The following is a 72,089-nucleotide window of genomic DNA, read 5'->3' on the forward strand; positions in this document are numbered from 1 at the left end:
TTGTCTCTGTGAATTGCCCTAATCTGAATATTACATGTAAATAGAATCATATAATATATGGTCTTCTCTGTCTTCTTTCCATAGCAAAACGTTTTCAAAGTTCATTCTTATTGTGGCATGTATCAGTACTTTATTTCTTTGTATTGCCAAATAATACTCCATTGTATGGGTATACCACATTCTGTTCATCCATTCATCGGTTGTTAGACACTTGAGTTGTTTCCACCTTTTTGGGCTTTTATGAATAATGCTGCTATGAATATTCATGGGCAAGTTCTTATGGGGACATATGCTTTTATTTTCCTAGGGTATATACCTAGAAGTAGGTATTGCTATTGCTGGGTCAAATAGCAACTCTTTACTTAGCTTTTCGAGGAAAACAGACTGTTTTCCAAATCGGCCACACCGTTTTGTATTCCTACCAGCAGTGAACGAGGGCTCCAATTTCTCCATATCCTTACCAATGTTGCTATTATGACTTTTTTTATGATAGTCATTTTAGTGAGCGAAGTGGTATCTCATTGTGGTTTTGCTTTGCATTTCTTTGATGACTAATGGCGACTAACATCCTTCCATGTGCTAAGTGAGTATTAGCTAATACTTATATATCTTCTTTAGAGAAATGTCTGTTCAGATCCTTTGCCCGTGAAAAATTTCTTTTTGAAAGTTTAGGTGTATATTCTTAATCTCTGGATTGCTTCAGACCTAAGCCTCCATTATATAAATTATATGAGTCCTAATCAAATGAATTTGATTTTTTCAATTTTTTTTTAATTATAGAGAGAGAGAGCACAAGCAGGGGAGAGGGGCGGAGAATCCCACGCAGGCTCCACGCTCAGCACAGAGCCCCATGTGGGGCTCCATCCCACAACCCTGAGATCGTGACCTGAGCTGAAATCAAGGGTCAAACGCTCAACCAATTCAGCCACCCTGGCACCTGCATCCAAATGAATTTGATTTATTCTAATTCTTTCTAGTTCTATGAATCTATGGTTTGAAAGAATTTTCATATCTTAAGTTGGATTTTTACAGAATGGAAGCTGAAGATAAAATGCTACAAAGGGTCCCCACTTCCTGCAGAGATGAAATCTGAGTGCAGCCTCATGGAGATGCATTTCAGGAGGGCCCTTGGAGTGACGAGTTCTGCAAAGCAGACTCTACATCGGTGCAAAAACTGACACAGAAACGGGCCAGTGGGCAAATGTGCTTCATTTTCTGTGACACTTTGAAATTATTGCCTGAAAAAACAAACCCAGTTTTTGTCTGAATTACATTATGAGATGATCCGTCTTCCACCCCAGCTGAGAATAGAGCTGAGCTGTTTCAGTAAAAAATGACGTTACATGAAACCGTGCATCTCAAGATAGGCAATTCAGCAGGGTCTCAGTGTGAACGTGTTCCTGAAGGGTACAGCCACGGGTGGAAAAAGCCAGCACTTTGCTTCCGGACCTTTCCCTTCATCTCTATAATAATTTACCATGTTGCTTCATTTAAATATGAACATTTCAAAAATATTTTTAAGGTTTTTTTTTTTTTAAGTCTGTGGGCTCAACAGTCCCCAAAATAAGTCTCACGATGGTAGGAAGGAAATAAGTATGTACCCACTTGTGAGTTGGGTTGACGTAAGATTTGAGAGTTAAGAGTAAAAAATTATGACCAGTTCTGGGGCAGCTGAAGGCACCACAGTTGATCACTTGAGCACAGTATGAGTTCATTGAATACTTAAGAACTGAGGATGGGAGTTTCTCTTTTTTTAAGACACAAGGCCATTTCTATTATCGCTCACTAACATCATCCATCCCAAATAATGTTGTGAAGGCCACGTGAACAGTTCGGAGGATCAGAATTTGTTAACTGAACAAGGGCAACATATCTAAGTGATCACTAGGAAGTTTACATTTTGAAAAGGAGAGGAAAAACAAGTCACCGAGCTTTCTGATTACCCAAGACTTTCACAGCTCATCTCTGGCTGGATCTTGAGCGGAATAAAAGGCGAACGGAGCCATAAGGCACAACATCCCCCACAGTCCTCTCCACACCTGACTCTCTAGCCTTCCTTTCTCCACCGTGATGCTTCCTACTCAACTTTCTTCCTCTTGTTGTGTCTGCTAATGAACAAACCAATAGATATTCCCCTGAATCCAGGCTTTGGTGTAGGTTCATAATGCCCAAAGGCCAGCCAGGGCACGCTAGGTCAGCCAGCACCTTCCATAAAATGAACGGACCCTGGGACGATGACCTGAGCCAAAATCGAGAGTTGGATGCTCAACCGACCGAGCCACCCAGGCGCCGCTGGAATTCATTCTTTTAACGTGTTCTTCATACACCTTATAATCACTTTATTATTCAATCACTGACTCTTAAGCTGCAAAGGTTCAGGTGTGGGACTCTTGGTAGGACCCTTGAATAAAAAGTCATGAAGATCTCTCACTGCCATCACCCCTGCCCACGAGCCAAAATATCAGAACAAACAACATGATTGGTGGAAATGAAAACAATGAAGCAAGGAGTGGAGCTGAGGAACGTTCAGGATTTACAGAGACCTTGAAAGTGCGTAGACCTCACATTTCACCAATAAAACTATGACCCATCCTAAAGGGTTTGAGCATGTATTATGAAACAATTTTAAAAATGAAAAAGTTTAGTTTTAATTAATTATCCATGAAAATTAATAATGGAATATTAGATGTAGCAAAACTAGGTCACAGAGAACCAGGACAATCTAGGCCAAACTTGGTAAGTTAATATATCATGTCAGAACTTAAAGTACAAACCAAAAATGCCAAAAAACATATTTAATAAGGAATTTCTTTTGTTTCCTAGAAATTTATCCTTGTCTATTGTAGAGATCAGTTTCTCTTTTCGGTATTAATTACTAGAATAGAAGCGAAATCCATAGGTAAGGAAACTAATCACACAGTTTCAAGGCTTAAGTTGATGACACATGTATACCCAATCTGAGTAGCCCTCAGCAGCATGAGTTTTGAGTTCTCAAAGGTCTGAGCTCCCTTTCCTTCTATGGCTTTGGGAATAGTCGAGTTAGCCTATAATATCTAAATGCCTACATGGCCTCTAAAGCTGGCACGGTGGGCAAATTGAAACAGGCCAGCTGCAATGACACTGCTTACCTGCTGCGGGTCACAATTGCAGTCAGATGTCTCCATGGTGACCTCTCTGAGCCATGAGGCCGGAACTGTGGGATTAACATCCCACGACTGGAGCAACCACAGTGCCGAGAACAGCTTTGACTACTGTAAGTAATCCCTAAACCTCAAATTTAGATGAAAAACTTTAAGAACTTAATCCATACCGAGGGACCAATTTGGGTGATTCTAGAGGGAAAGTCTTTCTGTGTGAGATCCAGGAGGAGCTTTTAGCCCTCGTAACTTCTGGAGTCCCCACAGTAGTATCTATGGGGAAGGGAAAGGAGAGAGAACTTACTAGACAGAAACCAAGAATGAAAGAATGAGAATACCACGACTGGTCATTGTTCCTTGACACTGTGTCTTAAACTAGCTGGTGACTGCTTCCATGTACTTAAGAAAGCACCCCTTGAGCAGAGGTGACCAAAAGAATGTAGACCATTGTCCTAACTGTGTATAGGCATCCTGAAACAAGAAAAAAAAAATGAGTTTTTATTTCATTTAGGTGGTTCCAGGGAGAAACTTTGCCAGGACCCACATATGGGCACAGCTGTTTTCCCTGATCAGGATCTTTGCAGCACCCAAGTAAGACTATAATTATCAGATAGATCTTGTTCTGTCTCTGGCCACTGCTAATTGCGTTATTTCCTTTAAAGCTAAAAAGTCCCCCTTTTTCCTACAATTGCGATATCCATGATCATTTCGCCTTTTGTTCACCAACTAACCAAACTCCAATCCACCAGGATTTTCTATCCTACTTTCCTATAGAAGAAGTCTTAAAAGTCTGACTTTTAAGGGCTCTTTTTTTTTTTTCTAATGTCTATTTATTTTTGAGACAGAGAAAGATGGAGCCTGAACGGGGGAGGGTCAGAGAGAGGGAGACACAGAATCCGAAGCAGGCTCCAGGCTCCAAGCTGTCAGCACACAGCCCGATGCGGGTTCGAACCCATGGACTGTGAGATCATGACCTGAGCCGAAGTCGGACGCCCAACCAACTGAGCCACCCAGGCACGCCTAAGGGCTCACTCTTAATTTCTCAAGTGTCTCAAAATAAGTTCTGTTTAAAATCTTTCGAGGTCCCACCTTAGGCCCCTACATATTATGGTGGTGTCCTCTCAGGGGCTGACCACATTTTATCTTAATTTGCAGAGATCACTAGTCAAGTAAGTGAGGGAAAACACAATTTATTTTCATTGTGGGAAAACTAAATCAACCACTGTGTAGTAAAAAGACTACTAACCTAATGGATTACATTACTTAACTGTTTCTCCTAGAACTTAATCCCCTAAATAGGTATAAAAAAGCCAAAATTAACAAAGGAAATGACTAGATGCAGGGGACTTGTCACTGGCAATGCCCTTATTACATAAGGTTTAATTTAGACCTTTCTAACCAGTTTTGCTCTATCGTTCTGTCACTTGTTTATGTGTATATATGTTAGAACATCCATAACTCTAGTAGGGGGAGACAGCATTGTGTTAACATCTGAGTAGAGCTAAACCATTGGAACAGAGTTATGAACCACCAAATTAAAAATACCTGGGCAGCCAAATAATAATTGTCCTAAGGCTCATGCAGGGTACTCTACAGGAAATATGCTCTACTCTCTTCTCTGTGTCTATTTCATATCCTTTTTAATGCATGTGGTTATCTGATTTCCAAAGCACACAGCAAACCAGATGATAAGAGGAGCTGACCAGCAGAGACGGCCATCATTTTATGTTGCCAGATACATTAAGTGGCAGATGCCTGAAAGGAAAAATGAAAAAAAAAAAAAAACTTTGAGAAAAGCAGGCAGTGACGTAAGACCTCAAATCTCAGAGACCCAGAGCAATTTCATTTCAGGAGGAGCAAACCTAAGTGGCTTCTGCAGTCATCACCCTATTTCAGCGCCGTATGATAACTGACTTAATGACCCTCAAATGCTGGGGCTGAGAAGATACCCTAGGGATCAAGTCCAACACTCCCAATTTACAGATGAGGAAGCGAAGGCTAGAGAAGACTTGAGGGCCCAGTTCAGGATCATAGCTGGCTAGTGGTGGAGCTCCCATTGGAACCAGGATCCCCTGACCCCAATGCATTTTTTCTTGGAAAAAAAAAAAACGGTTGAAGCCTCATTGCTTAAACCCAACGATTGAATGAAATAATGTACAGAAGGTTAGCACTCAGACATGGAAAGAGAGCCAAGTTTTGTCAGTGATTGTGAATAAAAAATCTGATATAAAGAATGGTTGAGCATTTTTGTAACTTTTTTTTTAATGTTTATTTATTTTTGAGAGAGACAGAGACAGAACGCAAGTGGGTTAGGGGCAGAGAGAGAGGGAGACACAGAATCCAAAGCAGGCTCCAGGCTCCAGGCTCCGAGCTGTCAGCACCAGAGCCCGACGCGGGGCTCAAACTCACGAGCTGTGAGATCATGACTTGAGCTGAAGTCGGACGCTCAACCGACTGAGCCACCCAGGTGCCCCGGTTGAGCATTTTTAATATGAATCTTTGAAATAACTTTGCTCTTTTGGAAAATTAATTTCCATGAAGCAATCCAGTCTCAGATGTTACAGTATTACGTCTCCTGAAAGGTCTCCCCTAACTACCCTTTTGAAAACAGGACCACTTTCACTTTCTGTCTCTTTCCCTTGACTTCTACCAAGCAATATTCCTGTTTTAAGCTGTGCTGTATCAAGATTTTCTATATGAAGTTATGTTTTAAAATACATGACTTACAGCTGAATCCAGGCAAACAAGCCGTTTTAAAACACAGTTCCAATATCACTCTTATTTTACATGGCAGTGAGAACTTAAAACACATTCCTGCTTTTCCCCACTCCCTTTCTACATTCTTTAAAAGGGCAGTAACTATTATCTCTCTGCATAAAGAAAGTTAACTAGATACATGCGTCTATTGAGGTGGAAGACAGCATCTGACATCTGAGTATTAGTTTGAACTAATGTCTTTAAGTAATTATTTTCATTCCACATTAGTACAGCTAGTTTCTAAGTGAGAGGCAAAGAGGTAGATTAGGTTGTAAGAGAGCTGAGTAGTTGAAGCAAATTTAGAGAAAGTAGTATTTCCTTAGCACCAAATAAATACTACTACTCCTGAGTAGAAAAAGAAAATACAAACAAAAAGTAACCCTTTCAAATAAAATGCTATGGGATTGAGTTTTTCTTTAACATCTGTGCCCACTTTTTCTTCCAACTAGCTTTACATTCACGAGTGGATGCCTAGGTGTTAACCCCTTGCCCAGCAGAGATCAACAGGGAATTTGAACTTAAGGTGACTAATAATGCTCAGTGTAGGTAGTACCATCAGTTCCCTCTTAGGATTATCTTTATATTATATGAATTATAAACCTCCTCCGCCTGGCCCCCAAGTGCTGGGATGTCTCACGGCCGAGTCCTTGACCATCTTCTCTCTTCTCCAGGTGACGTTATCCACTTCAGCAGTCTTGAATGCCATGAATGTGATGACTCAGTTGGTATTTCCAGCCCTGCTCTTTCTGAGCTCCAGGCTCCCCTGTCCAACTGCTTACTGGACATCACCACTTGGATGTCTACTAGGCATCTCAAACTGACTATGACTGAAATTCCCCTCTTGATTTCTTCTTGCCACACCTTCTCCCAAACCCATCCTCCTTTTAGTGGCATTACCATTGCTCAGACCCAAATCCTAAGCATTCTCGACGTCTCCAATTTACTCCAATTGACCAGAGGAGGATTCACCATGGAGCTCATGAAGCTTGAGCTTACAGCCCATTCACTCGCACAGAGCCCCTCCAAGAAACCTCACTTTATGTTCAATTTTTTAATTTGTCTTACAGAGGGCCCTCAGATTGTGTCAAGTTTCAGTTGTTTTTAACTTGGATCTGCCTCTGCACCCTACGTCCTGCTCCATTTCCAAAAGAAAAACATCTAAACCAGACCACTTTGGACACCGTTGATCGCCATACTCCAGGCCACATTATTCTCCTGCTTGGAGTACTATCGTGACCTCCTCATGCTTCCCCAGCTTCCTCACTCCCTCCTACTATTTCCTATATTGCAGCAAAATGACCTTTTATAACTGTTTAAATGTTCAATGATCTGTGAAAAACGGTCATACCCTTTACTTAACCCGTTTTGCTTAGAATAAGTTATACTACTGAACGATCACAATGCCCCAGGTGATGTGTCCCTCCCCCCCGCAACTTGCTTCTCAGCCCTCCCTTCAAGGCTTACCCTTCTCTGGCTGTACCCTTCTTTCCTCACTGGAATACACCAGACCAGTTTCGCCTGGGGGCTTTTGCACTTGCTGTTTCCTCTGGTGGAAATAGGAATTTCTCCCATTACTTTCTTCACCTTGGCTCAAATTTCAAGTCTCAGCTCAGATATCTCCCTCAAAAGACTGTTTCACCGAAGTAGCACCCAACTCCACGCCTTGATCCCATTATCTTCCTTTCACTGGTCACTATAGAATGTTCTAATCTATGCAGTTGATTTGTTGATTGTCTGACTTCTCCCAAAAGATAAGCTCCATGGAGGTGGGAACCCAGTCCTACTCACCTCTGAATCTCACAATCAGTGCCCACTGCAGAGAAGGTGCCCAATAAATATTTGCTAAATAAGTGAATAAGTAAATGTTAAAAACAAATGCTAATATAGTAAAGTGAGGCATAAAGTGATAAACACATAGCATGGGTGGAATTGAAGAGTATGAACTGTATTACGAGGTCCTTTTTGTTTCTACCTCATTAATTACAGCTAAAAATCTGTTGCAAGTAGATGCAAATTTGAGCTGTACATTGATGTCACAATTGATATTCCACTAATAACGTCATCATAATGCATGAGGTAAAATTTGCGTGTCATAGTATCCAAACTATGAGATAATTACTATAAATAGCAAATATATGGAGAGGAAAATATATAGACTGAATCATATCTGTATCTCCCCAGTCCTTTTCCTCCAAAATAATGGTTTAGGAATGCTCAGAAGGTTTCAAGGTTATGAATGCTATCATCTATGTACTCTGAATTGAGTTAAAAATAGTGTGAAAATAGAAAAAAATAGTAATTGAGGTCCGGATCAATTTCCTTCAGATAGCTAAGGAAAAGCATTTTTTAAAATCACACCTTTATTGAGATATAATTCACATACCATAAAGCTCACACTTTTTAAATGTACAATTCTTTAGTATATTCACAGAGTTAGTCATCCGTCACTGCTATCACATTCCAGAACATTTCATCACGCCAAAAAGGAACTCCATACCCATTAGCCGTCATTCCACCTTCCTTCCCCTCCCCTCCAGGCCCCTGACAACTACGAATCTACTTTCTGTGTCTATGGATTTGCTGCTCCTGGACATTTCACATAAATGGAACCAAAAAATACGTGACTTTTTGTGTCTGGCTTCTCTCACTTAGCATCATATTTTTAAGGTTCATCCATGTTGCAATATGTACCAGTATTGTTTCTTTTTATTGCTAAGGTGATATACCACATTTTGTCTATCTATTCATCAGTTTATGGATATTTTGGATTGTTTCCACATTTTGGCTATTATGAATAATGCTGCTATGAACATTCATGTACAAGTTTTTGTGTAGACATATGTTTCCATTTCTCTCGAGCACAAATGCTGACTCATATAGTAACTTTATGTGTTACTTCTGAAGAACTTCCAAACTGTCAAATTGACCGCACCATTTTAAATTTCCATCAGCAATGCAGGAGGGTTCCCATATGAGGGGCCCAGTTTTTCCACACCCTCATCAACACTTGCTATTGTCTTTTTTATTGTAGCCATACTAGCAGTATACCCCCCTTTTTTTTGGGGGGGGGGGTTGGGGTTTAATTTATATCTCCCTAATGACTAATGACATCGAACATCTTTCAATGTACTTATTAGTCATTTGCATTCATGTATCTTCTGTGGGGGAAGGTCTATTTGAATGTCTGTTTTGCCTATTTTTTAATTGGGTGGGTTTTTTTGTTGTTGTTGTTATTGAGTGCAATGGTTCTTTATGTAATCTGGATACAAGTCCCTTATCAGATGTATGATCTGCAAATATTTTCTTCCATTCTATGGGGTGTCTTTTCACATTCTTGATGGTTTCCTTTGAAGCACAAAAATTTTTAATTTTGATGAAGTCCAATTTAACTTCTCTTATTTTTGTCTTTTGTAATTTCAGTGCCATAACTAAGAAACCATTGTCTAATCAAAGGCCATGAAGTCTTATCTTACATTTTCTTCTAAGGATTTTACAGTTTTGCTCCTACATTTAGGTCTACGCCCTATGTTGAGGTTTGCATATGGTATGAGGTAGCAGATCAGCTTCATTCTTTTGCATGTGGATATCCAGTTGTACCACAACACTTGTTGAAAAGATTATTCTTTCACATGAATGGCCTTAGCACCTATATTTGTCAGGATTCTCCAAAGAAATAGAATCAGTAGGATCCCCAAAAAGAGATCTATTTTAAGGAATTAGCTCATGTGATTGTGGGGGCTGGCATGTCTGAAATCCTTAGGGCAGGGCAACAAGTGGAAATTTAGGCATGAGTTGATTTTGCAGTATGGAGTCTGAAATTTGCAGAGGAAGCCAGTATGTGTTTCTGTGTTGCCATCTGTCTTAAGCCAGATCCGAATTGCTTCTTCCTCTGGAAACCTGTCTTTGCTATGAAGACCTTCCATTGGTTAGATGAGACCTACCCACAGTATGGAGGGTAATCTACTTTACTTAGAGTCAACAGACTATACATGTTAATCACATCTACAAACGCCTTCACGGAAACATCTAGACTAGTGTTTGACCAAACAACTGGGCACCATAGCCAAGCCACGTTGAAAAATAAAATTAACCATCATAGCACCCTTGTCAAAAATCAACTGACCACAAATATAAGGTTTATTTCTGAATTCCCCATCCAATTTCACTGATCTTTATAAAGGTCTATCCTTAGGCCAGCATCACAGTGTAGCTTTAAAGTAAGCTTTAAAATCAAGGTGTGAATCTTTCAATTTTTGCTGGGTTTGAAATTATTTTGGCTATTGGTAGTCTCTTGCAATTCATATCCATTTTAGGACCAGCTTTTTCTGAAGAAAAAAGTGGTTAAAATGTTAATAGGTATTGCTTAAATCTGTAGATCAATCTGGGGAGTATAGCCATCTTAATTTTAAGTCTTCCAATCCATGCACGTAAAATGTCTTTCCATTTATTTAGATCTTTCTAAATTTCTTTAGCCATGTTTTATAATTTTCGGTGTAGAAGTCTTACATGTTTGTTAAATTTGTTCTATTTTATATTTTTTGATGCCATCATAAATAAGATTTTCTTAATTTCATTTTTTGATTGTTCATGGCTAGCGTATAAGTGCATGATTTTTGTGTATTGGCCTTATATCCTGTAACCTTGCGGAATGCATTTATTTTTCTAACAACATTTTTGTGGATTCATCAGGATTTTCTCTATACAAGTTCATGCCATCTGTGACTTTCCAGTACAATATTGAATAGAAATGGTGAGAATGGGCATTCTTGTCTTGTTCTTGATCTCAGGAAGAAGGCATTCAGTTTTCCCCCAGTAAGTATGATATTAGCTGTGGGTTTTTCATAAGTGGCAATCAATTTGTTCAGTTTGTTGAGTGTTTTTATCATGAAAGGGTGTTGGATTTTGTCAAAGGCTTATTCTGCATCAATTGAGATAATTATGTGGTCTTTATACTTTATTCCGTTAATCTGGTGCATCACATTGATCGATTTTCTTATGTTATACCAACTTTGCATTCCTAGGAAAAGTCCCACCTAGTCATGATATATAATCCTTTTTACATGTTGCTGAATTCAGTTTGCTAGGATTTTGTTGATAATTTTTGCATCCATATTTATATTGGTAGGCATTTTCCTTGTGATATCTTTGGTTTTGGTATCAAGTTAAAACTGGCCTCATAGAGTGAGTGTTCACTCTGCTTCTATTTTTTGGAAGAGTTTAGAAAGGACAGGTGTTAATTCTTCTTTAAATGTTTGGTAGAATTCACCAGTAAGGCCATATCTTTTCTTAGAATTTTGTGGGAAATTTTTTTATTACTAATTCAATCCCTTTCATTGCTATATATAGGCCTATCCAGATTTTCTATTTCTTTTTGGATTCAGTTCAGCAGTTGTGACTTTCTAGGATTTTCTGTTGAATCCAGGTTATCTAATTTGTCAGCATACAATTGTTCAGTTTTTCCTTTTAATTCTTTTTATTCCTGAAAGTTTGGTAGTGATGGTCTGTCTTTTATTTTTAATTTTAGTAATTTGAGTCTTCTTTTTTTCTGGGTCTAGCCAGAGATTTGTCAATTTTGTTGATCTTTTCAAAGAAACAACTTTTTCCCCCCCTCTGTTGATTTTTTAATTCTCAATTTCACTTATTTCCTTTCTTGTTTTTATTGTCTCTTCTGCTTGCTTTGGGTTTAGTTTGCTCTTCCTCTAGTTTCTAAGAAACTAGGCGAGACTATTGATTTGAGCTCTCTTCTTTTTTACCAAAGATGTTTACAACTCTAAAGTTTCCCAAGAGCACTGCTTTCACTGCATCCCATAAGTTTTGGTCTCTTGTGTTTCTGTTTTCTTTCATCTCAGAGTGTTTCCTAATTTTTCTTGTGATTTCTTCTTCAACCCATTTGTTATTTAGAAGGATGCGGGTAATTCCCACTTATTTGTGAATTTCTCAAATCTCCTTCTGTTCTTGATTTCTAATTTCATTTTGCTGAGGACAGAGAAGATATTTTATATGATTTGAGTCTTTTTAAACCTATTGAGACTTGTTCTATGGCCCAACATGTGATCTCTTCTGGAGAATGTTCCCTGTGCACTTGAGAAAAATGTGTATTCTGCTGCTGTTGGATGTAGTGTCCTATGGATGTCTGTTAGGTTTAGATGGTGTATAGTGTTCTCCACATCTTCTATTTGTTGTTTGTCTTCTGCCTAGTGGTTCTATTCATTATTAAGAGCGCAGATAGAAGTCTTCAACTATTTTGCTGAACTTTTCCCTTCAATTCTGTCAAGTTTTGCTTCATGTATTTTGGGGCTCTGTTGATGGATACATGCGTTTATGATTTTTGTGTCTACCTGATTGATTGACCCTTTTATCCTAATAAAATATCCTTCTTCGTCTTTGATAATTTTATTTTAAAATCTATTTTGTCTGATAGCAGTATAGCCATTTTGGCTCTCTTTTGGATGGCATATCTTTTTCCATCCTTTCATTTTCAACCTATTTGTGTTCTAAGGAAAAAAAATACACTTAACACTAAATTCTTCTGCTAAGTATATTTTTATTTCAGGTGTTAAAAGGCAGCAAATGATGGTTTTTAAAATCCATTCACATTTAGGGGCGCCTGGGTGGCTCAGTCGGTTAAGCGGCCGACTTCAGCTCAGGTCACGATCTCGCGGTCCGTGAGTTCGAGCCCCGCGTCGGGCTCTGGGCTGATGGCTCAGAGCCTGGAGCCTGCTTCCGATTCTGTGTCTCCCTCTCTCTCTGCCCCTCCCCCGTTCATGCTCTGTCTCTCTCTGTCTCAAAAATAAATAAAACGTTAAAAAAAATTTTTTTTAAATAAATAAATAAAATCCATTCACATTTAAATGAAAATAATCAACATTAAAAAAATAAAAGATATTCTTCCTTCCTCCAGCTCTTCATCAGTTCTTGACTTAACTTATAAGGATTTATTCTAGGGGATCAAATCTTGAGTCTTCCTTACCTTCTAAAGGTTCACAAATGTGTTCAATGTCAAACCAGCAGGGAAAGGACATTCCTAAGCAAGAAACACTGCTCAGGAAGTACTGCACCATGTCTCCAGGTCCCTGAGAATCAAGTCAGAAAACTGGAAGCAACGGAAAGCACTATAAGGTAACTGATCCTCACTTTGTGACAAGTCATTTCCTAAATATAAATGAACAAACTATGTAGCACACTTGTGTGTAACTAGTTGATTATTTTGCTCCCAAGCAAAGCAGTGTTCAATAGAAATATCACGTGAACCACAAATGCCAGTCATATTTGTAAATTTTTTAAATGTTTATTTGAGAGAGAGAGAGAGCACACATGCAAGTGGAGGAGGGGGAGAAAGAGGGAGAGACAAAATCCCAAACAGGCTCCACGCTGTCAGCACAGAGCCCAAGTAGGGCTCAAACTCATGAACCCTGAGATCGTGACCTGAGCCGAAATCAAGAGTTAGACACATAACCAACTGAGCCAGTCAGACGCCCCCCCATATATGTAATTTTAAGGTTTCTAGTAACCATATTTTAAAAAGTAAAAACAGGAAAATTAATATAATTAATAATTATCATTTATTAATAAGTATAATTAACATATTTTATTTAACCCAATATGTTGTCATTTCTACATGTGACCAATATGAAATTGTTACTCTTCATTTTCTTCCAACTCTCTGAAGTTTAGTTTGCACCTTACACTTAAAGCACACCTAATTTCAAACTAGCCACATTTCAAGTGACTGATAGCCACAATGGCTAGTGGCTACACTCGGACAGAGAACTGTAGCATTTAAAAGTGAAAATGACCTTAGAATGCTCTATGATGATCATGACCTGAGCCAAAGTCAGATGCTTAGCCGACTGAGCCACCCGAGCGCCCCGTAAATTTTTTTTTTCCTTAACATTATACGTTGCTATAACATGACTGCTTATATAATAGGAGTATAAAAATGTAATAACCTAACAAGTAGATGTGCAATCCAAACTAACAAATCTTGGAGGTTTTGATCTGCATCATTAAGTACAGTTAACTTTATTAAGCATTTACTCTGTGCCAGCACTATGCCAGGTATTTTGATGCATGGTGGAAGGTACTACTGTTATTTCCATTTCACAGAAGAGGACACTGGGGCTGAGAAAGGTTAAATAACTTGGGCAAGATCACAGCATGTAAGTTGTGAAGTCATAATTTGAAGTCTCATTCTGGCTGGCCCTTGGAGCCTCTGCTCCTAAGCCTCCAAATTCTACACATCCTTCAAATGTATCCAACCACCAGCTGACATTCAGTGAATTTCATATATAAAACTATGAGAGAGAGAAGGCAAAAGAAACTAATCGAATCCAAATTTCCCCTGCCTGTGTTCAATTCCACAGTTTGCTGACTTGTGTGTTTAGTGCCCTTTGGAAATACAAGGTTTCACTTGCCCCTGGCCTGCATGCTCTGACTGTAACAGACTGCTTCAGACAGGGGCTTAAAAATCTTGATAAAAGGCAGCTGAAGATGTGGAAACAGCTTAGCATTTTCTTTTCAGCAGACAACTTTCCTCAACAGTTCTCATCTTTTCTGCTGGCTCTTACCTAAGCAACAAAGAGCATCGATATTAGGAAGCATTAGAAATTTTATTTATCAGCCAAATGCTTGTTAACCATCCTTAATCCATCAACATACCATTTTACTCTGCATAATTGGGAGGGAGACTAATAGAAAATATACAAATACACTTTATTACACACACAAATGCGATGCATACATCTATATCACATGTAGCTTTAAGAGTAATCACCTGTCTGAGGCCTATTTCTTATTTAACCCTAGAATCCATCTAACCAATAATAGCTGATAACTATTGAGTGCTACGGTGTCTGCAGACACCATGCTATGTGCATTTACAAATATTATCCTACTTTCTACAACACCCCTATGAAGAAATATTATTCCCCTTTTACAGATGAGGAAACAAAGACAACTTGTTATGTCATACCATGTTAACTATTAATACAAACACCTGTAAATAATACCATCTGCTTATATCTGTGTAGTTATAGATAATACTTTCACTTCTATTATTTAAACTGCTCCTCAAAATAAGTTGTGTTATAGAGAGCACCTGTGCTTACCACTACCAGGACAGCGGAACTTATGTTGGAGTCCCGGGGCAACTTTTAAAAATTTACAGATTGTTCACTCGGGAGAATCTTATTTACATTCAGAACCCAATAAACCAGAAATGACAGACAAGACCAAATTCTACCCCAGCTGAAAGAAGCTTTCGCAGGGGTTTTATAAGCCTAACTTCTCCAGCCACTCCCATCAACACAACACCTATAAAATCAAGAGCAGTACCCAAGGAAGATTCTGCTGCTCTCTTGTTAAGGAGTCTGGCCTCCTGTATTATTATAAAGAGGGCATGGCCAGGCTGTGCAGTACCTTCTGACAAACATCAAGGATCCTAAATTCCCTAGATTTCAAGTCTCAGTTGAGAGAAACTTCCAGCCTTCCATTTTCCCAACCTCACCCTTTTACGCAAGGGCTTATAAATGCTCTGAGCAAATATGCCTCCAGAACTTAATGGAGGTAGGGTCAGGTCTAATAAGCTGAAGTGAAAGGCATCAGGAGCTGGCTGTTCACAGTTGACTCGCCCAAAGCAATGGCGGCTAATCGGGAGTGAGCAAGACTTCGTTCTACCCCTCCATTTCATTTCCAATTATAATTTAATGTCAGAACTTTTCTGATTAATAGTAGCATACTTTAACAGCCATTATTATTCCATTTTATAATGAGAGATTGAGGCTTAAAGACATTAAGTGCTCACTCAAGTTCACATTAGTAAGACACTAAAGACCCACATCCACTCAAGTTCAAGGTTCTTTACCTTCTACCATCTAATCTCCTTGGGAAATAAACCTATGTTCTTATGGACTGCCATGATACAGTATCTGAGCTATTTTCTCAGGGGGAGATTATGTTCATAAAACAAATAGGACTCTCTCCATGGGAAATAGGTTTCTAAGTGCAATACATTCCCTGAAGGCTGAGCATTACAAACTCTCTAAACTGGCAGGCCTGCTGTTGAAAATGCAGTCCCCACTTAGGAGGAGGTTTCCTGGACACAAGAACTGGTCTCCGTTGTCAGGATGGCTGATATCCATGCCAAGTTTACAGGAATTTCTCCCATTTGGGGATCTCTTTTTTCATTACCCATAAAAATCTCCTTCCTTCTTACTTAGAATATTAAAATAAAGCTGGGCTGACATTTCATATTGTAGCAGTTGATGTCACGACTAACACTGACTTGTTTTATTTGTAGTCTGAATAAGTTTGTGCTTTGCCTCACCAAAAAATCAAACTCTCTCGGGCACCTGGGAAGCTCAGTCGGTTGAGCATCCAACTCTTGTTTTCCGCTCTGGTCATGATCTCACGGTTGGTGGGATAGAGCTCGGCTCTGCACTCAGTGCGGAGCCTGCTTGGGATTCTCTCTCCCCCTGTCTCTTTGCCTCTTCTCGGCTAATACACACACACACACACACACACACACACACACACATTCTCTCTCTCTCTCTCTCTCTCTCTCTCTGCCCCTCTCCTCTGATAGCTCTCATACTTAATCTCTCTAAAAAATAAATAATTTTAAAAATTAAAACAAGCTCCCTATCTTGACAAATCCGTACACATACATTGTAATTTCTATTATTTAGTAATTATTAAACAAATGTATGTAATCTACAGAGTCATTGCCAATAAAACACATACCACAGCAAGTGTTATAAAGTAACTGGAGATCAGGACTTACCATAAGCAAGCCTCCAGGCAATTCATCTTATTTCACTGGTAACATAGTCATAAAATAAGCTGGATAAGTAATTCCCCAAATCTTAATAACCTTGGGTGAGCAAAAAGCCTCCCAGAATCCAGACATGACCACTGCTGACATACATACATACAAAACAAGCAAAAACAAAAACAAAAACCTGTCCCAAATTAATGTACGTGATGTTCTATCTTTAAAGAAATAATGTGTCATAAGAACAACAAATTGTCACCTCTAAGGAGCATCAATTCTTCAAAGATAGGTCTGCAGACCTCTTGTAGAGAACTCTTATCACTATCACAGCTAAAACTTTCTAAGGGAGTTTTTTTTCTCCACGAATCAGAATCCTTTAAAAGATCTTAGCTGGCAATCACAATTGCATAGCGATCCCGGGGCCTCGGCGCAGAGATTCTGGACGCAGTGGCTGGGATTCTAATATACAGCCAAGGTTTAAAATCATTCCCTTTAAAGCAAATGTTTTAAGTAGACTTCCAGAGAACACAACTTCCGAGTAGTCAACAGGAAATTAAATTCCCTTCGGGCTGCCAGAAGTGTGGTCCATCTCACCCAACCTGGAATCTCCTCCCTACCAGTGTCCTTTTGAAGCAAAGATGATGAATTATTTTCTCCACTGTCACCCTTAGCCCAAAACATTGGACACAGTAGGGGCTCAACAGAAGTGCCCTTTGATTTGAACACTGCCCTCTCCCATTTGGCAGCTCCAGTAGCGAAGAAAGATTGGGTGTATTGTCTATGCAATTGAAATCAGGTCTCTGGGTCCCGCAGTACCGGCAGGAATCATTTAAGCATTTAGATGAGCCCTACAAACCAGGATTCCGTTAGGGAGGGGTGATCTGTCTTAGCTTCTCCCAATCATTGAAAGAACGGGACCCCAAAACAAGGAATTCAAGGGAAAAGTCTGGGATCCCGGGTGGGGAGGGGATGGAGGCCTGTGTGCTACGTGTACAACTCAGGACGACCCTGGGCTGGGGAGGGCAGAGGAGGGCAGGGGAGGGAGGCCTGGCGGGAGAGCCCAGGGCTGAGTAACACCTCTCCCGGACAAGCCGAAGGTGTGAGTCACTGATGAGCGCGACTGGAGCAAGGGGTGGCCTGAGTCACAGCCCTGGGGGAGGTCGGAGGGTCTGACAGAGAAGTCTGTAAACCCGGGGGTGGAACTGAATGGGAAGTGGGTTTCGAAGGAGCTCCTCCCTGGGGGGTGGGGGTTTACGGTCCTAGAGACTGCGGGGGCTGGAGTTGGGGGGCGCTCCGCGGGCCGCAGGGAGAGGGTGGCGGGCGGCAGCAGAGGAAGCCGGCCAGCCCGCGGCGCCGAAATCTCCCGCGCTCTGGAGCTGGCCCCACCTCCCCAGCCGAACCTCACGCCCCTCCGCGCGGCGCGGCACGGCCCTCCAGCCAGCCCCTCCCTCCCGCCACCCTCCCGACGTCACCCCAGGCCCCAGCTGGCCGGCAGAGTCCCCGCCCCACATCGCCCGCGACCAGCCGGGCCGCCCGCCGCGAGTCGCCAGTGACGGCACTGCAGGGTGCGTGGCCAATCGGCGCGGCCCCGGAGGAGGCGGCCTCCGCCCCGCCTCCCGCGCCCAGAGCCAATGAGACGCCGGAGCTGGGGGCCGCGACTGGGTGAGGGGTCACGAGTCCCCGCCCCATCCTCCCCTTTCCCCTTTGCCCCCCCCTTTCCCGCCCCCCCCCCCCCCCCCCCCCCCCCCCCCCCCAGCCCCGCGCCGCGGCTGGTGCAGGTCCCCGCGCTGGGCCCGCCCCCACCCCTCCCGCCGGCCCGCCAGCGCGCCTCACGGCTCCTGTCTCCCCTCCCTCCTTCTCTCTCACACGCCTAGCGCAATGGCGGCGGCCGCGGCGGAGCAGCAACAGTTCTACCTGCTCCTGGGAAACCTGCTCAGCCCCGACAATGTGGTCCGGAAACAGGCAGAGGTAACCGAGCTCGTCGCCCCTGACTCCGTGCCCCGGCCGGCGCGCCGGCCTGCCCCCGACGCCGCCCCTCCGGGCCTCGGTCGCTCAGCCGCGGCCGCGCAGGCCGGGGCCGGGCGGCGGCCGCGTAGCCCACGTGTGAGGCAGCCCGCGGCTCCCGGCCGTGCCCCCGGGCCCTCCCGGCCCTTGTCGCCGCGGCGCCCGGAGCCAGTTACCTCCCCGCCACCCCTCGCACACACGTGCGGCCACTCCTGACACGCTGCCCCCGCCCAGATGGGGAAGCCGGGCGGCGGGGAGGGATGTGGGGTGTGGGGCGGGCCGCGGGGCTCCCCTCGCCCCTTTCCCGCTTTCTCCCGTGGGAGCCTCCCCCGCCCTTCCAGCCTCGGTCTCCAGCCGTCCTCGCCCTCCTGGGTCCCCAAACCCTGCCCGCTACCTGACCCTTCACCCCGGCCTCTCTCCTGTCCCCTCTTTCTTCGCTACCGTCTTTCCCACCCTCCCCCATCCCCTCCTTTCGAAATGTGTGTCTTGCTCTCTTGCCTTTCCACTCACTCCATTTAGTCCTTTCTCTTGTCTAGTTTCCTGACAATCCATCGGAAGCTGGATTTCCCTCCTCTCCCCGCCCCCGGCCCTCGCCACAATTCTGTAAAGTTGCCTTTAGGGTTTCTTTCTAAGCCGCTTGCACCTTACTTTATTCTTCCTTTAGACAAATTTTCTTTGATCTGTAGAGATTTGTGGTCTCATTACTGCGATGTCCTGGGACTTCCGTTGTTTAAGTGGGCCAGTGCCACCATATGTTTAAGTCTTTAATTTCATGAAATCCAACCTGAATCAATCAGTCAATCAATCTCTCTCTCTCTCTCTCTCTCTCTCTTTTTTTTTTTTTTTTTTTTTTTTTTTTAATCTCCTCTGACTGCTGGCCTCCAAAATGTGGAGCTGTGGATATTTTCAAGAGACAGTATTTCAGATGTATCTGCAAGTTCTTTTACCAAGTAGCAGTGAGAAACACTTGGTTTAGAAGACTGATGTTAAGGCTGTCAGTGTTGAGACCACAATACATACGTGAGACAGTGTAAGGGAAGGGCAGAAACTTTCCAGTTTCTTTTAAGTGCATTATAAGAACCTGTCTTCAAACTTGGTTATATGTGGAGTTCTCTGCCACCACGTGATCGAAGATTTTTATAAGATTCAGCAAAAGATGTTCAACCAGATGTTTTTAGGGAGCAAAATTCATTTCACGTGTAGCTAACAAAATTGGGGGACGAGTCCTCTTCTGTACTCATGGGTTTTATAGATAAACTTTAGAATCACAATGTTGTTAGTACTTACTTTGAGTAGATTAGGATATGCTGGTTATACTTAGTGGTTTTACAATATTTGAAGTAAATACACTGGAAGTTCAGTTCTGTATGAGAACGCGCTTTAAACAACTATTTAATGATTTTTGCTTCATGTATTATACATGTGATATGTGTTCAGGGTAAAATTTTAAACAGTGCAAATAGTTTTTTATCCCTTTCCCCAAAGGTAACCACTTTTAAGTGTCTTGTGAGTTATCCCTGAAAATACCTTCACAAGTGTAAATGTATACATTCATTTTTACATGAATGGACCTTAATACACATACACATATAATTCATATGCTGTGAACCTGGATTTTTCACTCCATATATTTCACGTTGCCACATACAAGATTTTGTTAAAGCAGCTATGTAGTAGTCCATAATATGGATGTATTATTTATTCAACCAACCCACCTATGAAAGGACATTAAGGTTTCTAGTGTCCTTTTAAAAATAAGAGTACATCCTAAAAATAAGTACATGCATACTTTTCAGACTTTGCCAGGTTTACTTGAAATACTTAAAAGTAGTATTTGTCCTTGGAAGTAAAGTGCATTTATTAGTTGCATCAATTTGCACTCCTGTATTAGTGGGATGTGATGATGCCTATGAAAACATTTTAATGCATTCTGCTAACTCTGGGGGTAATTTTTCACCAAAATAAGTTCCTAATCCCAAACCATAATAGAAATTGCCATGTGTTACAAAGCAGAACAGCATTGTAATTAGTAAGCTAGTTTAATTCTCCCTCTTCCCTCCAGTTGCTTAAGTCTCTATTGTCAAGCCTAGTGGGGAATCTCTCTTCTATTGAACTAAATACCAGTGTCTGGTTCAGCTTGAATTCCGATTGGTGCCTGTTGTAAATCTTTTATCACTTGCATCACTTTGGGGATAATTAGCAGCATTCAGCACATTTTCTCATAAAGAACAATTGGAAAGTATAGTTGACCCTTGAACAACACAGAGGTTAGGGACACCAGCTCCCACCCCCCTAACACTCCCAAAACTTAACTACTGATAGCCTCCTGTTGACTGGAAGCCTTACCAATAACATAAACAGCCAGTTTACACATATTTTGTATGTGTGTTATATACAGTATTTTTACAACAAAGAAAGAGGAAAAAAACGTTATTAAGGAAATCATAAGGTGAAAAGATACATTCCAGTACTGTACTGTATTTATCCCCCTCAGAAAGAAATCCACATATAAGTAGACCTGCACAGTTCAAACCCATGTTCAAGGTTCAGCTGTACTGTCAGTCTTTTTATTCCTAGTGAAAACATTCAGGTAGTACATTTTTACTTTCTTTGTATATCCCAGGAATATATTAATGTGTGAAGTAAGTCTTATAAAACAGAATATTCTTAATTTGACACCAAAAAAGGTAAATGTTAGAGGGGAAGTTTCCTGATGTCACATAACACAAAGTTTGACTGTAAATAGAGCTTAAGAAAGCAAAATATTAGTTGGAAAAGTAAATAGCTGTGCATAATGATACTTTAATGCCCCTTTTTTTGCCTTATGAAATGAGCTGTTTATAAGTAATGAAGCCAAATTAAATTGAGTATTACAGTCTGATATGGCAAATATAGAAATTTTTTTAACTAAAAATTGGCAAAAGCTCAGTAAGTATTTTTGTAATTTACTCAGTCAAAATAAAAATACTTAGTTGACACAAATACTGAACTGTTGACCAAGGTAACTTGCATTCAAACATGAAATGAAGTACAGTAAAGAACTCATTGTAATATATTGTTGAAATCATTGAAAGTCTTGAAAGTTTTAAAAGTTTTTAAAATTTCCATTATATAAACTATCTGGTAGGCTTTATGTTATATTTCTTTTAAATCTTCAAGAATTTTTCTCTTCAACTTTACAAAAAATGTTTCTGATGCTTGAAGAAATGATTTAAATGCTTCTAAGTCTAAAAATACAATGATTAACATGAATAAGCAATTTGAATAAATAGTTGACAGGTAGTACAAAGTTGAATGTCCATGGCATTCATGACTGGACATTTTTATGTGACACAAGCTTAAGTATTTTATTAAACATATGCTTGGATTTTATATTCTTAGTTTTTCCATTGACTTTGTTCTTCATTGATTGTAGTATAGAACTACATCAATGAGATTTGAATTGGAGGAGGGTAATGTATTGAAAAATATACCTGATTTTTGAGGAACCAGGTTGTTTATTTACTAGGTAAAAATTGTACCAGGTAAAACTTGCCCCCTCTTTTCATATGCAAGGTTGGCTCACCATAAATATTTACGGAATGAGTGAAATGAGTATTTATTAGCGTTTCTCCTTTGTATGGACAGAAAAGGGGGAGGTGAAATACTTTGCATTGTGTGAATGTGCATGGTGAAATCAAATGGAGTTGAAATTCTGTTTGCCAGGAAACTGGCAACATGCATTGAACCTGCCTGGCCTAGGGCTAGGAATATTCTTCGAAAGATTGTTTATATATTCTTTATATAGATATTCTTTACATTTGCTGCACTCTGATGTGCTAAGTGCTGGAATACAAGGAGATACCAGCCCTGTCTTGGTGGCACTCAGTCTGTTTAGGGTTTTAAGGTTGTGCTCTTTTTGCCAAACTATTATCCTTGACCAATGTTATGGTGTAAATGTAATACTATATCTGGATTGCTACAGTGGAACATAACAAATGGGAGAACCCTCTCTCAGGAGTCAGATGTCACTCATACCAAACTCTCTCTCCATTGACTTCTAATTCTAATTCCTTATGGAATAGAGTTCAGTATTGGACTTAATATTTCTAAGCCTCTACTAGAATTAGCACAATATAACTGTCACACTAATAGTCCCAGCTGGGCATGGTTTTCCGAGAGTGATATCCTAATAAAGAATTTTTTTCTGAAACTTGATTTAGACCACTGGAAATTTAACTGTTTAACATTTATGGCAGATACAGTGCATCAGGAGCTAGGCTAGATACAAAAATAAAAAGGCATTTTTATTATACACTGAGAGACTGTGTTTAAATGGAAAGGCTACACCGGTCGTTCAGTTGCATTCATAAAGATTAAGTGAGAAACCTCAAGGTACATTTCCATTTTTGCAATCATCTTATGAATATCTCTACATAAATTATCTCATTTCTGTATACATAAATTCAGACCATCTTCTCTCCTCAGCTGTGAATGCTTGTCACAGTTTTCGGCATTGTTGTATTCCTCTGTGCTTACGCGCTTGAGAGGAACTTGAGGTTATCAGAGGATTTTGAATTCTCCTCTTCCCCCCAGATGTGTTCTTTCATTGAGATATGTTTGAGAAGTTTGAAAACTGTGCAGCACTGCATAAACAGAACTGACTGGTTGGTGGAGTCAGACCCCAGGAGCAAAACCCAGAAAGAACATTCGGTGCTGGGGAGATTTTGAATACGGTTGGCCTCAGGAAACCAGAGTTCTCTCCAGCATTTATTGTATTTGACCTTGGGCAGGTCATTTAACTTCTGAGCCTTTATTTCAGTATCTGTCAATATCTCAGGGATGCCACAGAGCGCTTAATAGAAATTACGAGGTAGATGTGCATTTGGGGAGACCCTGTTTTCCCACCCTTTTCCTTGTCACTTCTGTCCAGAGGAACTAGGTAGGTTATAGGGGTAGTGGCTATTAGAGAGTAGACAAGTGAAGAGTTGTCTTTGGGAGAACAATTCTATACTTCAAATAATGATTTTTTTTGCACAGTAAAAGACTACTATTACAGAATTCTTTATTTTATTTTATTTTTTTAATGTTTGTTTTTGAGAGAGAGAGAGACAGAGCGTGTTTTAATGTTTATTTTTGAGAGAGGGAGACACAGAATCCAAAGCAGGCTCCAGGCTCTGAGCTGTCAGCACACAGCCTGATGTGGGGCTCGAACTCACGGACCGCGAGATTATGACCTGAGCCAAAGTCGGACGCTTAACCGACAGAGCCACCCAGACGCCCCTGTTATAGAATTCTTAGAATACATGCACATGAATCTATACTTCTCTTTAGCTTTTGTAGACAATATATACTTAGATCTTATATTTTGATCTACTCTGACAATCTGTCTTTTAATTGGTGTCAACTTTTTATTGTTAACCAATTTGCTCATTTTACGTTATTCATGGAAAAGGGAAGCAGTGCCCCAAGTCACAAAACTAGATTTCTAGAATATTAAAACAGTATTGAAGAAATTATGTTAAAATCTCCTGGCCAAATTTCTCCTGGCCATATTCATTTATTTGTGTATATAATATGGCTTTAGTATACTCCCTCTCTCGAGAGAAGAATTTGAATACTTTCTTCCCTTTCTTGGATTTACTTCATCTGAGGTATGTTTCTGGTAGTTTGTAAGTAGTGGTAACATAAACCAATTCTACTTCATGTGATCTAGAAAATGTTACAAGATAAGTAGTTTTCCATGTTGTAAAGGGATACTGGGTAAGCACTTGCTTTACAGCATGGTGGCTCAGGTCACATTTAAGAATTTTTTGGCCCTCATAGGCCTTGAGTTTTGTTATTCACAGAAGCAAAAGTTGGGAAAATATGCACTTACATTAGAAAAATCTAAGAGCTAAATGTAGAAAGGAGCTTGAAAGTCACTCCCTGGACATCCTCTCTTTCCCTACCAGGAGAAAATTTTAACACCAGACCTAGATTACATGACTTCGTATGCACAGACCTTTCCCAGTCTTATTTCATTTTTTTTCACTGGTGTGCTCGTGAAGTTTTTGAACATCTTCTAACCTTTAATGTTTTTCTTTTCCCTGAAGGAAACCTACGAGAATATCCCAGGCCAGTCAAAGATCACATTCCTCTTACAAGCCATCAGAAATACAACAGCTGCTGAGGAGGTACTATTTTAATATTTGAGGATATGACATTCTTACAAAACAAAATACAAAGTTGGGTATTAGATGGTGGTCCATGTGGGTAATGAGAACTGGTGATTACTGCATACATGGTACCAGAACTTTGAACTTACATTTGCGAAAAGCTACTTTGCAGTTACATTTTTTTTAAGTACTCTATTAAATAATTTCTCTTTTCCATGTCAGATGATGTGTTCAGGATATTTGAGTTAATAGTTTTTAAATAATCACATAAAAATTTATTAAATTTAAGTGATTTCTGTGGTTATAAAAAATATTTCTTCCTTGAAACCATCCTGAAGGAGGAAATTTAATTCATTCGTTGTTTTACTATGTTGCCAGATGTTTCTGAAAAAATATGTTTTGTCTGTCTTTAAAATTCTTATGCTTATTATAATCATCCCTAGGTGGTGAATAAGATGTGTTAAAGATGTTTAGGAACAAAGAGACACTTTGTTGAATCCTTTATAAACTGGTTTTTAGCAAATGACCTGATGACTGTACCAAATTCAAATGTGTTTTTCTTACTGGTTTTATATGCATTAACAGCTGATTTTTTTTTCTTGCCCAAAGTAATATCCTTACATATATTGAACGTTAAGTGAATATTTTATTTATTTCACAAAAGGTGTCAAAATATCCAAGTCTAGAAAACTAATCCCACCTATGAAACATGGAATTTAGAATGTGTAAAGTGAGGGGTGTTCTAGCTGGCTTGTTGATAGAGCATGCGACTCCTGATCTCAGGATCATGAGTTTGAACCCCACATTGGGAATAGAGGTTACTTTCAAAAAATAAAAAAGTGACAGAATTTGTAAAGTGAGACTTTTGCTAATATTAAAACATGATGGAAACAAAGCCACACTAAATTTCTACATACTATTACACGTGACTTCTTGTAGTCAGTCGGTTTAAATTGGCAATTTAGTGTTCTGTGGTATTACTTAAAAACAGTATGAAAGTATCCCAGTTTGTTTTTTTTTAATTTTTCTTTTCAATGTTTATTTATTTTTGAAGGAAAGAGACAGAGTGTGAGTGGGGGAGGGGCAGAGAGAGGGAGACACAGAATCCGAAATGGGCTCCAGGCTCTGAACTGTCAGCGCAGAGCCTGACATGGGGCTCGAACTCACAAACTGTGAGATTGTGACCTGAGCTGAAGTCGGTCGCTTAATCAACTGGGGCGCCTGGGTGGCTCAGTTGGTTGAGCGTCCGACTTGGGCTTGGGTCATGATCTCACGGTTGGTGAGTTTGAGCCCTGCGTCAGGCTCTGTGCTGACAGCTCAGAGCCTGGAGCCTGTTTTGGATTCTGTGTCTCCCTCTCTCTCTCTGACCCTCCCCCATTCATGCTGTGTCTCTCTCTGTCTCAAAAGTAAATAAACGTTAATAAATAAATAAATAAATAATTAATTAAAATAGATGACAAAAGGTGCTTCACCTTTGTAATATATCCTTTAATTCCAAATGAATGTTAAAATATGAAGTAACAAATCTCTAGAAACAATTGGCTATTTTAATTCTTGAAAATTGAATCAAGTTAATTATGAAACACATTTTAAAGCCAAGAATAAACAATACTAAAACTGTCAAATTTTACTTTCAAAAACCTACATTGAACCTGTTTTAAATCTTGAATTAGATGATGATTATGAACTAGCCTCAGTGTCTTCATTATGGCTTCATCGTTTTCAGTGTGTGAGAACTGCACAAATTTTAGGCACTTTTACAGGGATTTTAACCATTTTGAACCCTTTCTAGAGCATTGAAATTTCTTTAAAAGTTTGCTGTTTGCCAAAATTGAAACAAGATTCAGGGCCACCTGGGTGGCTCAGTCCTTTAAGCATCCAACTTGGGCTCAGGTCATAATCTCACAGTTTGTGGGTTCAAGAGCCTGCTTCGGATTCTGTGTCTCCCTCTCTGTCTCTGCCCCTCCCTTGCTCACTCTCTGTCTCTGTCTCTCTCTCTCTCTCAAAAATAAACAAGCATTAAAAAAATTTTTTTTAAGTAAAAAAAGATTCAGTGAAAAATAACTTCAGGAAAAAATTGGTACATTTTATTTGTATAGCTTAACTTTTTTTGTTGGTCATAGTCCCAAAGTAATTATAGTGATAATGAGTAGCCCATGAAAAATTGGGTTTAATAGTTTTAATGGCTTATTTATTTAGTATGATAAAATTTTAGAATGATTTTTTTCTTGACTCATTATAATCTAAAGGAATATCATATAAAAAACGCCAAACTTAAATATAGTCTACAGATTTTTAATTGGGATAAGAATGTACATATTGATATTGATTAGCACTTGTAGGCATTAGGAACTTGTAATGTTTGTCTCCTTGAATGAAGCATAAAGATAAATGGATTTGATAGCATGTTATCAAAGGTTAATGAAAGGGCTGTGATACAGTGAGATAAGGCCAGGCTGGGAGTAAGATTAGGTATACTGGAATGAGAAGTAGGACAAGAGCATTCTAGAGTTTGCAGTTTATATTAATACTTATTTTTCTTCAAAAAATCTATTAAAAATAGCAATTAAAGATAAGTTTACCATTGCTAAGGTATATTTTTTAATTTGTGATCTGATGTATTCAGGGCTTTTCCTTACTTATTAACAAAAAGAGCTTTTGGGTAGCATGTCAGTACAGTAGACTAATGTGATTAGAGAGAGTTTTATGTATTTTATCTTTTTTAAAAAGAATCTAGCAAAGTGTTTTAGAAATGAATTGTAAAATACACCCATGGTGGAGTGAATGTAGTTTGTGAAAAATGGTTTCTCTTGAAAGATACCAAGTTCTTAACCATGCTCTCCATTTATAGGCTAGACAAATGGCTGCCGTTCTCCTAAGACGTCTTTTGTCCTCTGCATTTGATGAAGTCTATCCAACTCTTCCTTCTGATGTTCAGACTGCCATCAAGAGTGAGCTACTGATGATTATTCAAATGGAAACCCAGTCTAGCATGAGGAAAAAAATCTGTGATATTGCTGCAGAACTGGCCAGGAATTTAATAGGTGTGTATGCAAATACATTCATTATTATGTTTTGGAAGAAAATGAGTATATTCTTCCTTTTTTTTTTCTAAAGTGGAGTCTTTTTAAAATTTTTTTTAAAATGTTTATGTATTTATTTTTGAGAGAGTTGGGGAGGAGCAGAGAGAGAAGGAGACAGAATCCCAAGCAGGTTCCCCTCTGCCAGCATAGGGCCTGAACCCACAAACTGTGAGATTATGACCTAAGCTGAAATCAAGAATCAGACACTTAACTGACTGAGCCACCTAGGCGCCCCTGGTGGAGTCTTTTTAAAGGAAGATTTATAAGTACCTGAGTACCATTTATTCTGTTCAGAATGAGAGTGATTATGGATTCTGCATTTAGAGCCAAAAATCTGATGTTTTGAAGTGCAGTCATAATACTTACCTGTTGGTTTTCAGAGCATCTGTGTGGAGAAATAATTTTGTAGTTTGCTTGAAAATTAATCAGTTTTATTTCCCCCCTAACCTGTTAATTTTTGAAAGCACAGTCTAACTTATAACCCGTTTTGTAGATTAAACTTGCCAACAGAAGTAAAAATCAGTGGACTCCAGGAGATTTGGTGTTACATCTGTATGATAATAAATTTTGCAATAGGCTATTATACCACTATACTGTATACCTTCTAAAATACCCCAAAATATTTTTAAATGATGAAATCAAAAGAAAATCTCTAAAAATGCACTTTGCCAACAGTCAAACCTTTTTTGGTCACACTAAAAACATTAATAATGTAATTGAATATGCTTTGGTTTTTTTGGGGGGGAGGTTCATAGATGTGATTGTAAACTTCATTTAGGCAGCATTTTTAAAGGTTGAAAAGGATACCTCACTAAGATAAGATTTTTTAATCTCCACTACCAGGAATGTAGAAATTCTTGTTCAAGTCAGTTTACAGATATCAACTGATTCCTTAAAACAGGAAATGTGTTGGGGCGCCTGGGCAGCTCAGTCGGTTAAGCGTCTGACTTCGGTTCAGGTCATAATCTCATAGTTCATGAGTTCAAGCCCTGCATCAGGCTGTCTGCTGTCAATACAGAGCCTGATTTGGATCCTCTATCTCCCTCTCTCTGCCCCTCCCCTGCTTGCTCTCCCTCTCTCTCTGTCAAAAAAGTAAATATTTTTAAAAAGTAGGAAATGTGCTAAATTTTTTATTTTAAATAAGTTCAAAACCCACTGAAACTCTTAATTTTGAATTTTTAAAAATATTTATTTATTTTGAGAGAGGAAGAGCGTGACCTGGGGCGAGGCAGAGAGAGAGAGAAAGAAGGAGAGAGAAAATCTCAAGCAGGCTCCACATTGTCAGGCAGAGCCCAACATTGGGCTTGATCTCACCAACTGTGAGATCATGACCTGAGCTGAAATCAAGAGTTGGGCACTTAACCCACTGAGCCACCAGGTGCCCCTTAATTTTGAAAAAAAGAAAGAAAAGGCTGGTGAACCCCCATTGTTTTCTGGGTCTTCTGTGACCAAACTTTATAAATGACATCATTTCTAATTCAAAATCACTTAATAATGGAAATGTTTCAAAGTGCTGTCCACAATTATTTTTTTAAACCATGATTTCATTCCCTTCCACCCGTAAGCATGATCTTTATGTTAGAAGGACTGATTTAAGGGTGTTTCTTTTAATGCCAGCTCTTTAGAAAATAACCACTGCCAGTATCTGTGCTTATGCAACCCAGATGCACAGTTGCTGTTTACAAGATTAGAATGCCATGTTTATGGTTAAAGGACCTAATTTTATTAGGACGTTTTAAAAATGTGACATTTTCTACTACTAACATACTTTGAGGCTTGTGAAATGAAAGGATTCACCCTTCATTCTTTGAAGTTTTGACTTACATACTTTATGCCTGGATTTCTTTACTTTTAGATGAGGATGGCAACAACCAGTGGCCCGAAGGTTTGAAGTTCCTTTTTGATTCAGTCAGCTCTCAAAATATGGGACTGCGGGAAGCTGCCCTTCACATTTTCTGGTACATACATTGATCTTATTTTCCTGAAAAACTTAAGTGTCATGAATGTACAAAGCACATTTTAATGGATGTTTTAGTCTGACTTTTTAGACTTAAATAATGCCTTTAGATGAGCTTTCTATTTGTGTTGGAAATAAATTGAAAAAACACAAAGCTTTTAATTTCATATTATATTCCTTTTTGTGCACAGCGGTTGTCTGCAATTTATTTTCTATTCTTTGGCTTTTATGATTCCAAACAAGATGGTTTCTTTTCCCTTTTTTGGAGATCGACACAGTATTAAATATATCTTTTAGAAAGCCACTTTAATGATGAAATCTTGAAGAAGAAAGAAAAGGCTGGTGAACCCCCATTGTTTTCTGGGTCTTCTATGACCAAACTTCATAAAAATACATTATTTTAATAAAATCCTGTATATTTACAAGCAAATGGTCTCAGTTTAGAATTAAAAGATGATTTGCACTAAGAAAAATTTGTCTGGTGTTATCATACAGTTCTACATTAAAAATATAGTTGGATTTATAACGTTTCAAGATTATATACTTGTTAAGAAATGAGATACACCTTGAATATCAGAAGCGGATAAGGGTAGACATTATACCATCTTCTACTTAATTTGTCAAATGGATCTCATTTGTATCGGTAACCCGGAGTAGAGAATTAATTGCAAGTATTGAATATACTTGTTAGCTACATTTAAAGTAGAGCAGAATCGGGACTCCCTGGGTCACTGACTGAGCCCAGGCACAGATTGTCAGGTAGCTCTGTGACTGCAGCTACCGTCTGCAGCCTCGTGTTTGCTTTTGTCCTGCACTCCAGGTCAGCTTCCTACAGGGACAAGAGTGATAAGGATAAAGTACAGGGCTGGTTGGGCTGCTGAGTAGTGTGTGCGCACCTGGGTCACCTCTGCATCCAGCATAATCCTCTCTGCTAATGTTTGTTGCCATTCGCCCAACCCCCAAAGAGGATTACTTGGAAGATGGATGGATGGTGTTCAGCCATCAGGGTTAATGCACACTTAAGTCAGGCTGATGTTTAAGGTTAGATTAGAACATGAGATGTTCTAGCTGACACCTTACTGAAATATGTCATTTTGAAAGAGTACTTTGGATCTTTTTTAGGAACTTTCCTGGAATTTTTGGGAACCAACAGCAGCACTATTTAGACGTTATCAAACGGATGTTAGTTCAGTGTATGCAAGATCAGGAACATCCATCGGTAAATAATTTCAATTCCACTAATATTAACACCTAATTTAATATAACATTTAACTTGGGAACGGGATTTATGTATTTGGAGATTATCTTTAGTTTTAATACTGCAAAATATAAGTACTGGTTTTACTGATGAAAAATTTCATCTTGAGTAAGAAATCTTGACCTTGCATCCATCAGTAATTTCTCATGCTTGACGTTTTTTGCTGTTTTCTTATTAGATCAGGACATTATCTGCTAGAGCTACAGCTGCATTTATACTTGCAAATGAGCATAATGTTGCTCTATTCAAACATTTTGCAGACTTGTTACCCGGATTCTTACAGGTAAGAAAACGGTATGAAATAAGTGAAAATTATATCCTTTTTTGGTTTTCTGTGGTTTCAAATTCTTACCAGAATTCTCGAATGCTTTCATTTATTCAATCAAGTCATTGGCTACTGTGTGCTAGCACTAGGCACTAGAGGGGATCTTTGTCCCCATTGAACTAGATCTCTTGCCTTTCATAGACTCTTAATCTCTTAAAATACCTAGGTTAGGGTTTCTAAAGTTTTCTATGATGTATGATACAAGTAATTTGTTAAGTAATCACATAGGTTATTTTCACTGAATCAACCAAAAAAACCTATGAAATTTAATGCCCATTTTACATAAGGAGAAACTAAAGAGGGGAGGATAAGAAACTTGCCCATGGTCACAGTGTCAGTAAGTGATGGAACCACGATTTAAACCCAAATCAGACCGAAGTCCTTACTCTTAATCCCAGGGCTTATGATAGTTTGTACTATAAATAGTTTGTGGTTAATTGTCACTATTGGATCCTAAGGGTGTTATTATTTTAGGGATACCATCTGCCTCAATCAGAGCATAAAATATGATTGGGTAAGTTAGAACAATTATTGTCAACCTTGTTAGACCCAGATTTTGTAACTTTGCATATTCCATTTTGAAATATTGAAATGCACAGGTAATGTACATATGTATATGCACAAATTTTAAAAATAAAATTATATTGCCCTAAGTTAAAATACAAAGAAGAAATAAGAAGAAAGTAATATGCAATAAAATGGCATGCTTTTCAATATATAAATGGTAGGGCATGACTACAATGAAAGACATAGTAAACTAGGTGTTTTTTATTTTATTTATTTATTTTTTTAGAGCATGCGCGGTTGGGGAAGAGGGGCAGCAGGAGAGCAGGGTGAGAATCTCAAGCAGGTTCCACACTCAGCATAGAACCCAGTGCAGGGCTTGATCCCACCACCCTGGGATAATGACCTGAGCCTAAATCAAGAGTTGGATGCTCAACCGACTGAGTCTCCCAGGCATCCCCAGACTAGGTGATTTTTAAGTGATCTATACAAACTCAGTAGCTAAACATGTGGACTGATAGATATCATTGGCAAGGCCAACACCACAAATGCTGTTATTATTGATGATTTGATTTCCAGAAATGGTAAAGTTCTGGACAAAACTATGTATTCTAGATTTATACAATATTTACTTTTGGGGGTGGGGGGAATCATGGTACATTAAAACCAGACAAAATCTAATTGTGACTTAGGTTTTAGGTTCAGATCATTATAAATGAGTTTTTCATTTTTAGAAGTATCTGACATTATCATGTGAGATGCATGGTAAGAAGGTCCTGTGAGTTCCTCGTAAGTATTTGTGTCACAGATGCAGACGTCTAGTAACCCTGGTTTTGGCCCTTCCTGAGTCATTGTGACAACCAAGAAAACTCCTGGGAGAAATAGTGTCCTGTTGAGAACCACCAGGTTAGAGAGGATTCAGAAGAGCTAAAATTGAAAAATCCTGTGTGAATTGTACATGATTCAGAGTAATTTTGTAGGATTTAGTAGAAACTTTTCTCTCAGTGCTATCAAATTGAAAAGATAGTTTAGGTCAATGACAAAAAAACATTAACTTTTCCATTCTATCGTTTTAGTCGTTTATTACCTAAAAATTTTGAGTTACTGTTGAAATCTAATCTCAGGTTTTTCTTCCCTTGAATTTAGAGTAAGTTAAAATGTTAGCCAAAACTTCTAGGAGTTGTCACTCTTAAATAGTCAGTGGTTGATACAGAATGTATATTTAAATACCACAGTGAGCTAACTCGATGTCATAGAGAAATAAGTTGAGTAATATTGGACACTTGAAATGTATCCTAGGGCCTAGTATTTATTGTATGTCTGAAAAAGACTAGGATGTGGATGTTGGAAGGACAGAGAAAAGGGATTCCTTCTAGTTATGAAAAGAATTCTTTGACAGCCTCAAGTTTGTTGTGCTGGATGCTATAATTCTGAACTAGATTTAAATCTTTATATGTTTCTAGTTGACAGTCAAAAGGAAGGTGTACATGTGACTGTAGGTAAAATTTCATCATATAGATTGCTAAGTTATTATTTAGCGAAAAATACTCTTTGATAATGCCACTTTGTTGTCTGCCTTTTACTGTTTTGGCAGTGAGGCATCTATAAAGTGACTCTTGAACCCAGACCTTTTTTCCTTTTCTATTTTATTTTTTCCAGGCTGTGAATGACTCATGCTACCAGAATGACGATTCTGTCTTAAAGTCCCTCGTTGAGATTGCAGATACCGTTCCAAAGTATTTGCGTCCTCATTTAGAAGCTACTTTACAGCTAAGTCTAAAGGTAAATTAAATACTTCAGTAAATGTTCTGTTTATAATTTTCAATGAATAATCTAAACTACGAAATGTGTACAAATACATCTTCTTTGTAGTTGTGTGGAGACACCAGCCTCAATAATATGCAACGCCAGCTCGCCCTTGAAGTAATCGTGACCCTCTCTGAGACTGCAGCTGCTATGTTAAGAAAACATACCAATATTGTTGCACAGACTAGTAAGTCAAAGATCTTTAAATAATTTGTGTTCATGTGGAAAAACTCTTCAGTGAATTTGCTGAGAATTGTGTAAGCTCATAGATTTGTTGAGAATATGATGTCCTTTCAAAACAGATGAATCTGGAGATATACATCTCTATACATATTTATGGGCATGGTGGCTATGCTGCACACATTTTGAAATCCCATAATAGGCAAGACATGTGATGCCTGGAAACAAATCCAAAGACACAGAAGACCTTTATGGGGAAATTAGATAACATGTTGAAAGACTAGACTAATAGAGGAGCTAAATACCAGTTCTTCTGAAATTAATCTATAAATTAATACAATTTCAGTCAGAATCCCAATAGAGTTGGACATGATAAGATTGATCCTAAAATTCATGTAGAATAACACAGGGCCTGAAGTAGCCAAGACCATTTTGATGAGCATAGTGGAGATCTTGCCCTCTCAACTATGAAGATTTAGAATTTGTTCGTGGCACAGGTGTAGACAAGTGAATCATCTGAAACAAAAAGACCTATAAGCAGATCCACTCACATGGAAACAAAGCTGACTTGAAAAGATAGATAATTGGGGGAGAAAAAAAAAGATAATTGATAAAGGTCATTTCTGTAGCAAAAATATATCCCAACTTCAGATATCCTATAAACACTAATTTGGGGTGGATTAAACACCTAAATAATAGTTCATTTTTACGAGTAAATCTTGATGATTTGATTTTTTTAAGACTGAATCACAAACCACAGATGCAAATATTGCTAAATTTGCAAATACTAAAATAATTTTTTGACCAAATACTCCGTAAGTGAAATTAAAAGATAAGCTGCAGGCTGGGGAAAAGTAGCTGCAGTGGACAGAGTCAACAAAGTTTAAGTACCTAGAAAATAGATGAAGGCTAGGGAACTGGAAATTCACAGAGGAGGAATCTGAACTAGCTAATGAGTGCTGGTCAGTCTCTAATACCAGAGTAGTTGTGGAGTCCCAAGTTGTCACAAAGTTTGACAATACTGAGTGTTGATGAAAGGTGTTGAGCAGGCAGGACTCATACAGCTTCGGGGCACTTCACACGTTGTTGTGAAATAAGACAGTTATCCTTTTAAACTTCCTCTAGGAATGCAAATTTATGCAACCACTATGCAGAGCAGTTAGTCTTTCTTATAATATTGAAGATAACCTATAACAGTTTCATGCCCTGAACTCACACATTTCAAGGATATGTGTATAGAAAACTCATCAAAGGAAATTTTTTAATAGGAAGAAAATTGGAAACAACCAGAATGTCCATCGATGGAATAGTGTGTTTACATAGTGGAATACTGTGAAGTAATTACAATAAAATCCATATGTGTTGAAAAGAAAGCAAATTGCCAAAGGTTACATGTAGTATGGTACCATTTATTGTGTAAAAACTAAAATCTTGAAATGGTGCTGTTTTTTGTATATAGGGAAATCTGTAGTTCAAGTGTAAAAACAGTTTGGGAATGAGAAGCGTCGGTTTTATTCATTGCTCACCTCTGGTGAGTAAAAGAGAGTGTGATAGGATCTAGGAAGTTTGACTTTTATCCTTAGTGGTACTTAAAAAGAACAAGGTCTAAAGCAAATGTGGCAAAAAGGTTAAAATTTAACAAATTTTGGGGGGCACAGGCAAATAATTGTTCTGTCTCTTAGAGGCAAAGTAAACCCTTCATTTTTTACTTCTTAAAATTCTTGTTCATAAATGGTGATACTGATAAAATAAAAAAGCTACAGTCTTCAGGTGTGAAGTGATGATTTACTTTAGTTCCTCAGATGTTAGCGATGATGGTTGATCTTGAAGAGGACGAGGACTGGGCGAATGCAGATGAGCTGGAAGATGATGACTTTGACAGGTAATCGCATGTGCCAGAGACTGTGTGGAGGCTCCTCGACAGAACAGAGAGAGCTCCGGTGGTGACAAGAGTTTAGGGTTCCAGGGTCCATGTCTTCCCACTGTATTCTGTAATCTAAAGTTAAACTTGTCAGTTTGGAACATGGGACACTGAGGCTTTCTGTGTCAAATTTTATAAATTATATTTCATTTACTTTTAATTAAGTAGCCATCTTTCCTCCCCATTTTACTCTGAATTTTCTTCAAGATTTTTTTTTAGTGTAAGAGTATCTTAAAGTCTGTATAAAGAAGCTTTATTGTGAAAAATGCCTTTATATGCATAGACCTCACTTAGAATAGTTGTTTCCACACTGTTCCCTGCAAAATGACGTTTTCCCAATTTCATTCAATTTAACCATAGGCTAGAGATGAGATAGTGGCAAGATTTGCACACTAGATTACTGTGACACTGGAGCTACTGTTTTACTTGTTTAGACTTCAGAGATTCCTTGGAATTCCTGGAAAAGTCCACCAGAATCTATTTATTCACTGTCCAGTGGTGATGATGGCCTCTTCTTACACGCATGTGAGAAGTAGCACTTTAGAACTCTGTTATTTTAACTGATTCTTTCAGTGTTCCTACAGATACATTCTCAGGTAGAGTCAGAAATGGAGAGGGCATTTGATTTGTCCAGGGTTTGTATAGCCCGTCTGTAGACGAAGGTTTAATGCCAGTGTGTCATATTCTCTTTCTCAAAGAGCTGAAAGTATTGCCCTGAAAGACTGGTAGTTGGTATAAGCTACTATAACAGGAATTAGGTAAAATGAAAGACATTTGACTTGCAGAATGTACAGTGCATCTCGCGGCTTAGTCCCATTATTAAAAATGACTACCCTGGCTTAAATGCCGTTTTGAAGTATATGAAAATAATCCTTCACTGGAAATTACCTCATAGGACTAAAGAGAAGACCAGGCTCAGATTGGGTTTCCTTTCCCTGGTTCAGTTACTGTAATGTGCTGCTGCTCCCTGGCCTTTAGTTTGCCCTGTAAAAGGCACTTACAATTATATGGCTTACGAAGCTACTTTCTCTGGGCTAGATGAGTAAGATTTTCTTATCTGTGGGTAAATAGGCCAGGAATATATTCAAGGTGAGTTTAGATATATTCTAAAAATCATTTATAGTTTCATCTTTATAGTCTCTTCACTGGACAGTTGGAGATGATCCCATGACAAACTCACTACCAATCTTAGAGTTCAAAGCCAGTGCAAAAGGCTCTTATACCCAAGTTTCTTCCATTTTCAGTGAAAACACTGGAATTGAGTCTCACCGGTGCATAAATGTTAGCTATGCAGCTAGTACTCCTTTAAAAGTAGGTAAGTTCACTGCAGAGAAGGCATCCCTGAGTCTGAGCACCGCTTTCAGTGTTCTGTGTTCTGTTGATGGAGTTTGAAGGATGTATGTCCGGGAAATGAGGTAACAGGCTCTCTTGAACACGCTGCTCATACCTTTGAGTCTTGAGAGCACCAAAGCTGAGTGTTAGCCAGTGAAGGGTGTGTGCAGAAAGAGCAAAGTCTTGAAAGTTAAGATTGAGACAGGACTTTTTACATCGTGGTGAATGAATCATGAAAATGTTATGTGTTCTCCTTTTCTTGAGGATTTTGAACCCACAACTTCATGCATTTGAAAGACTGCTTAAATCGGTCTTTCTCAGCCTTAGTTTCATAGCATATTTAGAAATACATGTGCACAGTGCACTGTGTGTGTTGAGCATGTTGGATACGTTCTGGTTTGTGTGCAGCAATGCGGTTGCTGGTGAGAGCGCTCTGGACCGAATGGCCTGTGGACTTGGTGGGAAGCTGGTGCTGCCGATGATCAAGGAACACATTATGCAGATGCTCCAAAATCGTAAGCTGTGTCTCCCTCGGATGCTAGCATAGTGCATGTGGCTTTCTAAGTCTCAAACTGACAAATGCTTAGACTTCATCTTTCTTTGCCTTTTTATATCCAATGTTTAGCCTAATTTTTGTGTTATACTGATAAAATTCTGTTTAGTCCTCTTTGGAACCATCCAATCTTATGCTAAAGAATGTTGTTTCTCGCGACTGCAGATACTCCATTTCCTCTGTAGAACTGGCTTCAATGCATAGGAGATAATTACAATACCAAGGAAAAACTATAGATTTTCTCCCTAGCCAGAAGTATCTAGGTTTTAATTTAAATAAGACATCGTCATTTGATGTTTACAAATATTAGCACATTTGATTCATATGATCTTCCTTAGCCACTGTCTGTTATTTTTAAAAATATATAATCAGGGGGCGCGTAGGTGGCCCAGTTGGTTAAGTGTCCCAACTTTGGCTCAGGTTATTATCTCACGGTCTGTGAGTTCAAGCCCCACGTTCGCCTCTGTGCTGACAGCTCAGAGCCTGGAGCCTGCTTCCGATTCTGTCTCTCCCTCTCTCTTTGCCCCTCCCCTGCTTGCACTCTGTCTCTCTTTGTCTCAAAAAATAAAGAAACATTAAAAAATACATGTATAATATATATATAATCAGAAGAGAAGCCACTTCTGGGGCCCCTGGGTGGCTCAGTCGGTTGGGCATCCGACTCCATTTTGGCTCCATGATCTCATGGTTTCGTGGGTTCGAGCCCTGCATCAGGCTCTGTGCTGGTGGTGTGGAGCCTACTTGGGATTCTCTCTTTCCCCCTCTCTCTGCTCCTCCCCCACTCACGCTATCTCTGTCTCTCCCAAAAATAAATAAACTTTGAATAAAAAAAGAGAAGCCACTTCTATTTCTTTTATTGTTTTCATGACAAATATCTGGTTATTTGTCAGTCAGCCTCTGTACCTGTAATTTATATCTATATCAAAAATTGTTGTATACATGTTATATTTTTATGTTTTTTTAAGATTTTATTTTTAAGTAATCTCTATACCCAGTATGGGGCTTAAACTCAACAACCCTGAGATCAAAAGTTGCACATTCCACCGACTGAGCGAGCCAGGCACCCTATGCTTGACTTTTTTTAAAAATTCAAAAACAGAGATATATAGACTAAAAGTCTCTTAACTTATTAGATTTTGAGGTGGCCACTGTTAATTGTTTTCTGAGACTTTTCTTTGACCTCCATCGTGCATATATGCAGTTTTTAAAACAATGTGAACATACCATATAGATACACCATACTTAAGCTTTTACCCCAGGGTATATCCTATCACCACAGAATAGCCCCCTCATAGCATTCCGTAATACCCCATTAAATGTTAATAGTTTTTGTTGATACAAATAATGCTAATGCATATACTCTTCCACAGATATCCTGACTTACTTAAGTATGGATAGTCCTATCTATAGGGTACATTGCAAGAGACACACTTGAGGGTCAGACAGTTGATTCAAGGTCTTAAAGTAGTAAAGCAGGGTAATAACATAATACCAGTTTCAAATGAAAGGAACTGTTGAGAACTGTAGCCCTTTATACAATTTACTTAATTCTTATCCTATAAAATTCTTCTGAAAAGGCATGGCCCAAAACAATTAACTCTTTTTAATGATGTGATTGTATACATGGGTCTTGAATAGTTGTTTCCCCCCTCTTTTTTAACTGTTTATTTTGAGAGAACATGAGCAGGGGAGGGGCGGAGAGGGGGAGAGAGAATCCCAAGGAGGCTCTGCTCTGACAGTATGCAGCCCACTGGGGGACTTGATCCCACAAACGATGAGATCATGGACCTGAGCCAAAGTCCAGAGTCAGACGCTTAACCGACTCAGCCACCCAGGCAGGTGCCCCAGTTTTCCTTTTTTTAGCTCCTCAATTTTTTGAGGGTTTTTTTTTCCCCAAAGGAATAGAGACAGCTTCACAGATTGCTTAAGAGAAAGAATCTAGCTTTTCCATTTTTAAGATGAAGAAGGTAGCCTACAGACATAAAAGATTGTAGTCACTGTTTCACTATTGGTTGATGGTGATCTTCAGATAGATCGGTTGTGGATGTGGTTGTGATTTGTAATTAAAGAATTTGGCTTTTCAGTTTTTCTTGCTACACCTACCAGCTGGATGCAAGAGGCTTTATTATATATGGCAATGAACTCTTAGTAAAGATCTGTTATTGTTAATTGTATGGCTTTGAGCAAATTTTCTGCACCTTAATCTCCTTGTTTGTAAAAGAGGCAAAAATGATGTTTGCTTTATGCCCAGGCTTGAGATTAGATCCAAAGATGTAGCTAATGTGTGTGAAAAGTGCTTTAAACAGTGGCCAACGATATGTATCTCCTAGTAACTTAACACTATTTTTAAAGATAGTTTTACTGGTTTTACTTTAAATAATAAATAGCAAAATTTAAAGGAGAAAAACCACTTCTAAATCCCCATAACATACCATCACATTCTGCCGAACATACTTTCAGGAACTCTGCCTATTAGAGATATACAGACATATCTTTTTATTTTTATTTCTCTGATCCAAATAAGGACACCTTTCTGTATCAGTAAGTATTTATTGCATCTCTTCTTTAAATTAGTAAATCCAGGGCGCCTGGGTGGCTCAGTTGGTTAAGCGTCCGACTTTAGCTCAGGTCACAGTCTCATGGTTCGTGGGTTCGAGCCCCACGACAGGCTCTATTCTGACAGCTCAGAGCCTGGAACCCGTTTCAGATTCAGTGTCTGTCTGTCTGTCTGTCTCTCTCTCTCTCTCTCTCTCTCTCTCTCGTGTGTGTGTGTGTCTCTCTCTCCCCCCAAAATAAACATTAAAAAAAAAAACTTAGTAAATCCAATATGCAAAGGTTAGCATCTGATTTACTGATTTCCTAGGATGATTATTCCTTAGTTGAAAAATGTTGGCTTATTGGTATATTAAGTAATTGAAATGCATTAAAAATAAATATTTAATGTTAATAATAAAGTTTTAATACTTAACAGCAGAATTAGGAAACTTTCAGAAATTCTTTATGTTAGAGGGGTGCCTGGGTGGGTCAGTCTGTTAAGCATCAACTCTTGGTTTCAGCTCAGGTCATGATCTCAAGGTTGTGGTCATTAGATTGAGACCCATGTTGGGCTTTGCACTGAGCATGCAGCCTGTTTAAGATTCTCTCTCCCTCTCTCTCTACCTGTCTCCTGCTCATGCAGGGTGTGCAGGAGTGCAGGTGCCCTCTCAAAAAAATTCTTTATAGTAGTATATTGCAACGGAGTTCATCTTGGGCTCCCCAAAGTGAAAAATTATTAATTCTGATATAATTTTAGGCTTCTCTACAACTTTTGTTAACTCTTATGCCAGTGGTTCACAAACTTTGTTTTTAAGATCCCTTTACACTCTTAAAAAAAATTTTTTTTTTTTAATATTAGAGAGAGACAGAGAGCCAGCATGGGAGGGGCAGAGAGAGAGAGGAAGACACAGAATCTGAAGCTGGCTCCAGGCTCTGAGCTGTCAGCACAGAGCCTGACACAGGGCTCGAACTCATGGATTATGAGATCATGACCCCAGCCGAAGTCGGATGCTTATCCTACTGAGCCACCCAGGCGCCCCTACACTCTTAAAAATCAACTGAAGATCCTAGAATGCTTTTGTTTATGTGGGTTATATCAGTGTTTGTATTATTAAAGATGAAAAACATTTAAAATGTTCATTTAAAGATAGCCATAATAAACCCATTACACATGAACAGAAATAACATTTTTCGTGAAGAATGACTTCAAAACAAAAATATGTTAGCGAGAAGAATGTCGTCTTATGCAGTTTTGTAAATATCTTTAAGTGTCTTAGCTGAGTTCTTGTTTCTGCTTCTTCATTCGGTGTCAGTGGATCATACATGTGTTGTAATCCCTGGAATACTCCACTGGACCCTCAGAGTGAGAGTGAAAGAGTATTATCAGGACAGTAATCCCAGGGTTCTTGGGCCTCACCTTGAGAGCCACTGCTTTACACAGATATTAGCTTTCTGTATTTATGTATGTCTTGCTTTGTTCCACAAGTTGTGTGAAACCGCTTAAAGGGAACGATAATGTAATGAGCATAAACATTTCGAAATGAGAGTCAGGGAAATTACATATTAGAATATGATATGAAGATCAGTATAATAAATACTGCTTAGCTAATATTCTAGTCTAAAACCAAGTAGCCATTAGTAATATTAGAATACGTGTAATGTTCATCTATATTCATTTACCATGTTGTTACATAAAAATTCTTTAAAAGCAGTATCTTCTCCTTGGCTTTTGTTCTTTTTAAAGAAATGTAAATTTCCATGGTTGGACAATAGTGAATCTCTATGTTTAATAAATAGCAGTGTGTGGCACAAAATCCAGGTATTTGTTGCTAATGGTAAATCTTAGGGGGAAAAGGCTTATTTTCAGTAGTTGTTATAAATACTAATAAACTCTTTTCTTTCATATTGCCTTTGCACTACTTTTGGAATAGAAATGCTCGTCTGACATAACCATTACCATAGTGAAATAGTCCAGTCGGGCACTTTTTTCTGTCCATTTTTCTAATTAATGTATAAAAATATTTTGGTGGTCTTTTCTAAATAAGGAGAGCTTTTTTTATGCTTCTGACTACCAGAATGACATGTTTGTACTGGCTAACTGTTCTTTCACCTGTAATTCTTTTTTGTAGCTGACTGGAAATACCGGCATGCAGGATTAATGGCCTTATCTGCCATTGGTGAAGGATGCCACCAGCAAATGGAAGGAATTTTAAATGAGATAGTAAATTTTGTTTTGCTTTTTCTTCAGGATCCTGTAAGTACCAGTAAATACCTGATTCATACTTATTACCATAGTTCCCGTGTGGGAACCCCTTACCTTTACTTACACAAAGTCCCCTATTGCAGCATCCAAGAGTAAGGTACGCAGCCTGTAATGCCGTGGGACAGATGGCTACAGATTTTGCACCTGGCTTCCAAAAGAAATTTCATGAGAAGGTAAGTAACAATGCCTCAAACACTCAAACAGAGGAGGTGTGCTTGGAAATGTGGTGTTTCAAAATGTGTGTTTATCTGATTCCGTTTTCCAGGTGATCGCGGCCCTGTTGCAGACCATGGAGGACCAGGGCAATCAGCGAGTGCAGGCCCATGCTGCTGCCGCTCTGATCAACTTCACTGAGGACTGTCCCAAGTCACTGCTTATTCCATATTTAGACAATTTGGTGAAACATCTACATTCCATCATGGTACTTAAACTTCAAGAGGTAGGTTTTCAAGGTCTTTAAGCTCCTATTTAGAGATTAATGTAGGTTATTTTAGTGGGTAAGACCTGGAGAAAGAGACTTTTCAGCCTGGCCATAAAGAATAGAAAGTCAGGTTAGGCTGTTTGAAGTAGAATAATTCAGTCTTGACCAGAGAATAGGCCAACATTGGAATTGGGAAAGAAGTTATAGCCTAAACGTTAGGTAAATCAGTATGTGAATTGCCTTGAAAACAAGGCAGTTATTTTGAATTCTGATTTGTGTAAATTTGGAAGACCCATTTTGTTCTTAACTGCTGCAGGAAATCCTGATAATGTGATTGTAAGAAATTAGCTGTGGAGCATTGTGAGGCGTAAACAAAACGGGAGAAAATTTAAGACTGTCAAGATTATTGTTCACAGAGCTTGGGTGGTAATAGTGGAAATTAGTGGGGAAAGATGATTCTAAAAGTCATTTTTTGGGAAGCAGTAACAGTTTCTACCAGTTTGAATTTTAAAAGATGAAAGAGAGGGGGTGCCTGGGTGGCTCAGTCGGTTAAGTGTCTGATTCTTCGTTTTGGCTCAGGTCGTGATCTCATGGTTTGTGGGTTTGAGTCCCACGTTGGGCTCTGTGCTGACAGTGCTGAGCCTGCTTGGGATTCTCGGTCTCCTTCTGCCCCTCCCCTGCTTGTTCTCTCCCCTCCCCAACCAACCCCCACCCCACCCCCTGTCAAAAATAAATAAACTTAAAAAAAAAAAAGACGAAAGATAAGTAAAAAAAGTTGACCCTTCTTCTCACCTAGATGACAGAAGTAGACAGATGAGAAAGAATATCATTTTTACGTTAAATAAGTTGAATTTTAAAATCAGGCCTGGCTGTCCAAATAGAAGGTTTACAGTGATAGCTTAAATAAGAAATAGAACCTAAGAGACTCAGTTATGTTAGTACAGCAGTGTGTGAGGAGAGGATGCAAGTGAGAAAGGCAAAGATTCAGGCTCAGTTTGTCATGAAATGAATAAAAAGGACAAATAAAAACCTGTTAAGAAAACTCCTGTGTTTAGCAGACACAAAGTTACTGTCAAATTGCTATAAAAGTAAAGTTTCTAACGTTACTAACTCAATTCTCACACATCAATTCGTTATGAACCAGGAAGAGTTAGTAAACCACACTTCACGTAGTCATGTTCTAAAGGAGAACAAGGTGGAGACAAGATACAGTGTCTCCGAAGGTGAAGAAAGGGGCTTTTGAAATATGACAGGTGTTCCGGTGTTCAGTGTCCGGTGACAGCAGACCAGGAAGGAACAGGAGTGAATCTGAAGACGGGTAGACCCCAGTTGAAGGCAGATGAGTTTGTTGGTTAAATCAGGAACGGAAGGATCAAACGTGACTTTACAAGTGTGTTTGGGTAGAGGGCTGAAGTGTAAATAGAGTTTCAATTGCATCCCCTTACTCCAAAGAGGCAACAGGTCAGATTTTTTAAAGACTAAAAGAAGGAATTGTTAAGATGGCCTGGGGAAGAAGTTAAAGTATGTGAGCAAAAGTTGTGCAAAGAGAAGGTAGCTGATGAGGAACAACGTTCCTCGGAGATCAGAAGCAGTCAAGACCTGAAACGTGGAGCAGATGCAGAAGAAGGGAGTAAGTTACCCTCTTACGGGGCAGTGGAAGTGGTCGTGCAGGGGGAAGAACTCTGCTCAGAGTGGCTGGAGTTGATTGGGGGGAAATGAAACAAATCTGGAATAGTCCCTGGGTCAGGTACTCCTGTGAATCCTCAAGGGTTAGAAAATGTTACCAGGTGACAGCATGAGCCCCGCTGCAAGTACCCAGTGTTTGTTACTAGCCAGGTCAGAGAACCTGTAGGTCTTGAATGCAGGAGAAAGGGGAGCTCATGTGTTTCACCAAGACAGTGAAATGGTTGGCTAAAAAGCTCTGGCTCTGATGGGATCATTAGTGCTACCTTCTGGGGAGAGTCGCATGAGAAGATAAAGGAATGGACCATGAAGGGGATTCTCTCATGCATGGTAGGACGGCACAGAGTGTACGGTAAGTAGTGGGAGTCAGTGAGGTAAAAGGACCGAGAAATACGGGTGTCAAGCTGGGATACAAAAATTGGAAAAGGAATCAGATTTGTGCTTGAGAATTGGTTGCTTGGAGTTAAGGCAGACCTGAGTAAGGAGCATTCCATTAACAGAAGAGAGAGGAGATCCCACATCAGTAGTTCCGCAGGGATTCTTTAATTTGCTCCGGAACCTACGGTCTCCACTCGGGCTGCTGGAGGGTGGTCTCCGCTGGCTGTCTCAGAGAAGCCTGTGAGAACTCGGAGCAGGTATTTCTTCCAGTTTCTCGTTTGCATGATTTATTTTGTGTGTCTCCCTTCTCCTAGTTGATTCAGAAAGGCACCAAGTTAGTTCTGGAACAAGTTGTGACATCTATCGCATCAGTTGCAGATACCGCAGAGGAAAAATTTGTCCCCTACTATGACTTATTTATGCCATCACTAAAGCACATCGTCGAGAACGCAGTTCAGAAGGAACTCCGACTTCTCAGAGGAAAAACTATTGAGTGCATCAGCCTCATTGGTCTAGCTGTTGGGAAGGAAAAAGTAAGTGATTTGTAGAAGGCTGAATTTACTGTCTGTAGTTTGGCTGTGGAGGCATTGAGGGAGGCACTTAGAGGCCTTTTCCTTCTGCTAAATGGTTTTCCGGATACTTGTTTTTTTTTCCATTATCTTACTCTCCTGTAATTCTAGCTTTATATAGAAATTCATTTTTTCAGCATTAATATTAAGGTTTTTTTCTTAATTCATTTATGCTCTTGAAATCTCCTCCTCTTCCTACCACATGTACAGTCTACTGGGAGGCGTGTGGAGTTCAAGATCCATATGTTTAGCTTCACTCATTTAAACACGTACTTGGTAACATTCCGTTTGCTTTCTTGTTAATCCAAAAACCATCAGGTGTCCTAAGAGAAATCTCTATACATATAGTTCTGCAGAAAATAATTAGCAAGGACCATTGGCAGATGTATTTGTCTTCCAGCCAGCATATCAGAGTCTCAAAGCTGATCCAAATGAAGTCCCCCCTGTCATTGACCTCTCGCGCTCTAATTCTCAGAACTACCAACAGTAGAACCTCTCCAGTTGGTCTCCTCCAAAACCAGCACCAGTGTTAACTTTACCTTAGAAATTATTTTCTGTGAGATACTGAGAACCTAATCAATACAATATTTTCATGTTCCTACTCTGTCTGATTTTCAAACTGTCTCTGAAACACTGCCTGTTTATACAGTGGGGATTGGCAGAACTACACAGAGTTACCTGAAAATCCTATACTTCTAGGGAGCAATCCAAAGTTTTCTTTCTGGATTTGGATTATCTTTTTACTGCTGGAAATACATAAACTATAGACCAAAACTTGATATCATTAGAAATTCCTTTATACTGCAGTTCACTCTGACCTTCACTGTAGAATCTATTTTTTAGAAAGAGCACTAGGTGTGTGCAACATAGATGAAAATTTTTCAGTGTGATACTTTTGTCTAAGGGGTTATGACCCATGTGGGAAATGTAATGGATTTTCTTTTGGAAAGTTGTGTTATTATACAAGAACCAAAATTGGGTAGTGGTGAGCACCTCTCTGTTCTGATAGCCACGAGAAACACCGGTGTTGATTTTCCCAAATATTTTCTTCCAGTTCATGCAAGATGCATCAGATGTGATGCAGCTCTTGTTGAAGACCCAGACGGACTTTAGCGATATGGAAGATGATGATCCCCAGGTAAAGCAGCTTTCACATGTTGGCCTAGATGTACATCTAGTATAAAGTTAAAAGTACTCAAAAAAAGAAATTGAGTGATAGTTTTCTTGAGATAATCCCTGGTTGCAGAGACGTTCTTCACTGGCTTTCCTTCTACTTCTCATGCCATCTTTTTCTCAGTCTGCTCTGGCTGCTCTCTCCCCTGACTCTGGCTTTTGGTTTTTGGTTTTTTGGGTATTTTTATGCTCTTAGGGTTCTGTCCTAGGCCCTCTTCCCTCCTGAGCAGTGTCATCCACACCATGGCTTCAGTTTTCCTCCGTGTGCTGTAACTGCCAGATCTTTCTCTCAATTCAGGGTTCATTGATCCCCCCGCTTACTAGACATCTCCATTTGGACATCTCTCGGCCCTGTCATTGCCACATGACTTCCCACAAACCTGCTCTGCTTTTTTCTTTCTGCCCATGAGCACACATTCATTTCACCCCTGCCCCATGCAGCCTGACTAATCCCAGCTCATATTTCAAGGCCAGTATAAGTCTTGATAGTGGGTCCTTACGACACAGTGTTGTAAATTGTAAGTGTGTGTCATGGTCCTAATAGTATTCACGATGCCTAATGAATAACAGCGACTCCATAAATAATTGCTGGGTTACATTTGGACTTTACATGGCCATGCTATCATTATTTCCTATGAACTTAGATTGTTTTTTCTTTTGTGTGTGTGGGGGGGTTTTTTGTTTGTTTTAGAGTAGGTGTGGAGAATATGTGTGTTTACGCACGTGAGATATATTAGTAAAAATCAACTCACTTTCTGGGTTACAGGGATGATGAATTAGAACTAGATCCTCTGTTGGTGGTTTGCAGGTGATTCAGGCTATGTAAACACAGTAGTAGAAGAGGTGTCTTAAAAACACCCAGCCACTTACACAGAAAATTGAAACAGCTAGGAGAAAGGGATGTTCTCTCTGGTGTTAATAAATGTTTAATGAATGGAATGCTAGGCAGTAAAGGTACAGTCAGATAAAATATGTTCTTGTCTTCAAAAAATGTAGGGCCTAGGAGTTAAAATGGTTAAGTAGATTTTATATATGTGACTCACATGCTATTAGAGAAAATTATATATTGCTTCTTGAAAGTAAGAAAAAAATAAGACACAGTCCTGGTGTTCCTCTTTTCCCTCACCTGCTCTCTCTATCCCAGGGCAAAGGCTCACAGTGATTTTGTTTCTGAATGTTTTAAGTATATGACTCTAGGAAATGTACTTTCTGCTTGAAGGGCTATGAATGTGAAATAAAACATTGTTTGTATGAAATAGGGAAATGGCTTCTTTGTGATTGTCTATTTACCATTGTTTTGAAATCAATTTTAATTTTTTCCCCCAGATCTCTTACATGATCTCAGCATGGGCCAGAATGTGCAAAATTCTTGGAAAAGAATTTCAGCAGTACCTTCCAGTGGTTATGGGGCCTTTAATGAAGACCGCTTCAATTAAGCCTGAAGTAGCCCTTTTAGATAGTAGGTGTCTTCATGAAGACATAACAGTTGTAAAATTCCTCCCTGTGATTATTTTTAACGTGAATTTGTTTTCTTCCTTGTTAACAGCCCAAGACATGGAAAACATGAGTGATGATGACGGTTGGGAGTTTGTGAACCTTGGAGATCAGCAAAGTTTTGGTATTAAAACTGCAGGACTGGAAGAAAAGTCCACTGCTTGTCAGATGCTGGTGAGTGCGTATAGTGTTTATCAGACTTCAGTTGACGAGTTCTTAGAACACATTCATACACACATTTCAGAGGAGTGCCTCCCATAGATGTTAAAGAAATTATTTGAAGAGCAGGAATATATTCTTTAAAAAATAAAATGTAGAAACATTTTGACCCAACATTTCCACTTCTGGATAAAGAAATCATGTAGGTAAACTTCATGATCACTGCTGTTTCTAATAACAACAACAAAAATGAAAAGCCTGAATGCCTGTTATCAGGAAGATAATAATTATTGTACCCAGCTGATACAAAGCTATGTTGGGGCAAGGATTTTTGTCTATTCTGTGCTTAGTGTATAGTAGATAAGATGACCAAGGAATATTTTTTGAATGAATGAATGAACAGAAATGTGCTCATGCTACTGAAAATATAACTGGTATGATGTCAGTCATATAAAAAATATAAACATGGTAGGGACATCAAAATGTTTACAGTAATTACCTCTTGCAGTGTTATGAGGTCTTGTGTGCAAGTTCTCTTTGAGGTTTTTTTGTTTGGTTTTTTCCCTCCCCTTCCCCTTTATGAGCATGTGTTACAGACAGGGACAATAATCTATTTTTCTTAAAGGTAGAATTAAGAAATTATGGTATATTACAAACTTAGCAGATGAGTAAGCCCAAATAAAAGTTAATAACTTAAATTTTATCTTGCATTAATAAAACATTGTTGTATTTACCAGTTCATTTAAACTTGTATTTCTTGAACTTATTTTTATCATCAGTACTTACTATATATTGTAAACATTTATGCCTATAATATAATTCATAGATATTTTGGATTTTTGTGGTATCTTTCAACTAGAGAGTAAATGTAAATGTAACATCTCTAAACAAAATTATCAAATCTTTTAATGTGGAAGAAAGTAAAGAAACTTTTTTTTTTTTTTTTAAGTTTGTTTAGTTTGAGAGAGAGCACGCGAGCAGGGGAAGAGCAGAGAGAGAGAATCCCAAGCAGGCTCCGTGCTGACAGCATGACACAGGGCTCACTCAGTCCCACGAACCATGAGATGGTGACCTGAGCCAAAACCAAGAGTCAGCTACTTAACCGACTGAGCCACTCAAGCACCCCGAGAAACAATTATTTTTAAAGCAGCATTATTTTTCTGTTTCACTGATGAAATGATTTTTTTATTACAAAATAACATAAGCCTATTTGCAGATTTACAGAGTGATACACTACAATTAAGTGTTCGGGTTTTTTATATCTTTTTAAAGTATTTTTCTTCAATGATATATTTTGCTTGAAGTACCTCAGAGTGCTGAAACTTATGCACCATTCTCCCACACACAACACTAAAAACGTGGGGTGTTCCGGTCTTTGAATGACAGCGTATACTGCAGTCACGCCAAGGCCCTTTCCCTTTGTACAGCTTTTTCTACATTTATATTTGTATTTCCCAGATACTTGTCACAGTCCTGCATGCAGCTCTAAGTGTACTTCCAGTCAGGGTGCAGCATTCTGTGGTCCTTACGATTCTGCTATTTAATAAATGTTAGTACCTAAAAACTAACATGGATCTTGATTTCTGATACTTTGGTTTCAGGTTTGCTATGCTAAAGAGTTAAAGGAAGGCTTTGTGGAATACACTGAACAAGTTGTCAAACTGATGGTCCCTCTACTGAAATTTTATTTCCATGATGATATCCTATAATTTTTGAATGCAAAACATTTCTAGAATTAGTTAAATTGTAGCTTGAGTGTTTGACTTTGTGTTAACTGATGTGTGCTTCACTGTGATTGATTGTTTGCACTAACTGTAATTTAAGTTTATAAACTACATTTTTTGCAGGTGCTTTAGTGTCATGGTTTTTGTTTGTGCCAAAAACAAGAAGAAAATGTTACCTATTTTCTAGTTGACAGCTTTTTCTGTGAACCACTGGAAAGATTTTAAGGATTGATATTTTTAGCAAATGTTTGTAGTTGTATATAAGAACTTTTCTTAAATATCTGTTGGTGGTGTTAAGCTAAGACTTTTTTATAATTTTTTTTTCAACGTTACTTTTTTGAGAGACAGAGCACGAGAGGGGGAGGGGCAGAGAGAGAGGGAAGCACAGAATCTGAAGCAGGCTCTAGGCTCTGAGCTGTCAGCACAGGCCCAACACGGGGCTCGAACTCACGAACGGTGAGATCATGACCTGAGCCGAAGTCGGACACTTAACCGACTGAGCAACCCGGGTGCCCTGAAACTAAGAGTTTTCTTAATAGGTTAAGAGACCCGCTGATAACTTTCTGTGGCCTAGTCCTACATTTCAAATGTGGGTATCACCTTGGAGAAACCTTTCTTGATAAATCTGCATGTTAAATGTTTTCCTTCCTAACATGATTGTCGTAATTAATACATGGAAACATTTTTAGGCCTTAACACACACACACAATTTCGTAGATGGGTTTAAAAAAAAGGGACAGCCCAACAGAGTGGTTGAGCCCAGACCCAAACTCAGATCTTCCTGACTCCAGAGCCCCTTTGTTTTAGTTCCTCATGCAGTATCCTGTAGTGGTATCCTTTACAGAAGATGGCTTTTGCGCAAGAGAAACTTACCATGATGAGAGAGGACAAAGGGAAGTCTCACAACCTGATGTCACAACTGACACTAGATAGGGAGGGGCAGCTTGGTCTTCATTGAAACTGAAAAGGCTCTGACAGGAGAACTTAATTAGTGTTCCCAGGAGAAATATAGCTTTGGTTGCATTTATAACATTTTTTTAAATTTTCTTTTTTAAAGTTTGTTTATTTTGAGAGAATGAGCGGTGGGGGCGGAGGGGGCATGGGTATAGAAAGAGGGAGAGAGAAAATGCCAAGCAGGCTCCACGCTGTCAGTGTGGAGCCTGACATGGGGCTCACACTCAAAACTGTGAGATCATGACCTGAGCCAAAACCAAGAGTCAGACACTTACCAACTGAGTGCCATCCCCCCACCAGGCTTCCCATTAGAAATATATATTGCATAAGTTTGGGGATGAGAACATACTAAGATATGCTCTAAGGGTCCCAGAACCTTTTACAATCATTTCTGTGTTTGCAGGTCACATTTGAGACTCACTGCTGTATTGTAGGTGACAGAAAAGACAAGGATAAGTCATATGGCCAGGGAGATGTCTGTTTTTATACACACGATATATTTAACACAACCTCCTGGATAGCATTCTCAGATAATCTGGCCATATGACTGGCACTCGGTGAACACTTTAACATTTACGTAAGCAGAATGAGAGAACAATCTTTCAAGGAGAGGAATTACACTAAGTGTGTCTGAAAGTATTGATTACGTTTCCTTAACAATAAAACGTGTTCGAGTGGCGGCAGCAGAATCCATGCCTCTTCTCCTGGAATGTGCGAGAGTTCGTGGTCCTGAGTATCTCACACAGATGTGGCATTTTATGTGTGATGCTCTAATCAAGGCCATTGGCACAGAACCAGACTCAGATGTCCTCTCAGAAATAATGCATTCTTTTGCAAAGGTAAATATTCTTCTCTTAAAAGTATGTATAAGGTTGTATGTTCATATATTAGTCTTGCTAAAAATAAATAAAATTCGATCTTATAACAAGTGATTTTTTTTATTTACTGAAAATGTTTCTTTCTTATTTTAACGTTTTAGTCCAGTCTTGATAAGTTGCCACCGTCATTTACCTAATAATCCAACTGCAGAATATTGGCTCATCTCCAGCTCACACCTAGTTTCTGTCCTATTCTCTCCTAGATGCCTCTGCTCTTCATTTTCCCTTATGTCTTCTCTGTGCTGAGATCGCCTCCTTTGGTCTGCTCCCGATGTCTCTCTCCTTTCTTTCCCTCCCAGTTCATTCTCCTTTTCTCAGGCATGAACTTCCTCGATACTTGCACTCCTCTTCCCAATATTCCTGGTCACCCCCATTGTTCACGGCTCCATGGTCTGCTCCACAGTTTGGTTTAAAAGTTCTTCATTACCTTTCATTTGTCCCCATTTACACTCTTACAGTTCACATTTCTTCTATTTTAACAAAGGAGGCCCCCCTGGGCCTTTGTGCATGTGATTTCCTCAGCCTGTAGTGCCCTCCCAGCACCCCCTTGTCCTTTTTCCCCACTGTGTTTGTGTAGAGCGTGTGTGTGGTAATTGAGCTGCTCAGAAGCTGGATAGTCTGCTCCATCTTTGAGATGTCAGCTCCTAGCAGTAATGCCTGGCATTTAAGATCTGCTCAGGACATGTTCAAAATAAAAATATTTTTTAAATTATTTTCTTTGAAGTACTGTCATTGTAACGAACATACACCAAGCAAGTGTAATCTACTCATTTAATCGTTAGTCTTCGACCATGCTGAGTTAATTTTTCTCATGCTTCCGTGTTATTCTTAACAGAACTTAACTTTTGACTCTTAAAACACTTAAATCTCATGGGTTGCCTTCTTTCCTCAATTTCATCATTAGTGCATTGAAGTAATGGGAGATGGATGCCTTAATAATGAACATTTTGAAGAATTGGGAGGCATATTGAAAGCTAAACTCGAAGAACATTTTAAAAATCAAGAATTACGGCAAGGTAAGTTCTCCACGCTTTTATTTCTGAATGTAATCCTTGACCGTTTTGGCGACCGTTTAAAAAGACATTTATTTGGGTGTGTTTTAGTTAAAAGACAAGATGAAGACTATGATGAACAGGTGGAAGAGTCACTACAAGATGAGGTAAATTATTCCCTTCAGAACTTAATTTATATGATCATTTGCATCTGGAACATTTTTAAATGCTTAAGTTTCTAATTCATTTCTGACTTGTCATTCTGATGTAATTATCGGTAATTTTTAGCGGAAGAATCTGACATGTATTTCATTTACTAATCTAGAGAATAAGTAATTGAAGTTAGCTGATTTGTGTTTTGGATGCTGTGTGAGTGTTTTTGCTGCAATACCTCCCACATGACAGCACTTCTAAGTTCACCTAGTGTTTCTTTTATATATGCCTCTCAGCAAATTTTTATTGGCTGGCGTATTCACTGTTTTAAAGATTAGTGGACTCAAAGTCAGGTGTTAAATGACTGTCTAAAGCCACACACTGCCGCGAGTCTAGGGCTTAAGGCCAGATCTTTTTGTAACAACAGCTGTCTTTCTACCAGATCACAGGATAGTGAGAATTTCCTTATAAATAATACACATGCAGTGGTTGAAATAAGTCTTCTACGTTGCTTTGTTCAGCTCTCTCATCAAACCACTTGATGCCATCAGATGTATTTCAGCTGCATATTTAGGTTCCAGGATGTGGCACGTAGCCATCCTGGTGGACCAGTGCTCCCGTGCGCAGGTCATCCCCTTTCTGTGCGGGTGCTCCTGTGCACAACTCATCCCCTTTCTGTGCAGGGTGCTCCCACGCGTGGCTCGTCCCTTTTCTGTGCGGGGTGCTCCCGCACACGGCTCATCCCCTTTCTGTGTGGGGTGCTCCCGTGCGTGGTCCATCCCTTTCTGTGCAGGGTGCTCCCATGCTGACACACACAAATTGCTCCCAGGGATGAGGTGTTGTCAGTTAACTGACCCCACATCTCTCCACCCAGATGCTCCAAAATTAGAAACATTCTTGCAGAAAGCAAAAAATACTACTGAAGTAAAAACACTTCTGTTTCAGAATTTGAAATGTAGGTATGTTCCAAGGAAAGTCTTTGGAGGAAGTGCAGTACTGGCCGCACTTCTCTTTCTGTCGGCAGGTGGGAGGCGTGACACCCGGCCGTAGAGGTGCCCTTACAGTGATGAGTAGTTTAATTTCTGCATTTCCTAGATTTTTGTAAATGAATGTTACTGTTAGCGGTAATAGTGGAGATGCCTTTTGATACATATGGGTGTTGTGTGTGTTTTTGTTTTTAGGATGATAACGATGTTTATATTCTGACCAAAGTGTCAGACATTTTACACTCAATATTCAGTAGCTACAAGGAAAAGGTGTTACCATGGTTTGAACAGCTGCTCCCGTTAATTGTCAACCTAATTGTAAGTGTTACCTCTCTTTGACCGTTATTTTAGATAGTTGACCTGGGATTGTTTCAGTGCAGCACTTGAAAACACACTTCTAGGTTAAAATGGACCTTAGAAATCCTAAAGAGTTTCCATGATTTTATCAGGTTTATTGCATTGCCCTTGATATTTTCTCATTTGATACATGCTAGAAGTTTGCTAATTAAGTTTTCCATAGTTCAGTTAAATCAGAATGCATTCCAAAGACATACAAATGACTTTTCATTATTTCAGGTTATCCGTGCACTGCTCAGTTATCAACATAATTAGTTTTTTTCAGTGGACCCTAGAGGACTCCCTTAAAATCCTTGTTACATACAGCCAGCATTCATAGATTCTGGATGATGGCCTTATGTATTCAGTCTTTAAAATACACATGAAAAGCAATCAATAGAAATCTGTCTCACTTTGGCTTTTAATCTTGTATTTAGTAGTGCAGCACGTTTTTTTAAAAACTTAGGCACATAGGACTTAGCCTGTTGAGTGGATATATAAAGTTAACATCTTCATAACTTTTATTGTTGTTCTTTAAATACAGCATTATCATTGTCTTTTTTGTGAATTAAATGTACCCACATTGTTGCTGCTGTTGGTTCTTCCGGTATATGCTGATATCAAATTGTGGGATTTTATTAAAAAATCATACAAAGTCTTTTAAACCTGTACTTCCTTAAATCTGTGTTGTAATTTGAGGATTCACAAGAAGTGATTATTACTGTGTTTTTCGTTGCCTGTATCTGGAATATCCATGTAAGCTTATCACTTACATGATAGCCTATAGTGAATTTTTTTTAACGTTCTTCGTGTACTCCAGTATTCAGAGCTTAAAAGATTATCTCTTTTATAGTGTCCACATAGACCATGGCCAGACAGACAATGGGGATTGTGCATCTTTGATGATGTCATAGAGCACTGTAGTCCAGCCTCTTTTAAATACGCAGAATATTTTTTAAGGCCGATGCTCCAATATGTGTGCGACAGCAGCCCCGAAGTGAGGCAAGCAGCTGCGTATGGCCTGGGTGTCATGGCACAGTACGGTGGAGAGAACTACCGGCCTTTCTGTACAGGTACTTTCTTCTGCTCGGTCCCAGGCATCCCTTTTATCGCGCTCTCGTTCTCTTTTCCACATCCCCAAACATTATATAGCTATTTCTGCTGTGTTGTTCTTCCCTTTTTCAAACGTCTCACCTATAACATACACAAATTGACCGTCTTTATTCTCGGAGATATGGAAATGAAATCTGAGTGGAATCAGAGCTTCCCCACCCCCATCCTCCAGAATAGAGTTCATTTTGGGCTTGGGAGGTACACCCCAGCTGCGGCATAGGACTTTTAAAACATATGGGGGTCCCTGTAAAGCCAGTGCAGGAATACAGCTGGAGGCTTTTAAAAGCTTGAAGTACCCTGAGATGATCGGGAATTGAATGTTGAGTCTGCCGACCTCTTGGGCTCCCAGTTAGTGGAGCACTGATGCTCCGGCCCATGCCGGGGCAATCCTCCTTTCCTTCTTAGGTCTGGCTCTGCAGCCAAGAAAACAAAATGGGCTGGAAACTTCAATAATTCTTCACTACAATCGATAACTGGACCGAAGATAAAAAGAAATATTTATATAAAAAATACTGGCTTTGCATGAAAATGTGAGGTTTTAAAAAACTGACCTTTTTGCAATTGCTTATTTTAGAAGCACTTCCACTGCTGGTAAGAGTTATTCAGTCTGCTGATTCTAAGACCAAAGAAAACGTCAATGCCACAGAGAACTGCATCTCAGCAGTGGGGAAGATTATGAAGTTCAAGCCTGACTGTGTGAACGTGGAAGAAGTCCTGCCTCACTGGTTGTCTTGGCTTCCACTTCATGAGGATAAAGAAGAAGCTGTTCAGACTTTCAATTATCTGTGTGACTTGATCGAAAGGTAAGAAAAAGGACAAATAGACCTCACTTTCTTCCTCTCTAAACAGTGTTTCCTGTGCACAGCCCCCCAGATGTATAGGTTTCTAATAATGTTGTCTTTAAAACCGTATCACAGTTAACGCTGCCTTACAGTTAGATCTAGTTTGACTTGTTCTTTATGGAATTCAACAGATGAGGCATTATAGAACATAATGTTTTAAGAAGATTCTCTTTCAGGGGTGTCTGCGTGGCTCAGGTCAAACACCCAACTCTTTTTTTTTTTTTTTTCTAACCGTTCATAGCGGTGCCTGGATGGCTCAGTTGATTAAGTGTTCAACTTCCACTTAGGTCATGATCTCAAAGTTCGGGAGCTCGAGCCCCGTGTCAGTTCTGTGCTGACAGCTCAGAGCCTAGAGCCTGCTTTGGATGCTGTGTCTCCTTCTGTCTTCCCTCCCCCATTCACGCTTTGTCACTCTTTCTCAAAATTTTAATGTTTGTTTGTTTGTGAGAGAGAGTGCGTGCACATGTAAGCAGGGGAGGGGCAGAGAGAGAATCCAAAGCACGCTCCGTGCTGTCAGCACAAAGCCCGATATGGAGCTCGAATTCACGAACCATGAGGTTATGACCCGAGCCAAAGTCAGATGCTCAACTGACTGAGCTGGCCAGGTGCCCCAGGCATCTGACTCTTGCTCTCAGCTTGGGTCCCCTCTCAGGGTCATGAATTTGAGCTCCACACTGGGCTCCACACTTGGCATTGGAGTCTACTTAAAAAAAAAAAAAAGTTTCCCTTTTAATGTTGTTGCCCGTTTATGTCACCAAAATGTCACGTCATGTATCTATTGTTTATTTATTTGGCTTTATATATTTTTTTTAATCCCCACTTTACAGAAGTAGAATTGACGTGTATCATGTGTTAGTATAATGAGATCAAAGTATGTCATTAGCACCATGGTTTTTGGATTCAAGAATCAGTGGTATAAGGAAAGTATTCCAGTTGGGTAATCAAGATCTGGCCCTGGGCTCTGGCATTATTAATGCTCTTTTGTGTCCATGAGTATATCTAAGAATTGCAACAACCTGGAGGCTACAGAAGCTATCAAATCAAAGGCATGTTCTGTGGTGTGTTTTTCTAAGTCCAAGTTCTCCTAAATGTTAATCAGATCGAGGCTCTGTCACTACTAATTACTGCTTTTATTCATGAATAACTCCAAGGGCTACAACCACTCATCTGGAATTCGTAGAAATAGGCCAGTGAGCATATTCCTTCATATCTGTTTAAGTTCAGGTTCACGCAAGTGTATTTGTGTGTTCCCACTGAGAACTGTCATTAAGGGATGTGCTAACCCTGGTGGAGACTGCACACTCCTTATCTACTACTGCCTTTGAAGTGACCACTTCTCCATCATGCTCTTTGATCATCTCCCTTGGAAAGGACTGTTGTGAAATTCTCTTAATGACAAAGACTGGAATCCTAGTTAAATACACTGTTATGTTTCTTTCCATTAAACTTGCCTGACGTTTATTTCCTGGCTTACTCTTTTTTTTTTTTTTTTTTTTTTTTTTAGAGAGGGAGAAAGAGAGAATGAGTCGGGGAGGGGCAGAGAGAGAGGGAGACACAGAATCGGAAGCAGGCTCCAGGCTCCCAGCTGTCAGCACAGAGCCCAATATGGGGCTCGAACTCACAAACCACAAGATCATGACCTGAGCCAAAGTCGGACACTCAACCGACTGAGCCACCCAGACTCCCCCTGGCTTACTCTTAAAATGCCCATAAATCCTTTTGAACTTCACATTTATTTGGAAATCATTTTGCCATATAAGAAACTGCTATTCTTAGTAATAGCTCTGTTTTGTTTTTTTTTTTTTAATAAGTCACAAGTTATTTAGAAGGCACTTAGAACGTCCTATTTATTGTTTGGCCCTTGAAACTAACCTGAGAGATGAGCCAAGTATTTTTCTTAATTTACATGGGAAAACACTGAAGAGCTAATAAATAAAATTAGCTGGTTTTCCTGCCACTGAATTTGATTTTAATGAATGCATAATCATTTTATAAAGATCCTATAGCAGAATTCCATATTAGGGGAAGGATATAGGAAAATATGAGTGCTTGCATAATTTTTCCTTAACTTTCATTTATAATGGCTTTCTTCTCTTTGGTCAGTAATCACCCGATCGTTCTTGGCCCCAACAATACCAATCTGCCCAAAATATTCAGTATAATTGCAGAAGGAGAAATGCATGAGGCAATTAAACATGAAGATCCTTGTGCCAAACGTCTGGCTAATGTAGTCCGCCAAGTACAGGTAAGCTGTTTTGCGGAAATAAAACAGTTTCTTGGAGAGGTGTTTTGTTTTGTTTTGTTTTGTTTTCTATTCTACAAGGAAAAAAATAGGTACCCAATGAGCAAAGGAAGTTTCATTTTTATATTCTCTTGTCTCCAACCTTCAGATTACTTAATGTATACTCTGTCTATATGTTCTCATCTTTTATCAGTACTAAAATGTTTGTCTTAAACTTGAGATACTTCGAACCTTCCACTTGGTGCTTAGCGCATATTCCTGTAGAAGGTTTTTTTTGCATTGTCTGTGAAGAAAAAAAGATGAGATTTTAATAGTAAATAAGCTGTCAGCTACCAAAGTTTTTTAAGTGATTTATGCTCCTTATTCCTTTGTGTTGTTTACTTGACTGTGTCCTCTATCTAATATAGCTTTTCAGGTTAGATTGGATGAAGAAAACAGTGTGAGTGAAATGAACTTTAAAGAAATGCATAGATTTCTTGGTTTTATGATGGCACTCCTCAAACTACATCGACAGAAAGTATTTGGCATTATTATAGTCTACCTAATGATGATTAGTAAAATACTTCTAAATGACCATTTCACTGAATCTAAATGTTTGAAATTGTTTTTTCCTAGACTTCTGGAGGATTGTGGACTGAGTGCATAGCACAGCTCAGTCCCGAGCAGCAGGCAGCCATACAGGAGCTCCTGAACTCTGCTTGAAGGGCCTTAATATCACCACCAGAAAACTAACTCCAAATAAACGTTTACCCTTTTGTTTAGGTTTCTTTGTTTTGTTTTTGAGCAAAAGAGAACGGTAGAGTTGTGTTGTGTAGGCCATTCTTCTGCAAAGCCACAACAGCAGGAAGAGAAGCACTGGGTTTCAGAGTGGGGTTTGAAAGGATTTCTATGGTACCACTGAAGAGGTTCCCTGTAAGCCCTACAGCAGCACTGAAGAGTATTTTTCTATTGGTATAAGCCACCCACGTGAAGGTGAAAGGGAAGGAAAATTAATTTTTCTCATTAGACTTAAGGAAATTTAAGACAAAACAGCTTTAAGATCAGTTATTCAGTATAGATGTGTACTAAAACAATTTGCTATACACCTAGTGTTCTATTAATTGGATGTGAGTCTTTTTGTAGGGTAGAAAGAAGCCTTCTACCCAACAAACCAGTAGATCTAAAAATTGGAAGAAAAAAAAAGCTGAAGACAAAAACAAGCATGAAGATGTCATATTTGATGTCACTTTCAGTTTTTTCCCAAAAGGCTTATGCAGTGACTCAATCTGGAAAGCTCTCCAGCTTCCAGCCCTTGAATGTGAAGTGTCGTTGGCATGTCTGGCAGTAGTGTCTCATTCACTCAATAAACAACATTGAAGTACAAAGAGATCTGTGTAGAAATTCAGTACTGTCTGGCTTTGATTCATTTAATGTTTTTAATATAAGAATAAGCTAATATTTTTTTAGAGTAGCAACTATGTCTTCGAAGGTTTTCTTTTTCCCCTAATATTTTCCTTGTGCATTTAGTTTTTACCATCTTCCACTTTAATTTAAGCTAAGTTATATACCTATTCCTTCACAACTGGTATCCCTTTAAAGTTTGCAAATTTCAACCAATAGTTTTTTTAAACTAGTGTTGTTCTGGTAGATAAAAAAGATCTGGCTTAGTATTTTCACTGCAAATTGTAATTGATAGGGAGCCACGTACAACTTTCAGACTTTTAATTTTATGATAAGTATTATGCCTAAAATTATTTGCTGATAAATTCAGTAAAATGTATGAAATTTTTTTCCTTGTGTGTTAACCTCATAGCAGTGAATGACTTGCTGTTGTTTCTTTACATAATTTTTCTAAGGGATCTTAATAGATTTCTGTTGAAACTTCAGTGTTAACACTTTTATAGTTTGTACTAAATTTAACCGTGATACAAAAATGAATTTTATGCATAGATCAGAATTTAAAATTAAAAGATTTTTTCTTTAAGTGATTTGCATTACTTTATTAAAATTAAATCTGAAATGGAATAGAAAGAATGAGTTAAAATTAAGATGGTTCACTTGGTAGCAAATATCCTTCAAATATATTTTCAGTTTTCAGCACATTGTTAGCCCAGAAGCTTCAGTATCCTGCAGAACAGCATTGAATGACTTCACCAGCACAATCATTGCTTTCAGTGGGCACCTACTCGACTGTTTTGTAACGTGTGTGGGTAACACTTGGAACTACTTTATACCCTGTATTCCTGTTGGAGTAAAATGTGTCAAGACAACTCTTTTGTGCTTTCTTATGTAGAATAGAGTTTGGAAGGCCGAATCGTGTACTGATTGCAATAGCAGTTTCGCTGTTGTTTTTAATTTAAATTATTACAACACTTAAAACATGTTAAAAATGTGGCGCGCCTGCCTAAGTTGAAATGGAAGTGTGATCAGAAGATGGCTGCATGTTTTTGGAGAATCTAGTGTCTGCAAAGCTCTGTACTAAGTACTTACGGGTGAGACTCGTAGCTTCTGGTTTAAACACTAATGGGAAAGTCAGAAGATGGACCAGTGAAGAGTCAGTAAGATCCCTGAAAGAAGTAAATGGGTGCAGATCCATCCTCGGGCTAGAAATAGAGAAACAACTGAAACTGAATCGCATTCATCAGGGAAAGGTTGGTATTAAAGGCTGTTACTGTGCCATGATCCGGAAATCCAGGGCTCGTAACTAATTGTAATATGTTCATGAACTAACGGTTCTTTGGAATTATCTGGGGACACATTTTTAATACCTCATTTTATCTACACAAGATGAAAATTCATGTTTTTTCCTTTTGTACCAAATTTAGTTGCCTGGTGGCCTTGCGTGTCAGCCAACAATGGTATATTTATGAATCCAAGCTATTTCTGGAGGAAAATCATGTGTGTGGCTCTTACGTTTTCTGGGTATTTTGTAACAAAGGATTAAGTTACCTGCACAAGTATTAGAAATTTGTAGCAAAACTTATTTGGAGTATTTTTTTAATGCTGTAAATTTAAAGAAAAGTAAAATTGTCTTAAAGCTAATTTGACACTTCTGTAATGGGAGGCAACTTTATCATAACTCTGGAGTTGTAGTTTGACTAACCGAACCATCACTAAATAATACGCAAATAAACATTCTTGATGCACCTGGTCTCATAGTAAATAAGGGGGGTGCATATTAATAGTGGTGTGAGCATTATATTTTTATTAAGGCATTTTAAGCAATTTGGAAGCCCCTCACAGCAAGGTAATGTTTTATTTAGTATGGCTTCATTCTGCCTACAGGTATTGGATAAAACAGGTTTTTGGCTTTCATCTTGTTGCATAGAAATCACTGCTCCTATTCCTCTTTGCCTCAAAGGAGTGATGGCCAGAAGCTGCCGTCTTTGATTTCCTTAGTTCCAAACATGGGAGTACCACTGTTTCAGAAGAGTGTGAACCAACTGCAACGAGGAGGCTGGGATTTTCATTTCCAACACTTGAACTTCTGAAGCAGAGGGGCAGGGGTAACAAACCATTCTGGACTAGACTTGCTTACCCCCCTCCTTACCCCCTCCTTTTTTTTTTTTTACACAGACCTTTAGTCCAGACAGTCATTGCCTAGACTATACAGATTATATTGTTTATATGAATGGATAAATACTAACACTTAGAAGATAAAATTATAGCTCAGTTGTTACTTTCTAAAAACTGAATCCAGAAGTGGTGTGGTATGTATGGATTTTATACAAAACATCTCCCAAATGCTTTAATTCTAGTTAAGGCAGAAGAGTGATTCTGAAATGTTTCTTGGTGGTTCTGATCTTTCATTGTTTCCTCAATCTATAAGTCTCTGTCCTCCTTAACTGTCATTCAGATTGTGATGGAAATCAAGACTTGCGCCGTTTGCTGTGGATAAGGAATTAGTTCCCCTTTGTCTCTGGACACTTTGTGACAGATGGGTAGAAAATGTCCAAGTTTTCCATTGCAGCCTGACCACACCCTGTGTTTTCAGGCACACCTTGAAAGAAAGATCATGGTGTTGAGTGGTGAAAACCAGGGGTCAGCAAACAGAATTTCTAAGGGACAAAAAATATTTTAGGCTTTGCAGGCCCAAAGGTCTCTCTTAAAACTACTTAGCTGCCATTCTAGCGCCAGACGGTCCATAGGCGATACCAAACAAGAGGGTGTGGCTGTGTCTCCTTAATCTACAAAAACAGGCTGGCCGTGGCTTGCTGACATCTGATGAGAACCATTGCTTGGGTTCAAAAGTCTCACTGTACATGTATTGACACCTTGGACAAATTAACCTATGTCTTAGTCGCCTTCTCAAAAGTGGGAGCAATAGCACACACGCATTTTGGCTGCAACTACTTACTAGTCTAGGCCCTCCTAGAGCCCCTGCATTTCTCTGCCTCCGTATTCGTTTGTAAAACAGTCTGTCGACGGATCTACCACACGGGATGGTTGTGAGGCCTGAGTTAGTACAACACCAGAAGCACCTGAGACTGCCTAGCAGTGCAGGTTTGCTATTTGAGTACACGTTTGAAGAGGTAGAATTAAAGAAATCTGGACAGTATCTGCTTTTACAACTAGTTACGTCATAGTTACTCCATGGAACGTGGAGTAGTACTTCCCAGCGAGAATGCGGTCACTTTTATTAAGCTGTGTAACAAACACTGACCAGCTTCAGTGCAAGTGCTGAGCAAAACGTCTGCCTTTAGGTAGGGGACACCCAATTACATAACAAGGAAAAGTAGAAGGTAGAATAGGAAGAAAGAGAACTAACATATCAAGTACTGCAAATAGGGGATGTACACAGTGGCCTTAAACTGCCCACTCCTGGTCCCTGAAGAAACCCCTGAGCTGAAGCTTTCTGCCTGGCCTTGCTGGCACCGTGGAGCTGGTGCTAGGGTTGTGTCACAGATGGCCCAGAGTACCGGACCAGCACATGCTCTCTTGGAGGGTGAAGGAGCCGGGCACAGAAAGCCTGTCGGGTCCCCAAACCCTCTCCCCGCAACCGAGCACAACTCCTGCCTAAGGGGAGTATTGCCAGTAAATTACAATCTGGTTGACCGTGAAAAATGCCGAAGTATTTGTTGCCCATTTAGAAACCTGGTCCCAATCCCCAACTGCAGCTAACTCTTGTTTCACAATATGTAGAAACCTAGTGGGGCAGGTGAGCTTCTTGTGTCTGTTTCTGTCCCACGTGTACATGACTGCCCCTTACCACTTAATTTCACACTCCCAGACTTTACTAAACTACTTTCGGCTTCAGCTGACACGTCTTACATAGGTCTAAAATTTGGCCTTTATAACAAAGACCCTTTGACTGCAAGTAGTGGGAAAATACAGGATTGTGGCCATATTGCACTTTGTGCTTTAAAAATATTTAAGGTTTATGGGGCATCTAGGTGGCTTAGTTGGTTGCGTCCAATCTCAAAGTTCATGAAGTTGAGCCCCATGTTGGGCTCTGTGCTGCCAGCTCAGAGCCTTGAGCCTGCTTTGGAATCTGTCTCCCTCTCTCCCTGCCCCTCCCCCGCTCACATTGTCTCAAAAATATTTTTGAAAATTTTTAATAAAAATATTTAAAGTTTATTAAAGGGGCACCTGAGTGGCTCAGTCAGTTGAGCTAACTACCAACTCTTGGTTTCAGCTCAGGTCATGATTTAATGGTTTGTGAGTCTGAACCCTGCATGGGTCAGTGCAGAGCCTGCTTGGGATTCTCCGCCCCCCACCCCGCTCACACTCTATTTTGAGAGAAAAACACAACCTGTCAATTTTTAGTGTTCCTGAATTGTCTCAAGAGAAAAGGTTACCACTACTATATAAAAGATCAGTAAGTCGTAAGACCAGGAAGTCACATTGTAGATGGTGTTTAAAGAGACTAAAAATACAAAATAGCCAACACTAGTATGGAGACCTAAAAATGGATTGCAATTATAATTGTCTCTTTAGAGAGGGATAGCTTTTCTGGATAGCAGTTGGAAAGGACACCGAGGCACAATGAACTTTGCCTTTGAAGATACTAAGTGAGGGGCCTTTTCTAAAAAAGTTTACTCTGAGAGAAAGCAAGCAGGGGAAGGACACAGAGGGAGAGTATCCCAAGCAGGCTCCAAGCTGTCAGCCCCAGAGCCTGACGTGGGGCTCTATCTCATGGCTGTGTGATCATGACCTGAGCGGAAATCAAGAGTTGGACCCTTAACCAGCAGCCACCCAGTACCCCTGTGAAGATACTAAGGGGGGGGTACTTTCTGATTCACAATAGAGATCGCCCCTTCCCTCCCGAGATGGAAGCTTCCAGATCTCTGCCACCAAAGACAGTGAGTGGGAGGCCCTGCAACAGCCTTCAGGGATCCCACTCACCCCAAAGCTACTTGCTTCCCTAGATGGCCTGTGTGATCCCAGTGCAGAGGCCAGCTCAGACAAGTCATTCCCAGAGGTGTGCAAGGCTGGGGGCCAGGCAGCAGGGCCTGCTTCCGGCTCTGATCCACGGTCCCCCACAGCCCTGCCTCCCCAAGTACCGAGCAGCCCGAACCCCATTCCCTTCTGGGAAGGGAGCCCTGGACCCACGGACTTCTGCTGTTATGAAAACTGCTTAGACCTGCAGGTAAGGTGCTGTCTCCCTCATCCCCCGCTCTACTTTGTTGTACTAGACCATTTGCTTCTTGCCTGGGCCTGTTTTCATTGCAAACATCTCAACCTGGCCTTTATCTGATCTAACTAGAATAGATGACATGGTTTCTGAATTGTTGCTCTTGGATGCTCCAAAGGCTTCTCTAATTTTGTGCGGTGGAGAGTGCTGGTGACAGTTCAATGGAATGATGTAACCCAAGTGCTTACATGGTTCAGGGTAGTGGCTTTACTATGACACCTACACCCAGGTCCCGGAGACCAGCCGCCAATTAATCAAATACTCCAAAACCAACCAAGATTGGAAAACCTGATAATCTGAGCTTTCTGCTTCTGATCTCAGGTGAACATTTTGCTGGAAATATTTTAATTATTTATGAAAAGGTCCTTGACATTTTCTGAAGCAGATGGCAGCGGATAAGTAAGGAATGGGTAGATAATCACTATTTGCTTATTTAAAAAAATAAAGGTCTCTTCCTCAGTTGGCATATGGGTATTTTGAGAAGAGGCTCAAATTCTGCGGAGTCTTAAATTTTTTTTTTAATTATTTAACTTATTTTTACACAAAGGGCCACCTGTACCTGGTTCAAACTTCAAGATTTATTTAAAAAATGATTCAGGGAAAAGTCTCTTTTCACTCTTGTGCCTCAGCTGGCCCCATTGAGCTTTCCTGGTGAAAGAAAAATTCATAGACTTGGTCCCAACAGGACTTTTTTGCCCTGTATTTGATAACCTCCCTCTGGAAGGAAATCAGCATTCCAGATGAAAAGCCTATGCTTTCTGATGGATATGAGTCAGGTTAACAGTTCTGAGAAGGGCACCTGGCTGGCTCAGGAAGTAGTACACAACTCTCCATCTGGGGGTTGTGAGTTCGAATTACACGTTGGGTGCAGAGATTACTAAAAAAAAAAAAAAAAAATAGATTTTTTTTAATGTAGTTCAAAAAAACAAAAAAAACAAACAAACAAACAAAAAACTATTCTGAAAAACTACCCACCTACCTAGTTAACCCAGCCTGAACTCTAATCAGACTTTTGGTTTATTTATTTTGTTTTATTTTTTGCTAAGCCAACAGTGATTAACCTAATTTTTTCTTGCCTCTAAATGCCTCTGCTATGAAAGAAATCTTTGAAATTGGCCTGCTCAAGATCTATGTTCCTGCAGTAAATTTATACTACAGTTCCAACATACTACATTGTCTGAAAAGGATTTTTTAAGCCATCTTCCGTCTTATGTATCCTTCCAAGGTGATGAATATTCAAATGGATCTTTGGAATGAAAGTACATCATTTTCACTAGGAATTATCAATAACCAGCTCTATTAAAGGTGGAGGTTAAAGATCTTTTGCCCTCTAAATTGAAACGCTCAGTACTGGTTATCATCAAATTGGTAAAATGAGGTCATCACATTGATTTAGAACCTCATTTCGTTTTAAACTAAGTGGCATTGGGCCAAAAATCCTTTTATTGCTAAATCAGCATAAAGTCTCGCTCTCATTAGGGAGAATATTTTCAAGTATGCATTTTCATAAAATAATTATCTTTACTAGCATTCCATTTTATTTTTAAAAATTTAATAACATAGTTCTGTTCTTAATGTGTTTAGTTTTGTGGTTACCTGCTATTTATAGCAAACGATACCAGTTTTTTATTTGGGGTAATGACTTAAAATTTTCTCTTAAAGCACTTTTTAAAAAGCGAGTTGATTTTTTAAATTATAATGCAAATACAGACACCATTGCCGTGAGGGTGCAGCAAAAATCATGCAGATGATACTCATGATTAAAGTCTTTGAGATACTTCTTCTTGACCAAGGTTTGCAATGAAATCCTGCAGGATCGACAAGTTTTGTCCTTTGTTACGAGAAATGCAATGCCATCGTTGTTCTGTCAGGTTAGACAAACAAAATTCAGCAATAGGCTCAGCCAACAGGACACTTGGAGGCATGGACCAAAAACTAAAGAACTGTACAGGTTTGGGGATTTTTTTTAATTGTGTTGTTTTAAAACAACTTCAAATTCATAGGTAAGTGTACAAAATAGCACACAGAACTCCCATATCTCCCTTCTCCAGATTCACCACCTTGAATGTTTACCTCCCAAATCCCTTGAGGGTGATGGAACCTGCCTCCTTGACCAAGCTCTGAGCAGGTTCCTCTGAGCACTTCTTCACACAGACCTTGACTTTCAGACTTCCTCTCTGCCTTGTCCAATCTTGCCAGAATCGAGCTATCAGTGGGGCTGCTGGACATCCAATATCCGGTCAGGTTCAGGGTCCTATAGGTCGGTTCAGCCAGAACCCCACGTACCCCTCTTCACGGTTTTCCATCCACCAAGCCCCACCTTGCCCCTAGCCTGGAAATCCCCACTTGTCCTCGTTGGAGTCAGAGCTGAGCCCGGTCTCTGCCACAGCATGGATCCACTGTCCTGGACCCTACACCTGTCACAATGGCCTCCCTGAATAAAGTCCACCTTGCCTTCTTAGCCAGTGTCATGAAAAATCTTTTCTTTAGCAAAAGTTACAGAATCCTAACCTGCTGTTCCTTCACAGTTCAGCACACATCTCCCAAGAATAAGGACATTTCCGTAAACACCACAGTATCATCACCATCAGAAAACTTAATGTCACCACAATAGTGTCCAATGTCACATCCATGTTGAAAATTCACCAGTTGTGCTGGTCATTCATTCACTCATTCACACCAAGCTTCCCTTGCTCTGCTCTCTGACACTGGGGTTGGGACTTTGCCAAGTGCATTTGCAGGGCTCCCTTGCCAGCTAGCTCCTGTGGGGACTCTACCGACGGGAGCCCCGCTGGGAGACGTGGCAGGGAGAGGAGAAGGAAGGAGTAGGAGGAAGCTAGCACATCAAACTCCAGCTTTCCGAGGGCTTCCCAGTGTCAGGCACACCACCCGCCTCCCACCCCAGCTTTGGGAGTGGGGCGCCAGCCCCCTGAGCTCTGGTTCCAGCCAGCCCAGCCCTTCTTTGCTCCCCTAGCCCTTGGGTAGTAGCTGCTCCCCAGAGTAGGAGAATCTCGCTTACCTCGGCCCCAGGCATCACAACTGCTTTGTGAATTTACCGATGTTTGAGTATCCTGTGTCTTATTCTTTCAGCCTTCCAATGTCTCTATGTGACCAATATTTTATTCGCTCTGTCTCATTTTTGTAATTGCATTTTTTCAACTGTGGTAAATACACAAAACGTCGAGATTACCATCTTAGCCACTTTTAAGGGAGCAGTTGAGGATTGTGGGGTACACTTTCATTGCCGTGCAGCATCGGAGTCTGGGGGTTCGTGCATTATATCTGCCTTCTAACCCGGAAGGATTTAAACTCTTATCTTCAGGGCCCACAGAGAACAGGTGCACAACGAACGGCTTGGACAGGAGCATGAATGGAAAGCAGAAGCCTAAGGAAAGAATGAGCAAGTGCATGTTTTCTCCTGAGACTAGCGCTGGGTGGGGAAAAGCATGGACTCTGAAGGCATTTGAATTGTCCATGTGCTTTATTAAGTGGGTGGGTTTGGAAAATGTACTTGGCATTGACAAGCTTCCTACCTCGGTTTGCTCATTGGGAAATGGGGAAATAAATGCCTATTCCACAGAGTTGCAGTGAGGGCTAAGTGAGGTCAAGGGCGCAAAGGCCAGGGAATTCCTAGGTGCACAGCAAGGTGGGCCCTGCCCGCCCACAGGCCCTTCCTGCCCAGCACAATGCTGGCAAATCCTTATATCTCAGAACAAAAATGTAGTTGATAGGTTGATGGTAGACACGGTGAAACAATAACCAAGACAGAATCTGTGACTCATTTATTACACGGTGGGTGTCCTAAAAGCCCAAGAATATTACATATCAAAAAAAGCTTTTGCTCTTTTACCTTAAGATGTATGCAAAATATATTTTTTAATGACTAGATCTTAAAGATCCATCATCCCGAATGATACTAATAGCAAGTAAATAGCCCCCGACGAAATCAGTGTGCGGAAGATAACATTACTGTTCCTTAATCATTGGGACTATCAGTGGTTTGCATTATGAGCAGCTTATGTGAGATTTTTATACTCTGTTTTGGGTGGCATCTTGGGTTACTTAAAAATGTGTCTTCCTGGAGAAAACTCCGAGAACCTTGAGGGGGCAGCAAAGGAGCATCACAACTTGAAAAGTTGAAGAACAATGAGGAGTTTCGTCATTTTGGGGAAGAGATACACTAACCTATCCTGAAGCAGTTTCTAAAGAATGTACCAGTTCTACTAGAAATACCTCAACGTATTCTGTTGCTGCCCAGGATTCTACTTTCGCCCCTTCCGTGGTCAACGTTCAGAGCATAAACAGGGAAGAAACACAGGTTACTGTGAATAATCAGAGCCGTTGGGGACTGGTCCTCTCCTGGGTTAGTTATCAGTGTATTTGCACTGTATTATCTTTTCTGACCCTCCTCCATTGTTGGGACAAATAATCTGATTAACAACACAAACTTGGTAAAGCATGAGGCCTGAGCTGCTATTTATGTAAAATTATTTTGAAATTTTTCCACATTGGAGGAATTTTTAAAAACTCTTTCTGGGGCGCCCAGGTGGCTCAGTCATTTAAGTGTCCAACTTCGACTCAGGTCATGATCTCACAGTTTGTGAGCTCGAGCCCCACATCAGGCTCTGCACTGATAACACAGATCCTGCTTGGGATTCTCTCTCTCTGTCCCTCCCCCACTCATGTGCTCTTTCTCTGTCTCTCAAAATAAGTACATAAACATAAAAAAAAAAAACTTTCTATATAGTCAGTGCCTGATAAATGCCAACTAATTGACCTTCGATACATATATGGCAGATAATTAACTGCTACATAGCATTAGTCTTTAAAGCAATGTTTAGATCCCAGGTTCTACACATTCCTATCCGAATGATGGCCTGGTACAATATGGTTAAACAAACAAGGAAAAAGAAATTGGAGAAACCATGAGAGTTTTATGATCAAAATAATAGCATGGTAGGATTAAGGGGATCATTGAGGATAAATATTAGAAAATACGAAAATTAACATCTGCTACCCTAAGATACAGATTAAGCTGGCTCTATGTACTTAACACATTTTTGAAAAGGAACACATGTACCATACAGTAATACTTTTTACACTGTTATAAATTTGGCATATGCCTCTGGAGAAAACAGTAGCTTTTCTGTGTGATAAACACACACACTTTTGACATAACACTGGATTTGTCCAATTATATCCTTTATCATGGATGGCCAATATGAGCACATTTAATTCTCCCACACTAAGAAGTCAACATGGACATTCAATCTCTTGATTTCTGTGCATGATCCAAGCTTGTGTGTACTAAAATATAACGTGGCTACTGATGTTGAACAACTTGTCATGTGCTTGTTGGCCTATTTTATAATTGGATTGTTAGTTTCCTTTACTGTCAAGTTTTGAGAGCTCTTTATATTAAATATTACAAATGTAAGATCTTTGTGGGACATGTGGTCTGCAAATACTTTTTCCTGGTCAAGAGCTTATCTTTCACCCTCTGGACAGGGTCTTTTGCAGCACAAAACAGCATAGAATCTGTATGCTGACAAATCACAACATATTGATGAAATAAATAAAAGAAAATCTAAATAAATGGAGAGGTGTCAGGCACTAATGAGTTGGAAAGCTCATTATACTAAAGATATCAATTTCCCCCAAACTGATCTGTAGATTCAACATAGTTCCTATAAAAATCGCCACAAGATTGTTTTTTGCAGATATAAACAATCCAATTCTAAAATACATACGGAATGGTCAAGGAACTTGAATAGTCAATACAACTTTGAAAAAGAAGAATTAAGTGGGAGGAAATACTCTACCTGTTTTTAAGACTTAGTATATAGTGTTAGTAACCAAGACAGCACAGTACTGGAAGAGGAATAGACACATAGATCAATGGAAGAGAAAAGAGAACCCAAAAATAGATCAATGTAATATGTCCAATTAATGTTTAGGAAAGGCACAATTCAACGGAGGAAGGACAGTGTTTTCAACAAATGATGCTGGAAAGTTAGACATCCAGAGACAAACAAGGAAGTTCAACCTAAACTTTGCACTGAATGAAAAAACTAATTCAACAATGGATCATTAATTATTTTTTCATTCTATTTTTTTAATTTATAATAGGCTTCAGGCCCAATGTGGAGCTTGAACTCACAACCCTGAGATCAGGAGTCACATGCTCTACCGACTGAGCCAGCCCAGCACCCCGGATCATGAATTTAAATGCACAATGTAAAGTTCTAACACTTATAGAAGAACACTGAGGAAAAAGTCTTTGGACCCTATGGCTAGGAAAAGTGTTCTTAGACATGACACCAAAAGCATAAGCCATTAAAAATTTTTTTAATTAAATTAGATGTCATTAAAATGTTTGTGTCCATCTCCTTTTGAGGAGCCATTCTTTCTCCCTCCCTCCGTAGAGATGGGAGCTTCCATTATCTTCAATGATCCCATCCCTGTGGCTACAAGGGATAGCACAGCTGACCCAAGCTGGGCCAGTTGAAATACATAGTCTCCTGGTCATGGGAATTGGTGGAAAACTTGAACACATGATGGAAACCAGGCTTATCAGACCATCCCTGGGGTTTTCCACGTGTGGCCGGGGGGGGGGGGGGGGGGGGGGGGGGAGCCTTCTTTCTTCTCCAACCATGTGATGTGAGGATAGAAACCCATAAGGGGCAGTGATCACATGAGACAGCAGGTGTGCAATGAGAAAGCTTGCCAAGGGAAGCAGAGAGACCGGTTCTGCATGTTCTTATGTCAAGACGCCAGCCCTGGTGGACCCCACGGCCTCACCAGGGCTGAGTGGAGGAGGACCACCACCCACCTATAGCCTATGCACAAGACACTG

At 39.6% G+C, this 72,089-nt stretch overlaps 1 protein-coding gene across 2 annotated transcripts; it reads left to right on the plus strand.

Moving 5' to 3' along the window:
- The first annotated feature begins 3,648 nt into the window (after positions 1 to 3,648).
- Positions 3,649 to 59,381, plus strand: IPO5 (importin 5). Of its 2 annotated transcripts, none has more exons than XM_049647491.1 (28): positions 3,649 to 3,728; positions 12,903 to 13,013; positions 18,540 to 18,633; positions 24,744 to 24,824; positions 27,658 to 27,850; positions 29,745 to 29,847; positions 30,969 to 31,065; positions 31,283 to 31,387; positions 33,593 to 33,715; positions 33,806 to 33,926; positions 35,714 to 35,801; positions 37,581 to 37,687; positions 42,390 to 42,514; positions 42,607 to 42,696; positions 42,789 to 42,962; positions 45,320 to 45,538; positions 46,629 to 46,712; positions 48,074 to 48,206; positions 48,294 to 48,415; positions 50,002 to 50,098; positions 51,745 to 51,917; positions 52,861 to 52,972; positions 53,060 to 53,115; positions 54,283 to 54,405; positions 55,277 to 55,496; positions 56,111 to 56,339; positions 58,482 to 58,623; positions 59,236 to 59,381. In XM_049647491.1, the coding sequence occupies exons 3-28, from the start codon at positions 18,544 to 18,546 to the stop codon at positions 59,320 to 59,322; spliced, it is 3,294 nt and encodes a 1,097-aa protein (XP_049503448.1). In that variant the 5' UTR covers positions 3,649 to 3,728; positions 12,903 to 13,013; positions 18,540 to 18,543; the 3' UTR covers positions 59,323 to 59,381. The 2 variants fall into 2 exon arrangements, with proteins under 2 accessions (XP_049503448.1, XP_049503449.1); XM_049647492.1 differs by having other exon boundaries at positions 3,664 to 3,728; positions 12,906 to 13,013.
- Positions 59,382 to 72,089: the final 12,708 nt, after the last annotated feature.

This window comes from Panthera uncia (genome assembly GCF_023721935.1).
Source record: "Panthera uncia isolate 11264 chromosome A1 unlocalized genomic scaffold, Puncia_PCG_1.0 HiC_scaffold_16, whole genome shotgun sequence".
Lineage (NCBI taxonomy): Eukaryota > Metazoa > Chordata > Mammalia > Carnivora > Felidae > Panthera > Panthera uncia.

What these genes read in the sequence shown, in the direction of transcription:
- IPO5 (XM_049647491.1), top strand. Translation starts at nt 18,544, where the DNA reads ATGGCGGCGGCCGCGGCGGAGCAGCAACAGTTCTACCTGCTCCTGGGA. An exon ending in CAATATTGTTGCACAGACTA is followed by an intron (nt 33,927 to 35,713) that starts GTAAGTCAAAGA and finishes GATTTACTTTAG; the next exon opens with TTCCTCAGATGTTAGCGATG. An exon ending in CCACTGCTTGTCAGATGCTG is followed by an intron (nt 48,416 to 50,001) that starts GTGAGTGCGTAT and finishes CTTTGGTTTCAG; the next exon opens with GTTTGCTATGCTAAAGAGTT.